Source organism: Schistocerca gregaria, chromosome 9, assembly GCF_023897955.1.
Source record: "Schistocerca gregaria isolate iqSchGreg1 chromosome 9, iqSchGreg1.2, whole genome shotgun sequence".
Lineage (NCBI taxonomy): Eukaryota > Metazoa > Arthropoda > Insecta > Orthoptera > Acrididae > Schistocerca > Schistocerca gregaria.
In genome coordinates, this window is record NC_064928.1 from 50591966 (window position 1) to 50663859 (window position 71894).

Here is a 71894-nt window from a genome sequence, read left to right on the forward strand (position 1 = left end):
AAAACACTGGGCCACAATAAGTTTCCGCGTCTCCATTGCACTGCGCATACTACGAAACGCTCCCCAAACTTGGCACTCACCCTCACAGCCGACTTTTCCGACTTTCCACGACGCTCACGCAACGCTCACGCTAGTGACAGCATTATTTATAGTTCGACGTCGCGCCAAAGCGAATGAGCACATTTCGCCTACGGCTTAGGCCGCCCTCCTAGTGTGGCTGCTCGGTGTCTGCAGGCAGCGAGGGTCTGCAAGCTTCCTGTGTTCGCACCTATGTCACCTGTGCTTGCTTGTCAGAGACAGACTACCGCAAAACATACAACTCACTCCATGAATTGATTGCTACGGCATCTGTTATCAGCAGTCACAACTAACAACACCAGTAGCAGCTGACTGCATGCAAAGAATAGGAATGTGCAGTGGAATTTACGTGAACTCAGCGCAAGGCAGATCTTTCCGACATAGGCTTGAGAATCTTACAGGAACACTTGTACTGTTTCTAAATTAAGTGTAGGCGTGGGAGGAGGGTGCTTCCTGCGCACTAATAACAGCACGCTTCTCAATTGTGGATGCTAATCATTCGCTTGTATCTTCCTAGACACATCTGCTGGTTGTGAATTATTCCACTTGCATGGCAAGGTGCGCATGTAGGTGTGTTAAAAATTCTGGAAGCACTGGGTATTGATCCCAGTTCCTCTCGCATACTAAGCGAGCGCTCTACCATCTGAGCTACGCCCGCCCCCCGGGAGACTAATGGTGCTACATACAGCCATATAGACGACACAGACCCTTGCACTCCCATTATTCAGCAGACAAACACTACTCTCTATGTATCCGTTAGGGTGTCTTTCAGGTTTCGTGCATTCTATATCGAATCGTAGTTGGCCACAATGAAAGTGGCACGTATAACGTCGAAAATAGAATTCGGACACCGCTCTGAGTAAGACCAACGTGTTGTCCACCCTCTAGACTTCAATGAGGTTAAGCCGCGATACCTAAGACAGATCTGCACTCGATGACACCTCGATAACAGCCGGTCCCCACACTTACATCTTGCTCTCCTTACGTCAGTATACATCATATCAGTCTGTGACGCTGGCTTTGCAACATCTTGCGTGCCTTTAGGTTCGCCGCGACCAACACTTACCATGCACTGACAACAAAAAATGTAGGCGCCGCGGCTTGAACACTGGACCTTTCACATGCCAAGCGAACGCTCTACCAACTGAGCTACGCCCCATGCACGAGCAAACTGCGCTATTCCCCATTCTTTGCGACTCAGATGCGCACGGACACGATGGTTTGTTGGTTTGTAGCGGTGAAGGGAGCAGAGTACAAAGGCGCGGACCCGTTCATATACACAAAAGTACCAAGTAGTTTCGATGCTCTGGTATTACAAATGAAAATTCCGTCTGTTTTTAACGTCTTAAATTGAAAGAGCCGTCACAAATTGCTCCGTTTTCACTCCTTGACGACAATCATACAGCACGTGAGGTAACAAACACATCTCGAGCCCCATTGTGCACTCCATTATTCATGCAAACTCAGTGCCTCGCTCTTTACTACTGTGTACCAATCTTGTCGTCCAACTGCAAAACACTGGGCCACAATAAGTTTCCGCGTCTCCATTGCACTGCGCATACTACGAAACGCTCCCCAAACTTGGCACTCACCCTCACAGCCGACTTTTCCGACTTTCCACGACGCTCACGCAACGCTCACGCTAGTGACAGCATTATTTATAGTTCGACGTCGCGCCAAAGCGAATGAGCACATTTCGCCTACGGCTTAGGCCGCCCTCCTAGTGTGGCTGCTCGGTGTCTGCAGGCAGCGAGGGTCTGCAAGCTTCCTGTGTTCGCACCTATGTCACCTGTGCTTGCTTGTCAGAGACAGACTACCGCAAAACATACAACTCACTCCATGAATTGATTGCTACGGCATCTGTTATCAGCAGTCACAACTAACAACACCAGTAGCAGCTGACTGCATGCAAAGAATAGGAATGTGCAGTGGAATTTACGTGAACTCAGCGCAAGGCAGATCTTTCCGACATAGGCTTGAGAATCTTACAGGAACACTTGTACTGTTTCTAAATTAAGTGTAGGCGTGGGAGGAGGGTGCTTCCTGCGCACTAATAACAGCACGCTTCTCAATTGTGGATGCTAATCATTCGCTTGTATCTTCCTAGACACATCTGCTGGTTGTGAATTATTCCACTTGCATGGCAAGGTGCGCATGTAGGTGTGTTAAAAATTCTGGAAGCACTGGGTATTGATCCCAGTTCCTCTCGCATACTAAGCGAGCGCTCTACCATCTGAGCTACGCCCGCCCCCCGGGAGACTAATGGTGCTACATACAGCCATATAGACGACACAGACCCTTGCACTCCCATTATTCAGCAGACAAACACTACTCTCTATGTATCCGTTAGGGTGTCTTTCAGGTTTCGTGCATTCTATATCGAATCGTAGTTGGCCACAATGAAAGTGGCACGTATAACGTCGAAAATAGAATTCGGACACCGCTCTGAGTAAGACCAACGTGTTGTCCACCCTCTAGACTTCAATGAGGTTAAGCCGCGATACCTAAGACAGATCTGCACTCGATGACACCTCGATAACAGCCGGTCCCCACACTTACATCTTGCTCTCCTTACGTCAGTATACATCATATCAGTCTGTGACGCTGGCTTTGCAACATCTTGCGTGCCTTTAGGTTCGCCGCGACCAACACTTACCATGCACTGACAACAAAAAATGTAGGCGCCGCGGCTTGAACACTGGACCTTTCACATGCCAAGCGAACGCTCTACCAACTGAGCTACGCCCCATGCACGAGCAAACTGCGCTATTCCCCATTCTTTGCGACTCAGATGCGCACGGACACGATGGTTTGTTGGTTTGTAGCGGTGAAGGGAGCAGAGTACAAAGGCGCGGACCCGTTCATATACACAAAAGTACCAAGTAGTTTCGATGCTCTGGTATTACAAATGAAAATTCCGTCTGTTTTTAACGTCTTAAATTGAAAGAGCCGTCACAAATTGCTCCGTTTTCACTCCTTGACGACAATCATACAGCACCTGAGGTAACAAACACATCTCGAGCCCCATTGTGCACTCCATTATTCATGCAAACTCAGTGCCTCGCTCTTTACTACTGTGTACCAATCTTGTCGTCCAACTGCAAAACACTGGGCCACAATAAGTTTCCGCGTCTCCATTGCACTGCGCATACTACGAAACGCTCCCCAAACTTGGCACTCACCCTCACAGCCGACTTTTCCGACTTTCCACGACGCTCACGCAACGCTCACGCTAGTGACAGCATTATTTATAGTTCGACGTCGCGCCAAAGCGAATGAGCACATTTCGCCTACGGCTTAGGCCGCCCTCCTAGTGTGGCTGCTCGGTGTCTGCAGGCAGCGAGGGTCTGCAAGCTTCCTGTGTTCGCACCTATGTCACCTGTGCTTGCTTGTCAGAGACAGACTACCGCAAAACATACAACTCACTCCATGAATTGATTGCTACGGCATCTGTTATCAGCAGTCACAACTAACAACACCAGTAGCAGCTGACTGCATGCAAAGAATAGGAATGTGCAGTGGAATTTACGTGAACTCAGCGCAAGGCAGATCTTTCCGACATAGGCTTGAGAATCTTACAGGAACACTTGTACTGTTTCTAAATTAAGTGTAGGCGTGGGAGGAGGGTGCTTCCTGCGCACTAATAACAGCACGCTTGTCAATTGTGGATGCTAATCATTCGCTTGTATCTTCCTAGACACATCTGCTGGTTGTGAATTATTCCACTTGCATGGCAAGGTGCGCATGTAGGTGTGTTAAAAATTCTGGAAGCACTGGGTATTGATCCCAGTTCCTCTCGCATACTAAGCGAGCGCTCTACCATCTGAGCTACGCCCGCCCCCCGGAAGACTAATGGTGCTACATACAGCCATATAGACGACACAGACCCTTGCACTCCCATTATTCAGCAGACAAACACTACTCTCTATGTATCCGTTAGGGTGTCTTTCAGGTTTCGTGCATTCTATATCGAATCGTAGTTGGCCACAATGAAAGTGGCACGTATAACGTCGAAAATAGAATTCGGACACCGCTCTGAGTAAGACCAACGTGTTGTCCACCCTCTAGACTTCAATGAGGTTAAGCCGCGATACCTAAGACAGATCTGCACTCGATGACACCTCGATAACAGCCGGTCCCCACACTTACATCTTGCTCTCCTTACGTCAGTATACATCATATCAGTCTGTGACGCTGGCTTTGCAACATCTTGCGTGCCTTTAGGTTCGCCGCGACCAACACTTACCATGCACTGACAACAAAAAATGTAGGCGCCGCGGCTTGAACACTGGACCTTTCACATGCCAAGCGAACGCTCTACCAACTGAGCTACGCCCCATGCACGAGCAAACTGCGCTATTCCCCATTCTTTGCGACTCAGATGCGCACGGACACGATGGTTGGTTGGTTTGTAGCGGTGAAGGGAGCAGAGTACAAAGGCGCGGACCCGTTCATATACACAAAAGTACCAAGTAGTTTCGATGCTCTGGTATTACAAATGAAAATTCCGTCTGTTTTTAACGTCTTAAATTGAAAGAGCCGTCACAAATTGCTCCGTTTTCACTCCTTGACGACAATCATACAGCACCTGAGGTAACAAACACATCTCGAGCCCCATTGTGCACTCCATTATTCATGCCAACTCAGTGCCTCGCTCTTTACTACTGTGTACCAATCTTGTCGTCCAACTGCAAAACACTGGGCCACAATAAGTTTCCGCGTCTCCATTGCACTGCGCATACTACGAAACGCTCCCCAAACTTGGCACTCACCCTCACAGCCGACTTTTCCGACTTTCCACGACGCTCACGCAACGCTCACGCTAGTGACAGCATTATTTATAGTTCGACGTCGCGCCAAAGCGAATGAGCACATTTCGCCTACGGCTTAGGCCGCCCTCCTAGTGTGGCTGCTCGGTGTCTGCAGGCAGCGAGGGTCTGCAAGCTTCCTGTGTTCGCACCTATGTCACCTGTGCTTGCTTGTCAGAGACAGACTACCGCAAAATATACAACTCACTCCATGAATTGATTGCTACGGCATCTGTTATCAGCAGTCACAACTAACAACACCAGTAGCAGCTGACTGCATGCAAAGAATAGGAATGTGCAGTGGAATTTACGTGAACTCAGCGCAAGGCAGATCTTTCCGACATAGGCTTGAGAATCTTACAGGAACACTTGTACTGTTTCTAAATTAAGTGTAGGCGTGGGAGGAGAGTGCTTCCTGCGCACTAATAACAGCACGCTTGTCAATTGTGGATGCTAATCATTCGCTTGTATCTTCCTAGACACATCTGCTGGTTGTGAATTATTCCACTTGCATGGCAAGGTGCGCATGTAGGTGTGTTAAAAATTCTGGAAGCACTGGGTATTGATCCCAGTTCCTCTCGCATACTAAGCGAGCGCTCTACCATCTGAGCTACGCCCGCCCCCCCGGAGACTAATGGTGCTACATACAGCCATATAGACGACACAGACCCTTGCACTCCCATTATCCAGCAGACAAACACTACTCTCTATGTATCCGTTAGGGTGTCTTTCAGGTTTCGTGCATTCTGTATCGAATCGTAGTTGGCCACAATGAAAGTGGCACGTATAACGTCGAAAATAGAATTCGGACACCGCTCTGAGTAAGACCAACGTGTTGTCCACCCTCTAGACTTCAATGAGGTTAAGCCGCGATACCTAAGACAGATCTGCACTCGATGACACCTCGATAACAGCCGGTCCCCACACTTACATCTTGCTCTCCTTACGTCAGTATACATCATATCAGTCTGTGACGCTGGCTTTGCAACATCTTGCGTGCCTTTAGGTTCGCCGCGACCAACACTTACCATGCACTGACAACAAAAAATGCAGGCGCCGCGGCTTGAACACTGGACCTTTCACATGCCAAGCGAACGCTCTACCAACTGAGCTACGCCCCATGCACAAGCAAACTGCGCTATTCCCCATTCTTTGCGACTCAGATGCGCACGGACACGATGGTTGGTTGGTTTGTAGCGGTGAAGGGAGCAGAGTACAAAGGCGCGGACCCGTTCATATACACAAAAGTACCAAGTAGTTTCGATGCTCTGGTATTACAAATGAAAATTCCGTCTGTTTTTAACGTCTTAAATTGAAAGAGCCGTCACAAATTGCTCCGTTTTCACTCCTTGACGACAATCATACAGCACCTGAGGTAACAAACACATCTCGAGCCCCATTGTGCACTCCATTATTCATGCCAACTCAGTGCCTCGCTCTTTACTACTGTGTACCAATCTTGTCGTCCAACTGCAAAACACTGGGCCACAATAAGTTTCCGCGTCTCCATTGCACTGCGCATACTACGAAACGCTCCCCAAACTTGGCACTCACCCTCGCAGCCGACTTTTCCGACTTTCCACGACGCTCACGCAACGCTCACGCTAGTGACAGCATTATTTATAGTTCGACGTCGCGCCAAAGCGAATGAGCACATTTCGCCTACGGCTTAGGCCGCCCTCCTAGTGTGGCTGCTCGGTGTCTGCAGGCAGCGAGGGTCTGCAAGCTTCCTGTGTTCGCACCTATGTCACCTGTGCTTGCTTGTCAGAGACAGACTACCGCAAAACATACAACTCACTCCATGAATTGATTGCTACGGCATCTGTTATCAGCAGTCACAACTAACAACACCAGTAGCAGCTGACTGCATGCAAAGAATAGGAATGTGCAGTGGAATTTACGTGAACTCAGCGCAAGGCAGATCTTTCCGACATAGGCTTGAGAATCTTACAGGAACACTTGTACTGTTTCTAAATTAAGTGTAGGCGTGGGAGGAGAGTGCTTCCTGCGCACTAATAACAGCACGCTTGTCAATTGTGGATGCTAATCATTCGCTTGTATCTTCCTAGACACATCTGCTGGTTGTGAATTATTCCACTTGCATGGCAAGGTGCGCATGTAGGTGTGTTAAAAATTCTGGAAGCACTGGGTATTGATCCCAGTTCCTCTCGCATACTAAGCGAGCGCTCTACCATCTGAGCTACGCCCGCCCCCCCGGAGACTAATGGTGCTACATACAGCCATATAGACGACACAGACCCTTGCACTCCCATTATTCAGCAGACAAACACTACTCTCTATGTATCCGTTAGGGTGTCTTTCAGGTTTCGTGCATTCTGTATCGAATCGTAGTTGGCCACAATGAAAGTGGCACGTATAACGTCGAAAATAGAATTCGGACACCGCTCTGAGTAAGACCAACGTGTTGTCCACCCTCTAGACTTCAATGAGGTTAAGCCGCGATACCTAAGACAGATCTGCACTCGATGACACCTCGATAACAGCCGGTCCCCACACTTACATCTTGCTCTCCTTACGTCAGTATACATCATATCAGTCTGTGACGCTGGCTTTGCAACATCTTGCGTGCCTTTAGGTTCGCCGCGACCAACACTTACCATGCACTGACAACAAAAAATGTAGGCGCCGCGGCTTGAACACTGGACCTTTCACATGCCAAGCGAACGCTCTACCAACTGAGCTACGCCCCATGCACGAGCAAACTGCGCTATTCCCCATTCTTTGCGACTCAGATGCGCACGGACACGATGGTTGGTTGGTTTGTAGCGGTGAAGGGAGCAGAGTACAAAGGCGCGGACCCGTTCATATACACAAAAGTACCAAGTAGTTTCGATGCTCTGGTATTACAAATGAAAATTCCGTCTGTTTTTAACGTCTTAAATTGAAAGAGCCGTCACAAATTGCTCCGTTTTCACTCCTTGACGACAATCATACAGCACCTGAGGTAACAAACACATCTCGAGCCCCATTGTGCACTCCATTATTCATGCCAACTCAGTGCCTCGCTCTTTACTACTGTGTACCAATCTTGTCGTCCAACTGCAAAACACTGGGCCACAATAAGTTTCCGCGTCTCCATTGCACTGCGCATACTACGAAACGCTCCCCAAACTTGGCACTCACCCTCACAGCCGACTTTTCCGACTTTCCACGACGCTCACGCAACGCTCACGCTAGTGACAGCATTATTTATAGTTCGACGTCGCGCCAAAGCGAATGAGCACATTTCGCCTACGGCTTAGGCCGCCCTCCTAGTGTGGCTGCTCGGTGTCTGCAGGCAGCGAGGGTCTGCAAGCTTCCTGTGTTCGCACCTATGTCACCTGTGCTTGCTTGTCAGAGACAGACTACCGCAAAACATACAACTCACTCCATGAATTGATTGCTACGGCATCTGTTATCAGCAGTCACAACTAACAACACCAGTAGCAGCTGACTGCATGCAAAGAATAGGAATGTGCAGTGGAATTTACGTGAACTCAGCGCAAGGCAGATCTTTCCGACATAGGCTTGAGAATCTTACAGGAACACTTGTACTGTTTCTAAATTAAGTGTAGGCGTGGGAGGAGAGTGCTTCCTGCGCACTAATAACAGCACGCTTGTCAATTGTGGATGCTAATCATTCGCTTGTATCTTCCTAGACACATCTGCTGGTTGTGAATTATTCCACTTGCATGGCAAGGTGCGCATGTAGGTGTGTTAAAAATTCTGGAAGCACTGGGTATTGATCCCAGTTCCTCTCGCATACTAAGCGAGCGCTCTACCATCTGAGCTACGCCCGCCCCCCCGGAGACTAATGGTGCTACATACAGCCATATAGACGACACAGACCCTTGCACTCCCATTATTCAGCAGACAAACACTACTCTCTATGTATCCGTTAGGGTGTCTTTCAGGTTTCGTGCATTCTGTATCGAATCGTAGTTGGCCACAATGAAAATGGCACGTATAACGTCGAAAATAGAATTCGGACACCGCTCTGAGTAAGACCAACGTGTTGTCCACCCTCTAGACTTCAATGAGGTTAAGCCGCGATACCTAAGACAGATCTGCACTCGATGACACCTCGATAACAGCCGGTCCCCACACTTACATCTTGCTCTCCTTACGTCAGTATACATCATATCAGTCTGTGACGCTGGCTTTGCAACATCTTGCGTGCCTTTAGGTTCGCCGCGACCAACACTTACCATGCACTGACAACAAAAAATGCAGGCGCCGCGGCTTGAACACTGGACCTTTCACATGCCAAGCGAACGCTCTACCAACTGAGCTACGCCCCATGCCCGAGCAAACTGCGCTATTCCCCATTCTTTGCGACTCAGATGCGCACGGACACGATGGTTGGTTGGTTTGTAGCGGTGAAGGGAGCAGAGTACAAAGGCGCGGACCCGTTCATATACACAAAAGTACCAAGTAGTTTCGATGCTCTGGTATTACAAATGAAAATTCCGTCTGTTTTTAACGTCTTAAAGTGAAAGAGCCGTCACAAATTGCTCCGTTTTCACTCCTTGACGACAATCATACAGCACGTGAGGTAACAAACACATCTCGAGCCCCATTGTGCACTCCATTATTCATGCCAACTCAGTGCCTCGCTCTTTACTACTGTGTACCAATCTTGTCGTCCAACTGCAAAACACTGGGCCACAATAAGTTTCCGCGTCTCCGTTGCACTGCGCATACTACGAAACGCTCCCCAAACTTGGCACTCACCCTCACAGCCGACTTTTCCGACTTTCCACGACGCTCACGCTAGTGACAGCATTATTTATAGTTCGACGTCGCGCCAAAGCGAATGAGCACATTTCGCCTACGGCTTAGGCCGCCCTCCTAGTGTGGCTGCTCGGTGTCTGCAGGCAGCGAGGGTCTGCAAGCTTCCTGTGTTCGCACCTATGTCACCTGTGCTTGCTTGTCAGAGACAGACTACCGCAAAACATACAACTCACTCCATGAATTGATTGCTACGGCATCTGTTATCAGCAGTCACAACTAACAACACCAGTAGCAGCTGACTGCATGCAAAGAATAGGAATGTGCAGTGGAATTTACGTGAACTCAGCGCAAGGCAGATCTTTCCGACATAGGCTTGAGAATCTTACAGGAACACTTGTACTGTTTCTAAATTAAGTGTAGGCGTGGGAGGAGAGCTCTTCCTGCGCACTAATAACAGCACGCTTGTCAATTGTCGATGCTAATCATTCGCTTGTATCTTCCTAGACACATCTGCTGGTTGTGAATTATTCCACTTGCATGGCAAGGTGCGCATGTAGGTGTGTTAAAAATTCTGGAAGCACTGGGTATTGATCCCAGTTCCTCTCGCATACTAAGCGAGCGCTCTACCATCTGAGCTACGCCCGCCCCCCCCGAAGACTAATGGTGCTACATACAGCCATATAGACGACACAGACCCTTGCACTCCCATTATTCAGCAGACAAACACTACTCTCTATGTATCCGTTAGGGTGTCTTTCAGGTTTCGTGCATTCTGTATCGAATCGTAGTTGGCCACGTATAACGTCGAAAATAGAATTCGGACACCGCTTTGAGTAAGACCAACGTGTTGTCCACCCTCTAGACTTCAATGAGGTTAAGCCGCGATACCTAAGACAGATCTGCACTCGATGACACCTCGATAACAGCCGGTCCCCACACTTACATCTTGCTCTCCTTACGTCAGTATACATCATATCAGTCTGTGACGCTGGCTTTGCAACATCTTGCGTGCCTTTAGGTTCGCCGCGACCAACACTTACCATGCACTGACAACAAAAAACGCAGGCGCCGCGGCTTGAACACTGGACCTTTCACATGCCAAGCGAACGCTCTACCAACTGAGCTACGCCCCATGCACGAGCAAACTGCGCTATTCCCCATTCTTTGCGACTCAGATGCGCACGGACACGATGGTTGGTTGGTTTGTAGCGGTGAACGGAGCAGAGTACAAAGGCGCGGACCCGTTCATATACACAAAAGTACCAAGTAGTTTCGATGCTCTGGTATTACAAATGAAAATTCCGTCTGTTTTTAACGTCTTAAAGTGAAAGAGCCGTCACAAATTGCTCCGTTTTCACTCCTTGACGACAATCATACAGCACGTGAGGTAACAAACACATCTCGAGCCCCATTGTGCACTCCATTATTCATGCCAACTCAGTGCCTCGCTCTTTACTACTGTGTACCAATCTTGTCGTCCAACTGCAAAACACTGGGCCACAATAAGTTTCCGCGTCTCCATTGCACTGCGCATACTACGAAACGCTCCCCAAACTTGGCACTCACCCTCACAGCCGACTTTTCCGACTTTCCACGACGCTCACGCAACGCTCACGCTAGTGACAGCATTATTTATAGTTCGACGTCGCGCCAAAGCGAATGAGCACATTTCGCCTACGGCTTAGGCCGCCCTCCTAGTGTGGCTGCTCGGTGTCTGCAGGCAGCGAGGGTCTGCAAGCTTCCTGTGTTCGCACCTATGTCACCTGTGCTTGCTTGTCAGAGACAGACTACCGCAAAACATACAACTCACTCCATGAATTGATTGCTACGGCATCTGTTATCAGCAGTCACAACTAACAACACCAGTAGCAGCTGACTGCATGCAAAGAATAGGAATGTGCAGTGGAATTTACGTGAACTCAGCGCAAGGCAGATCTTTCCGACATAGGCTTGAGAATCTTACAGGAACACTTGTACTGTTTCTAAATTAAGTGTAGGCGTGGGAGGAGAGTGCTTCCTGCGCACTAATAACAGCACGCTTGTCAATTGTGGATGCTAATCATTCGCTTGTATCTTCCTAGACACATCTGCTGGTTGTGAATTATTCCACTTGCATGGCAAGGTGCGCATGTAGGTGTGTTAAAAATTCTGGAAGCACTGGGTATTGATCCCAGTTCCTCTCGCATACTAAGCGAGCGCTCTACCATCTGAGCTACGCCCGCCCCCCCGGAGACTAATGGTGCTACATACAGCCATATAGACGACACAGACCCTTGCACTCCCATTATTCAGCAGACAAACACTACTCTCTATGTATCCGTTAGGGTGTCTTTCAGGTTTCGTGCATTCTGTATCGAATCGTAGTTGGCCACAATGAAAATGGCACGTATAACGTCGAAAATAGAATTCGGACACCGCTCTGAGTAAGACCAACGTGTTGTCCACCCTCTAGACTTCAATGAGGTTAAGCCGCGATACCTAAGACAGATCTGCACTCGATGACACCTCGATAACAGCCGGTCCCCACACTTACATCTTGCTCTCCTTACGTCAGTATACATCATATCAGTCTGTGACGCTGGCTTTGCAACATCTTGCGTGCCTTTAGGTTCGCCGCGACCAACACTTACCATGCACTGACAACAAAAAATGCAGGCGCCGCGGCTTGAACACTGGACCTTTCACATGCCAAGCGAACGCTCTACCAACTGAGCTACGCCCCATGCCCGAGCAAACTGCGCTATTCCCCATTCTTTGCGACTCAGATGCGCACGGACACGATGGTTGGTTGGTTTGTAGCGGTGAAGGGAGCAGAGTACAAAGGCGCGGACCCGTTCATATACACAAAAGTACCAAGTAGTTTCGATGCTCTGGTATTACAAATGAAAATTCCGTCTGTTTTTAACGTCTTAAAGTGAAAGAGCCGTCACAAATTGCTCCGTTTTCACTCCTTGACGACAATCATACAGCACCTGAGGTAACAAACACATCTCGAGCCCCATTGTGCACTCCATTATTCATGCCAACTCAGTGCCTCGCTCTTTACTACTGTGTACCAATCTTGTCGTCCAACTGCAAAACACTGGGCCACAATAAGTTTCCGCGTCTCCGTTGCACTGCGCATACTACGAAACGCTCCCCAAACTTGGCACTCACCCTCACAGCCGACTTTTCCGACTTTCCACGACGCTCACGCTAGTGACAGCATTATTTATAGTTCGACGTCGCGCCAAAGCGAATGAGCACATTTCGCCTACGGCTTAGGCCGCCCTCCTAGTGTGGCTGCTCGGTGTCTGCAGGCAGCGAGGGTCTGCAAGCTTCCTGTGTTCGCACCTATGTCACCTGTGCTTGCTTGTCAGAGACAGACTACCGCAAAACATACAACTCACTCCATGAATTGATTGCTACGGCATCTGTTATCAGCAGTCACAACTAACAACACCAGTAGCAGCTGACTGCATGCAAAGAATAGGAATGTGCAGTGGAATTTACGTGAACTCAGCGCAAGGCAGATCTTTCCGACATAGGCTTGAGAATCTTACAGGAACACTTGTACTGTTTCTAAATTAAGTGTAGGCGTGGGAGGAGAGCTCTTCCTGCGCACTAATAACAGCACGCTTGTCAATTGTCGATGCTAATCATTCGCTTGTATCTTCCTAGACACATCTGCTGGTTGTGAATTATTCCACTTGCATGGCAAGGTGCGCATGTAGGTGTGTTAAAAATTCTGGAAGCACTGGGTATTGATCCCAGTTCCTCTCGCATACTAAGCGAGCGCTCTACCATCTGAGCTACGCCCGCCCCCCCCGAAGACTAATGGTGCTACATACAGCCATATAGACGACACAGACCCTTGCACTCCCATTATTCAGCAGACAAACACTACTCTCTATGTATCCGTTGGGGTGTCTTTCAGGTTTCGTGCATTCTGTATCGAATCGTAGTTGGCCACGTATAACGTCGAAAATAGAATTCGGACACCGCTCTGAGTAAGACCAACGTGTTGTCCACCCTCTAGACTTCAATGAGGTTAAGCCGCGATACCTAAGACAGATCTGCACTCGATGACACCTCGATAACAGCCGGTCCCCACACTTACATCTTGCTCTCCTTACGTCAGTATACATCATATCAGTCTGTGACGCTGGCTTTGCAACATCTTGCGTGCCTTTAGGTTCGCCGCGACCAACACTTACCATGCACTGACAACAAAAAACGCAGGCGCCGCGGCTTGAACACTGGACCTTTCACATGCCAAGCGAACGCTCTACCAACTGAGCTACGCCCCATGCACGAGCAAACTGCGCTATTCCCCATTCTTTGCGACTCAGATGCGCACGGACACGATGGTTGGTTGGTTTGTAGCGGTGAACGGAGCAGAGTACAAAGGCGCGGACCCGTTCATATACACAAAAGTACCAAGTAGTTTCGATGCTCTGGTATTACAAATGAAAATTCCGTCTGTTTTTAACGTCTTAAAGTGAAAGAGCCGTCACAAATTGCTCCGTTTTCACTCCTTGACGACAATCATACAGCACGTGAGGTAACAAACACATCTCGAGCCCCATTGTGCACTCCATTATTCATGCCAACTCAGTGCCTCGCTCTTTACTACTGTGTACCAATCTTGTCGTCCAACTGCAAAACACTGGGCCACAATAAGTTTCCGCGTCTCCATTGCACTGCGCATACTACGAAACGCTCCCCAAACTTGGCACTCACCCTCACAGCCGACTTTTCCGACTTTCCACGACGCTCACGCTAGTGACAGCATTATTTATAGTTCGACGTCCCGCCAAAGCGAATGAGCACATTTCGCCTACGGCTTAGGCCGCCCTCCTAGTGTGGCTGCTCGGTGTCTGCAGGCAGCGAGGGTCTGCAAGCTTCCTGTGTTCGCACCTATGTCACCTGTGCTTGCTTGTCAGAGACAGACTACCGCAAAACATACAACTCACTCCATGAATTGATTGCTACGGCATCTGTTATCAGCAGTCACAACTAACAACACCAGTAGCAGCTGACTGCATGCAAAGAATAGGAATGTGCAGTGGAATTTACGTGAACTCAGCGCAAGGCAGATCTTTCCGACATAGGCTTGAGAATCTTACAGGAACACTTGTACTGTTTCTAAATTAAGTGTAGGCGTGGGAGGAGAGTGCTTCCTGCGCACTAATAACAGCACGCTTGTCAATTGTGGATGCTAATCATTCGCTTGTATCTTCCTAGACACATCTGCTGGTTGTGAATTATTCCACTTGCATGGCAAGGTGCGCATGTAGGTGTGTTAAAAATTCTGGAAGCACTGGGTATTGATCCCAGTTCCTCTCGCATACTAAGCGAGCGCTCTACCATCTGAGCTACGCCCGCCCCCCCGGAGACTAATGGTGCTACATACAGCCATATAGACGACACAGACCCTTGCACTCCCATTATTCAGCAGACAAACACTACTCTCTATGTATCCGTTAGGGTGTCTTTCAGGTTTCGTGCATTCTGTATCGAATCGTAGTTGGCCACAATGAAAATGGCACGTATAACGTCGAAAATAGAATTCGGACACCGCTCTGAGTAAGACCAACGTGTTGTCCACCCTCTAGACTTCAATGAGGTTAAGCCGCGATACCTAAGACAGATCTGCACTCGATGACACCTCGATAACAGCCGGTCCCCACACTTACATCTTGCTCTCCTTACGTCAGTATACATCATATCAGTCTGTGACGCTGGCTTTGCAACATCTTGCGTGCCTTTAGGTTCGCCGCGACCAACACTTACCATGCACTGACAACAAAAAATGCAGGCGCCGCGGCTTGAACACTGGACCTTTCACATGCCAAGCGAACGCTCTACCAACTGAGCTACGCCCCATGCCCGAGCAAACTGCGCTATTCCCCATTCTTTGCGACTCAGATGCGCACGGACACGATGGTTGGTTGGTTTGTAGCGGTGAAGGGAGCAGAGTACAAAGGCGCGGACCCGTTCATATACACAAAAGTACCAAGTAGTTTCGATGCTCTGGTATTACAAATGAAAATTCCGTCTGTTTTTAACGTCTTAAAGTGAAAGAGCCGTCACAAATTGCTCCGTTTTCACTCCTTGACGACAATCATACAGCACCTGAGGTAACAAACACATCTCGAGCCCCATTGTGCACTCCATTATTCATGCCAACTCAGTGCCTCGCTCTTTACTACTGTGTACCAATCTTGTCGTCCAACTGCAAAACACTGGGCCACAATAAGTTTCCGCGTCTCCGTTGCACTGCGCATACTACGAAACGCTCCCCAAACTTGGCACTCACCCTCACAGCCGACTTTTCCGACTTTCCACGACGCTCACGCTAGTGACAGCATTATTTATAGTTCGACGTCGCGCCAAAGCGAATGAGCACATTTCGCCTACGGCTTAGGCCGCCCTCCTAGTGTGGCTGCTCGGTGTCTGCAGGCAGCGAGGGTCTGCAAGCTTCCTGTGTTCGCACCTATGTCACCTGTGCTTGCTTGTCAGAGACAGACTACCGCAAAACATACAACTCACTCCATGAATTGATTGCTACGGCATCTGTTATCAGCAGTCACAACTAACAACACCAGTAGCAGCTGACTGCATGCAAAGAATAGGAATGTGCAGTGGAATTTACGTGAACTCAGCGCAAGGCAGATCTTTCCGACATAGGCTTGAGAATCTTACAGGAACACTTGTACTGTTTCTAAATTAAGTGTAGGCGTGGGAGGAGAGCTCTTCCTGCGCACTAATAACAGCACGCTTGTCAATTGTCGATGCTAATCATTCGCTTGTATCTTCCTAGACACATCTGCTGGTTGTGAATTATTCCACTTGCATGGCAAGGTGCGCATGTAGGTGTGTTAAAAATTCTGGAAGCACTGGGTATTGATCCCAGTTCCTCTCGCATACTAAGCGAGCGCTCTACCATCTGAGCTACGCCCGCCCCCCCCGAAGACTAATGGTGCTACATACAGCCATATAGACGACACAGACCCTTGCACTCCCATTATTCAGCAGACAAACACTACTCTCTATGTATCCGTTGGGGTGTCTTTCAGGTTTCGTGCATTCTGTATCGAATCGTAGTTGGCCACGTATAACGTCGAAAATAGAATTCGGACACCGCTCTGAGTAAGACCAACGTGTTGTCCACCCTCTAGACTTCAATGAGGTTAAGCCGCGATACCTAAGACAGATCTGCACTCGATGACACCTCGATAACAGCCGGTCCCCACACTTACATCTTGCTCTCCTTACGTCAGTATACATCATATCAGTCTGTGACGCTGGCTTTGCAACATCTTGCGTGCCTTTAGGTTCGCCGCGACCAACACTTACCATGCACTGACAACAAAAAACGCAGGCGCCGCGGCTTGAACACTGGACCTTTCACATGCCAAGCGAACGCTCTACCAACTGAGCTACGCCCCATGCACGAGCAAACTGCGCTATTCCCCATTCTTTGCGACTCAGATGCGCACGGACACGATGGTTGGTTGGTTTGTAGCGGTGAACGGAGCAGAGTACAAAGGCGCGGACCCGTTCATATACACAAAAGTACCAAGTAGTTTCGATGCTCTGGTATTACAAATGAAAATTCCGTCTGTTTTTAACGTCTTAAAGTGAAAGAGCCGTCACAAATTGCTCCGTTTTCACTCCTTGACGACAATCATACAGCACGTGAGGTAACAAACACATCTCGAGCCCCATTGTGCACTCCATTATTCATGCCAACTCAGTGCCTCGCTCTTTACTACTGTGTACCAATCTTGTCGTCCAACTGCAAAACACTGGGCCACAATAAGTTTCCGCGTCTCCATTGCACTGCGCATACTACGAAACGCTCCCCAAACTTGGCACTCACCCTCACAGCCGACTTTTCCGACTTTCCACGACGCTCACGCAACGCTCACGCTAGTGACAGCATTATTTATAGTTCGACGTCGCGCCAAAGCGAATGAGCACATTTCGCCTACGGCTTAGGCCGCCCTCCTAGTGTGGCTGCTCGGTGTCTGCAGGCAGCGAGGGTCTGCAAGCTTCCTGTGTTCGCACCTATGTCACCTGTGCTTGCTTGTCAGAGACAGACTACCGCAAAACATACAACTCACTCCATGAATTGATTGCTACGGCATCTGTTATCAGCAGTCACAACTAACAACACCAGTAGCAGCTGACTGCATGCAAAGAATAGGAATGTGCAGTGGAATTTACGTGAACTCAGCGCAAGGCAGATCTTTCCGACATAGGCTTGAGAATCTTACAGGAACACTTGTACTGTTTCTAAATTAAGTGTAGGCGTGGGAGGAGAGCTCTTCCTGCGCACTAATAACAGCACGCTTGTCAATTGTCGATGCTAATAATTCGCTTGTATCTTCCTAGACACATCTGCTGGTTGTGAATTATTCCACTTGCATGGCAAGGTGCGCATGTAGGTGTGTTAAAAATTCTGGAAGCACTGGGTATTGATCCCAGTTCCTCTCGCATACTAAGCGAGCGCTCTACCATCTGAGCTACGCCCGCCCCCCCCGAAGACTAATGGTGCTACATACAGCCATATAGACGACACAGACCCTTGCACTCCCATTATTCAGCAGACAAACACTACTCTCTATGTATCCGTTAGGGTGTCTTTCAGGTTTCGTGCATTCTGTATCGAATCGTAGTTGGCCACAATGAAAATGGCACGTATAACGTCGAAAATAGAATTCGGACACCGCTCTGAGTAAGACCAACGTGTTGTCCACCCTCTAGACTTCAATGAGGTTAAGCCGCGATACCTAAGACAGATCTGCACTCGATGACACCTCGATAACAGCCGGTCCCCACACTTACATCTTGCTCTCCTTACGTCAGTATACATCATATCAGTCTGTGACGCTGGCTTTGCAACATCTTGCGTGCCTTTAGGTTCGCCGCGACCAACACTTACCATGCACTGACAACAAAAAATGCAGGCGCCGCGGCTTGAACACTGGACCTTTCACATGCCAAGCGAACGCTCTACCAACTGAGCTACGCCCCATGCCCGAGCAAACTGCGCTATTCCCCATTCTTTGCGACTCAGATGCGCACGGACACGATGGTTGGTTGGTTTGTAGCGGTGAAGGGAGCAGAGTACAAAGGCGCGGACCCGTTCATATACACAAAAGTACCAAGTAGTTTCGATGCTCTGGTATTACAAATGAAAATTCCGTCTGTTTTTAACGTCTTAAAGTGAAAGAGCCGTCACAAATTGCTCCGTTTTCACTCCTTGACGACAATCATACAGCACCTGAGGTAACAAACACATCTCGAGCCCCATTGTGCACTCCATTATTCATGCCAACTCAGTGCCTCGCTCTTTACTACTGTGTACCAATCTTGTCGTCCAACTGCAAAACACTGGGCCACAATAAGTTTCCGCGTCTCCGTTGCACTGCGCATACTACGAAACGCTCCCCAAACTTGGCACTCACCCTCACAGCCGACTTTTCCGACTTTCCACGACGCTCACGCTAGTGACAGCATTATTTATAGTTCGACGTCGCGCCAAAGCGAATGAGCACATTTCGCCTACGGCTTAGGCCGCCCTCCTAGTGTGGCTGCTCGGTGTCTGCAGGCAGCGAGGGTCTGCAAGCTTCCTGTGTTCGCACCTATGTCACCTGTGCTTGCTTGTCAGAGACAGACTACCGCAAAACATACAACTCACTCCATGAATTGATTGCTACGGCATCTGTTATCAGCAGTCACAACTAACAACACCAGTAGCAGCTGACTGCATGCAAAGAATAGGAATGTGCAGTGGAATTTACGTGAACTCAGCGCAAGGCAGATCTTTCCGACATAGGCTTGAGAATCTTACAGGAACACTTGTACTGTTTCTAAATTAAGTGTAGGCGTGGGAGGAGAGCTCTTCCTGCGCACTAATAACAGCACGCTTGTCAATTGTCGATGCTAATCATTCGCTTGTATCTTCCTAGACACATCTGCTGGTTGTGAATTATTCCACTTGCATGGCAAGGTGCGCATGTAGGTGTGTTAAAAATTCTGGAAGCACTGGGTATTGATCCCAGTTCCTCTCGCATACTAAGCGAGCGCTCTACCATCTGAGCTACGCCCGCCCCCCCCCGAAGACTAATGGTGCTACATACAGCCATATAGACGACACAGACCCTTGCACTCCCATTATTCAGCAGACAAACACTACTCTCTATGTATCCGTTGGGGTGTCTTTCAGGTTTCGTGCATTCTGTATCGAATCGTAGTTGGCCACGTATAACGTCGAAAATAGAATTCGGACACCGCTCTGAGTAAGACCAACGTGTTGTCCACCCTCTAGACTTCAATGAGGTTAAGCCGCGATACCTAAGACAGATCTGCACTCGATGACACCTCGATAACAGCCGGTCCCCACACTTACATCTTGCTCTCCTTACGTCAGTATACATCATATCAGTCTGTGACGCTGGCTTTGCAACATCTTGCGTGCCTTTAGGTTCGCCGCGACCAACACTTACCATGCACTGACAACAAAAAACGCAGGCGCCGCGGCTTGAACACTGGACCTTTCACATGCCAAGCGAACGCTCTACCAACTGAGCTACGCCCCATGCACGAGCAAACTGCGCTATTCCCCATTCTTTGCGACTCAGATGCGCACGGACACGATGGTTGGTTGGTTTGTAGCGGTGAACGGAGCAGAGTACAAAGGCGCGGACCCGTTCATATACACAAAAGTACCAAGTAGTTTCGATGCTCTGGTATTACAAATGAAAATTCCGTCTGTTTTTAACGTCTTAAAGTGAAAGAGCCGTCACAAATTGCTCCGTTTTCACTCCTTGACGACAATCATACAGCACGTGAGGTAACAAACACATCTCGAGCCCCATTGTGCACTCCATTATTCATGCCAACTCAGTGCCTCGCTCTTTACTACTGTGTACCAATCTTGTCGTCCAACTGCAAAACACTGGGCCACAATAAGTTTCCGCGTCTCCATTGCACTGCGCATACTACGAAACGCTCCCCAAACTTGGCACTCACCCTCACAGCCGACTTTTCCGACTTTCCACGACGCTCACGCAACGCTCACGCTAGTGACAGCATTATTTATAGTTCGACGTCGCGCCAAAGCGAATGAGCACATTTCGCCTACGGCTTAGGCCGCCCTCCTAGTGTGGCTGCTCGGTGTCTGCAGGCAGCGAGGGTCTGCAAGCTTCCTGTGTTCGCACCTATGTCACCTGTGCTTGCTTGTCAGAGACAGACTACCGCAAAACATACAACTCACTCCATGAATTGATTGCTACGGCATCTGTTATCAGCAGTCACAACTAACAACACCAGTAGCAGCTGACTGCATGCAAAGAATAGGAATGTGCAGTGGAATTTACGTGAACTCAGCGCAAGGCAGATCTTTCCGACATAGGCTTGAGAATCTTACAGGAACACTTGTACTGTTTCTAAATTAAGTGTAGGCGTGGGAGGAGAGCTCTTCCTGCGCACTAATAACAGCACGCTTGTCAATTGTCGATGCTAATAATTCGCTTGTATCTTCCTAGACACATCTGCTGGTTGTGAATTATTCCACTTGCATGGCAAGGTGCGCATGTAGGTGTGTTAAAAATTCTGGAAGCACTGGGTATTGATCCCAGTTCCTCTCGCATACTAAGCGAGCGCTCTACCATCTGAGCTACGCCCGCCCCCCCCGAAGACTAATGGTGCTACATACAGCCATATAGACGACACAGACCCTTGCACTCCCATTATTCAGCAGACAAACACTACTCTCTATGTATCCGTTAGGGTGTCTTTCAGGTTTCGTGCATTCTGTATCGAATCGTAGTTGGCCACAATGAAAATGGCACGTATAACGTCGAAAATAGAATTCGGACACCGCTCTGAGTAAGACCAACGTGTTGTCCACCCTCTAGACTTCAATGAGGTTAAGCCGCGATACCTAAGACAGATCTGCACTCGATGACACCTCGATAACAGCCGGTCCCCACACTTACATCTTGCTCTCCTTACGTCAGTATACATCATATCAGTCTGTGACGCTGGCTTTGCAACATCTTGCGTGCCTTTAGGTTCGCCGCGACCAACACTTACCATGCACTGACAACAAAAAACGCAGGCGCCGCGGCTTGAACACTGGACCTTTCACATGCCAAGCGAACGCTCTACCAACTGAGCTACGCCCCATGCACGAGCAAACTGCGCTATTCCCCATTCTTTGCGACTCAGATGCGCACGGACACGATGGTTGGTTGGTTTGTAGCGGTGAAGGGAGCAGAGTACAAAGGCGCGGACCCGTTCATATACACAAAAGTACCAAGTAGTTTCGATGCTCTGGTATTACAAATGAAAATTCCGTCTGTTTTTAACGTCTTAAAGTGAAAGAGCCGTCACAAATTGCTCCGTTTTCACTCCTTGACGACAATCATACAGCACGTGAGGTAACAAACACATCTCGAGCCCCATTGTGCACTCCATTATTCATGCCAACTCAGTGCCTCGCTCTTTACTACTGTGTACCAATCTTGTCGTCCAACTGCAAAACACTGGGCCACAATAAGTTTCCGCGTCTCCATTGCACTGCGCATACTACGAAACGCTCCCCAAACTTGGCACTCACCCTCACAGCCGACTTTTCCGACTTTCCACGACGCTCACGCAACGCTCACGCTAGTGACAGCATTATTTATAGTTCGACGTCGCGCCAAAGCGAATGAGCACATTTCGCCTACGGCTTAGGCCGCCCTCCTAGTGTGGCTGCTCGGTGTCTGCAGGCAGCGAGGGTCTGCAAGCTTCCTGTGTTCGCACCTATGTCACCTGTGCTTGCTTGTCAGAGACAGACTACCGCAAAACATACAACTCACTCCATGAATTGATTGCTACGGCATCTGTTATCAGCAGTCACAACTAACAACACCAGTAGCAGCTGACTGCATGCAAAGAATAGGAATGTGCAGTGGAATTTACGTGAACTCAGCGCAAGGCAGATCTTTCCGACATAGGCTTGAGAATCTTACAGGAACACTTGTACTGTTTCTAAATTAAGTGTAGGCGTGGGAGGAGAGCTCTTCCTGCGCACTAATAACAGCACGCTTGTCAATTGTGGATGCTAATCATTCGCTTGTATCTTCCTAGACACATCTGCTGGTTGTGAATTATTCCACTTGCATGGCAAGGTGCGCATGTAGGTGTGTTAAAAATTCTGGAAGCACTGGGTATTGATCCCAGTTCCTCTCGCATACTAAGCGAGCGCTCTACCATCTGAGCTACGCCCGCCCACCCCGAAGACTAATGGTGCTACATACAGCCATATAGACGACACAGACCCTTGCACTCCCATTATTCAGCAGACAAACACTACTCTCTATGTATCCGTTAGGGTGTCTTTCAGGTTTCGTGCATTCTGTATCGAATCGTAGTTGGCCACGTATAACGTCGAAAATAGAATTCGGACACCGCTCTGAGTAAGACCAACGTGTTGTCCACCCTCTAGACTTCAATGAGGTTAAGCCGCGATACCTAAGACAGATCTGCACTCGATGACACCTCGATAACAGCCGGTCCCCACACTTACATCTTGCTCTCCTTACGTCAGTATACATCATATCAGTCTGTGACGCTGGCTTTGCAACATCTTGCGTGCCTTTAGGTTCGCCGCGACCAACACTTACCATGCACTGACAACAAAAAACGCAGGCGCCGCGGCTTGAACACTGGACCTTTCACATGCCAAGCGAACGCTCTACCAACTGAGCTACGCCCCATGCACGAGCAAACTGCGCTATTCCCCATTCTTTGCGACTCAGATGCGCACGGACACGATGGTTGGTTGGTTTGTAGCGGTGAAGGGAGCAGAGTACAAAGGCGCGGACCCGTTCATATACACAAAAGTACCAAGTAGTTTCGATGCTCTGGTATTACAAATGAAAATTCCGTCTGTTTTTAACGTCTTAAATTGAAAGAGCCGTCACAAATTGCTCCGTTTTCACTCCTTGACGACAATCATACAGCACCTGAGGTAAAAAACACATCTCGAGCCCCATTGTGCACTCCATTATTCATGCCAACTCAGTGCCTCGCTCTTTACTACTGTGTACCAATCTTGTCGTCCAACTGCAAAACACTGGGCCACAATAAGTTTCCGCGTCTCCATTGCACTGCGCATACTACGAAACGCTCCCCAAACTTGGCACTCACCCTCACAGCCGACTTTTCCGACTTTCCACGACGCTCACGCAACGCTCACGCTAGTGACAGCATTATTTATAGTTCGACGTCGCGCCAAAGCGAATGAGCACATTTCGCCTACGGCTTAGGCCGCCCTCCTAGTGTGGCTGCTCGGTGTCTGCAGGCAGCGAGGGTCTGCAAGCTTCCTGTGTTCGCACCTATGTCACCTGTGCTTGCTTGTCAGAGACAGACTACCGCAAAACATACAACTCACTCCATGAATTGATTGCTACGGCATCTGTTATCAGCAGTCACAACTAACAACACCAGTAGCAGCTGACTGCATGCAAAGAATAGGAATGTGCAGTGGAATTTACGTGAACTCAGCGCAAGGCAGATCTTTCCGACATAGGCTTGAGAATCTTACAGGAACACTTGTACTGTTTCTAAATTAAGTGTAGGCGTGGGAGGAGAGTGCTTCCTGCGCACTAATAACAGCACGCTTGTCAATTGTGGATGCTAATCATTCGCTTGTATCTTCCTAGACACATCTGCTGGTTGTGAATTATTCCACTTGCATGGCAAGGTGCGCATGTAGGTGTGTTAAAAATTCTGGAAGCACTGGGTATTGATCCCAGTTCCTCTCGCATACTAAACGAGCGCTCTACCATCTGAGCTACGCCCGCCCCCCCGGAAACTAATGGTGCTACATACAGCCATATAGACGACACAGACCCTTGCACTCCCATTATTCAGCAGACAAACACTACTCTCTATGTATCCGTTAGGGTGTCTTTCAGGTTTCGTGCATTCTGTATCGAATCGTAGTTGGCCACAATGAAAGTGGCACGTATAACGTCGAAAATAGAATTCGGACACCGCTCTGAGTAAGACCAACGTGTTGTCCACCCTCTAGACTTCAATGAGGTTAAGCCGCGATACCTAAGACAGATCTGCACTCGATGACACCTCGATAACAGCCGGTCCCCACACTTACATCTTGCTCTCCTTACGTCAGTATACATCATATCAGTCTGTGACGCTGGCTTTGCAACATCTTGCGTGCCTTTAGGTTCGCCGCGACCAACACTTACCATGCACTGACAACAAAAAATGCAGGCGCCGCGGCTTGAACACTGGACCTTTCACATGCCAAGCGAACGCTCTACCAACTGAGCTACGCCCCATGCACGAGCAAACTGCGCTATTCCCCATTCTTTGCGACTCAGATGCGCACGGACACGATGGTTGGTTGGTTTGTAGCGGTGAAGGGAGCAGAGTACAAAGGCGCGGACCCGTTCATATACACAAAAGTACCAAGTAGTTTCGATGCTCTGGTATTACAAATGAAAATTCCGTCTGTTTTTAACGTCTTAAAGTGAAAGAGCCGTCACAAATTGCTCCGTTTTCACTCCTTGACGACAATCATACAGCACGTGAGGTAACAAACACATCTCGAGCCCCATTGTGCACTCCATTATTCATGCCAACTCAGTGCCTCGCTCTTTACTACTGTGTACCAATCTTGTCGTCCAACTGCAAAACACTGGGCCACAATAAGTTTCCGCGTCTCCATTGCACTGCGCATACTACGAAACGCTCCCCAAACTTGGCACTCACCCTCACAGCCGACTTTTCCGACTTTCCACGACGCTCACGCAACGCTCACGCTAGTGACAGCATTATTTATAGTTCGACGTCGCGCCAAAGCGAATGAGCACATTTCGCCTACGGCTTAGGCCGCCCTCCTAGTGTGGCTGCTCGGTGTCTGCAGGCAGCGAGGGTCTGCAAGCTTCCTGTGTTCGCACCTATGTCACCTGTGCTTGCTTGTCAGAGACAGACTACCGCAAAACATACAACTCACTCCATGAATTGATTGCTACGGCATCTGTTATCAGCAGTCACAACTAACAACACCAGTAGCAGCTGACTGCATGCAAAGAATAGGAATGTGCAGTGGAATTTACGTGAACTCAGCGCAAGGCAGATCTTTCCGACATAGGCTTGAGAATCTTACAGGAACACTTGTACTGTTTCTAAATTAAGTGTAGGCGTGGGAGGAGAGTGCTTCCTGCGCACTAATAACAGCACGCTTGTCAATTGTGGATGCTAATCATTCGCTTGTATCTTCCTAGACACATCTGCTGGTTGTGAATTATTCCACTTGCATGGCAAGGTGCGCATGTAGGTGTGTTAAAAATTCTGGAAGCACTGGGTATTGATCCCAGTTCCTCTCGCATACTAAGCGAGCGCTCTACCATCTGAGCTACGCCCGCCCCCCCCGAAGACTAATGGTGCTACATACAGCCATATAGACGACACAGACCCTTGCACTCCCATTATTCAGCAGACAAACACTACTCTCTATGTATCCGTTAGGGTGTCTTTCAGGTTTCGTGCATTCTGTATCGAATCGTATTTGGCCACGTATAACGTCGAAAATAGAATTCGGACACCGCTCTGAGTAAGACCAACGTGTTGTCCACCCTCTAGACTTCAATGAGGTTAAGCCGCGATACCTAAGACAGATCTGCACTCGATGACACCTCGATAACAGCCGGTCCCCACACTTACATCTTGCTCTCCTTACGTCAGTATACATCATATCAGTCTGTGACGCTGGCTTTGCAACATCTTGCGTGCCTTTAGGTTCGCCGCGACCAACACTTACCATGCACTGACAACAAAAAACGCAGGCGCCGCGGCTTGAACACTGGACCTTTCACATGCCAAACGAACGCTCTACCAACTGAGCTACGCCCCATGCACGAGCAAACTGCGCTATTCCCCATTCTTTGCGACTCAGATGCGCACGGACACGATGGTTGGTTGGTTTGTAGCGGTGAAGGGAGCAGAGTACAAAGGCGCGGACCCGTTCATATACACAAAAGTACCAAGTAGTTTCGATGCTCTGGTATTACAAATGAAAATTCCGTCTGTTTTTAACGTCTTAAAGTGAAAGAGCCGTCACAAATTGCTCCGTTTTCACTCCTTGACGACAATCATACAGCACGTGAGGTAACAAACACATCTCGAGCCCCATTGTGCACTCCATTATTCATGCCAACTCAGTGCCTCGCTCTTTACTACTGTGTACCAATCTTGTCGTCCAACTGCAAAACACTGGGCCACAATAAGTTTCCGCGTCTCCATTGCACTGCGCATACTACGAAACGCTCCCCAAACTTGGCACTCACCCTCACAGCCGACTTTTCCGACTTTCCACGACGCTCACGCTAGTGACAGCATTATTTATAGTTCGACGTCGCGCCAAAGCGAATGAGCACATTTCGCCTACGGCTTAGGCCGCCCTCCTAGTGTGGCTGCTCGGTGTCTGCAGGCAGCGAGGGTCTGCAAGCTTCCTGTGTTCGCACCTATGTCACCTGTGCTTGCTTGTCAGAGACAGACTACCGCAAAACATACAACTCACTCCATGAATTGATTGCTACGGCATCTGTTATCAGCAGTCACAACTAACAACACCAGTAGCAGCTGACTGCATGCAAAGAATAGGAATGTGCAGTGGAATTTACGTGAACTCAGCGCAAGGCAGATCTTTCCGACATAGGCTTGAGAATCTTACAGGAACACTTGTACTGTTTCTAAATTAAGTGTAGGCGTGGGAGGAGAGCTCTTCCTGCGCACTAATAACAGCACGCTTGTCAATTGTCGATGCTAATCATTCGCTTGTATCTTCCTAGACACATCTGCTGGTTGTGAATTATTCCACTTGCATGGCAAGGTGCGCATGTAGGTGTGTTAAAAATTCTGGAAGCACTGGGTATTGATCCCAGTTCCTCTCGCATACTAAGCGAGCGCTCTACCATCTGAGCTACGCCCGCCCCCCCCCGAAGACTAATGGTGCTACATACAGCCATATAGACGACACAGACCCTTGCACTCCCATTATTCAGCAGACAAACACTACTCTCTATGTATCCGTTAGGGTGTCTTTCAGGTTTCGTGCATTCTGTATCGAATCGTAGTTGGCCACGTATAACGTCGAAAATAGAATTCGGACACCGCTCTGAGTAAGACCAACGTGTTGTCCACCCTCTAGACTTCAATGAGGTTAAGCCGCGATACCTAAGACAGATCTGCACTCGATGACACCTCGATAACAGCCGGTCCCCACACTTACATCTTGCTCTCCTTACGTCAGTATACATCATATCAGTCTGTGACGCTGGCTTTGCAACATCTTGCGTGCCTTTAGGTTCGCCGCGACCAACACTTACCATGCACTGACAACAAAAAACGCAGGCGCCGCGGCTTGAACACTGGACCTTTCACATGCCAAGCGAACGCTCTACCAACTGAGCTACGCCCCATGCACGAGCAAACTGCGCTATTCCCCATTCCTTGCGACTCAGATGCGCACGGACACGATGGTTGGTTGGTTTGTAGCGGTGAAGGGAGCAGAGTACAAAGGCGCGGACCCGTTCATATACACAAAAGTACCAAGTAGTTTCGATGCTCTGGTATTACAAATGAAAATTCCGTCTGTTTTTAACGTCTTAAATTGAAAGAGTCGTCACAAATTGCTCCGTTTTCACTCCTTGACGACAATCATACAGCACCTGAGGTAACAAACACATCTCGAGCCCCATTGTGCACTCCATTATTCATGCCAACTCAGTGCCTCGCTCTTTACTACTGTGTACCAATCTTGTCGTCCAACTGCAAAACACTGGGCCACAATAAGTTTCCGCGTCTCCATTGCACTGCGCATACTACGAAACGCTCCCCAAACTTGGCACTCACCCTCGCAGCCGACTTTTCCGACTTTCCACGACGCTCACGCTAGTGACAGCATTATTTATAGTTCGACGTCGCGCCAAAGCGAATGAGCACATTTCGCCTACGGCTTAGGCCGCCCTCCTAGTGTGGCTGCTCGGTGTCTGCAGGCAGCGAGGGTCTGCAAGCTTCCTGTGTTCGCACCTATGTCACCTGTGCTTGCTTGTCAGAGACAGACTACCGCAAAACATACAACTCACTCCATGAATTGATTGCTACGGCACCTGTTATCAGCAGTCACAACTAACAACACCAGTAGCAGCTGACTGCATGCAAAGAATAGGAATGTGCAGTGGAATTTACGTGAACTCAGCGCAAGGCAGATCTTTCCGACATAGGCTTGAGAATCTTACAGGAACACTTGTACTGTTTCTAAATTAAGTGTAGGCGTGGGAGGAGAGTGCTTCCTGCGCACTAATAACAGCACGCTTGTCAATTGTGGATGCTAATCATTCGCTTGTATCTTCCTAGACACATCTGCTGGTTGTGAATTATTCCACTTGCATGGCAAGGTGCGCATGTAGGTGTGTTAAAAATTCTGGAAGCACTGGGTATTGATCCCAGTTCCTCTCGCATACTAAGCGAGCGCTCCACCATCTGAGCTACGCCCGCCCCCCCCGGAGACTAATGGTGCTACATACAGCCATATAGACGACACAGACCCTTGCACTCCCATTATTCAGCAGACAAACACTACTCTCTATGTATCCGTTAGGGTGTCTTTCAGGTTTCGTGCATTCTGTATCGAATCGTAGTTGGCCACGTATAACGTCGAAAATAGAATTCGGACACCGCTCTGAGTAAGACCAACGTGTTGTCCACCCTCTAGACTTCAATGAGGTTAAGCCGCGATACCTAAGACAGATCTGCACTCGATGACACCTCGATAACAGCCGGTCCCCACACTTACATCTTGCTCTCCTTACGTCAGTATACATCATATCAGTCTGTGACGCTGGCTTTGCAACATCTTGCGTGCCTTTAGGTTCGCCGCGACCAACACTTACCATGCACTGACAACAAAAAACGCAGGCGCCGCGGCTTGAACACTGGACCTTTCACATGCCAAGCGAACGCTCTACCAACTGAGCTACGCCCCATGCACGAGCAAACTGCGCTATTCCCCATTCTTTGCGACTCAGATGCGCACGGACACGATGGTTGGTTGGTTTGTAGCGGTGAAGGGAGCAGAGTACAAAGGCGCGGACCCGTTCATATACACAAAAGTACCAAGTAGTTTCGATGCTCTGGTATTACAAATGAAAATTCCGTTTGTTTTTAACGTCTTAAATTGAAAGAGCCGTCACAAATTGCTCCGTTTTCACTCCTTGACGACAATCATACAGCACGTGAGGTAACAAACACATCTCGAGCCCCATTGTGCACTCCATTATTCATGCCAACTCAGTGCCTCGCTCTTTACTACTGTGTACCAATCTTGTCGTCCAACTGCAAAACACTGGGCCACAATAAGTTTCCGCGTCTCCATTGCACTGCGCATACTACGAAACGCTCCCCAAACTTGGCACTCACCCTCGCAGCCGTCTTTTCCGACTTTCCACGACGCTCACGCAACGCTCACGCTAGTGACAGCATTATTTATAGTTCGACGTCGCGCCAAAGCGAATGAGCACATTTCGCCTACGGCTTAGGCCGCCCTCCTAGTGTGGCTGCTCGGTGTCTGCAGGCAGCGAGGGTCTGCAAGCTTCCTGTGTTCGCACCTATGTCACCTGTGCTTGCTTGTCAGAGACAGACTACCGCAAAACATACAACTCACTCCATGAATTGATTGCTACGGCATCTGTTATCAGCAGTCACAACTAACAACACCAGTAGCAGCTGACTGCATGCAAAGAATAGGAATGTGCAGTGGAATTTACGTGAACTCAGCGCAAGGCAGATCTTTCCGACATAGGCTTGAGAATCTTACAGGAACACTTGTACTGTTTCTAAATTAAGTGTAGGCGTGGGAGGAGAGCTCTTCCTGCGCACTAATAACAGCACGCTTGTCAATTGTCGATGCTAATCATTCGCTTGTATCTTCCTAGACACATCTGCTGGTTGTGAATTATTCCACTTGCATGGCAAGGTGCGCATGTAGGTGTGTTAAAAATTCTGGAAGCACTGGGTATTGATCCCAGTTCCTCTCGCATACTAAGCGAGCGCTCTACCATCTGAGCTACGCCCGCCCCCCCCGAAGACTAATGGTGCTACATACAGCCATATAGACGACACAGACCCTTGCACTCCCATTATTCAGCAGACAAACACTACTCTCTATGTATCCGTTAGGGTGTCTTTCAGGTTTCGTGCATTCTGTATCGAATCGTATTTGGCCACGTATAACGTCGAAAATAGAATTCGGACACCGCTCTGAGTAAGACCAACGTGTTGTCCACCCTCTAGACTTCAATGAGGTTAAGCCGCGATACCTAAGACAGATCTGCACTCGATGACACCTCGATAACAGCCGGTCCCCACACTTACATCTTGCTCTCCTTACGTCAGTATACATCATATCAGTCTGTGACGCTGGCTTTGCAACATCTTGCGTGCCTTTAGGTTCGCCGCGACCAACACTTACCATGCACTGACAACAAAAAACGCAGGCGCCGCGGCTTGAACACTGGACCTTTCACATGCCAAGCGAACGCTCTACCAACTGAGCTACGCCCCATGCACGAGCAAACTGCGCTATTCCCCATTCTTTGCGACTCAGATGCGCACGGACACGATGGTTGGTTGGTTTGTAGCGGTGAAGGGAGCAGAGTACAAAGGCGCGGACCCGTTCATATACACAAAAGTACCAAGTAGTTTCGATGCTCTGGTATTACAAATGAAAATTCCGTCTGTTTTTAACGTCTTAAAGTGAAAGAGCCGTCACAAATTGCTCCGTTTTCACTCCTTGACGACAATCATACAGCACGTGAGGTAACAAACACATCTCGAGCCCCATTGTGCACTCCATTATTCATGCCAACTCAGTGCCTCGCTCTTTACTACTGTGTACCAATCTTGTCGTCCAACTGCAAAACACTGGGCCACAATAAGTTTCCGCGTCTCCATTGCACTGCGCATACTACGAAACGCTCCCCAAACTTGGCACTCACCCTCACAGCCGACTTTTCCGACTTTCCACGACGCTCACGCAACGCTCACGCTAGTGACAGCATTATTTATAGTTCGACGTCGCGCCAAAGCGAATGAGCACATTTCGCCTACGGCTTAGGCCGCCCTCCTAGTGTGGCTGCTCGGTGTCTGCAGGCAGCGAGGGTCTGCAAGCTTCCTGTGTTCGCACCTATGTCACCTGTGCTTGCTTGTCAGAGACAGACTACCGCAAAACATACAACTCACTCCATGAATTGATTGCTACGGCATCTGTTATCAGCAGTCACAACTAACAACACCAGTAGCAGCTGACTGCATGCAAAGAATAGGAATGTGCAGTGGAATTTACGTGAACTCAGCGCAAGGCAGATCTTTCCGACATAGGCTTGAGAATCTTACAGGAACACTTGTACTGTTTCTAAATTAAGTGTAGGCGTGGGAGGAGAGCTCTTCCTGCGCACTAATAACAGCACGCTTGTCAATTGTCGATGCTAATCATTCGCTTGTATCTTCCTAGACACATCTGCTGGTTGTGAATTATTCCACTTGCATGGCAAGGTGCGCATGTAGGTGTGTTAAAAATTCTGGAAGCACTGGGTATTGATCCCAGTTCCTCTCGCATACTAAGCGAGCGCTCTACCATCTGAGCTACGCCCGCCCCCCCCCCCGAAGACTAATGGTGCTACATACAGCCATATAGACGACACAGACCCTTGCACTCCCATTATTCAGCAGACAAACACTACTCTCTATGTATCCGTTAGGGTGTCTTTCAGGTTTCGTGCATTCTGTATCGAATCGTAGTTGGCCACGTATAACGTCGAAAATAGAATTCGGACACCGCTCTGAGTAAGACCAACGTGTTGTCCACCCTCTAGACTTCAATGAGGTTAAGCCGCGATACCTAAGACAGATCTGCACTCGATGACACCTCGATAACAGCCGGTCCCCACACTTACATCTTGCTCTCCTTACGTCAGTATACATCATATCAGTCTGTGACGCTGGCTTTGCAACATCTTGCGTGCCTTTAGGTTCGCCGCGACCAACACTTACCATGCACTGACAACAAAAAACGCAGGCGCCGCGGCTTGAACACTGGACCTTTCACATGCCAAGCGAACGCTCTACCAACTGAGCTACGCCCCATGCACGAGCAAACTGCGCTATTCCCCATTCCTTGCGACTCAGATGCGCACGGACACGATGGTTGGTTGGTTTGTAGCGGTGAAGGGAGCAGAGTACAAAGGCGCGGACCCGTTCATATACACAAAAGTACCAAGTAGTTTCGATGCTCTGGTATTACAAATGAAAATTCCGTCTGTTTTTAACGTCTTAAATTGAAAGAGTCGTCACAAATTGCTCCGTTTTCACTCCTTGACGACAATCATACAGCACCTGAGGTAACAAACACATCTCGAGCCCCATTGTGCACTCCATTATTCATGCCAACTCAGTGCCTCGCTCTTTACTACTGTGTACCAATCTTGTCGTCCAACTGCAAAACACTGGGCCACAATAAGTTTCCGCGTCTCCATTGCACTGCGCATACTACGAAACGCTCCCCAAACTTGGCACTCACCCTCGCAGCCGACTTTTCCGACTTTCCACGACGCTCACGCAACGCTCACGCTAGTGACAGCATTATTTATAGTTCGACGTCGCGCCAAAGCGAATGAGCACATTTCGCCTACGGCTTAGGCCGCCCTCCTAGTGTGGCTGCTCGGTGTCTGCAGGCAGCGAGGGTCTGCAAGCTTCCTGTGTTCGCACCTATGTCACCTGTGCTTGCTTGTCAGAGACAGACTACCGCAAAACATACAACTCACTCCATGAATTGATTGCTACGGCATCTGTTATCAGCAGTCACAACTAACAACACCAGTAGCAGCTGACTGCATGCAAAGAATAGGAATGTGCAGTGGAATTTACGTGAACTCAGCGCAAGGCAGATCTTTCCGACATAGGCTTGAGAATCTTACAGGAACACTTGTACTGTTTCTAAATTAAGTGTAGGCGTGGGAGGAGAGTGCTTCCTGCGCACTAATAACAGCACGCTTGTCAATTGTGGATGCTAATCATTCGCTTGTATCTTCCTAGACACATCTGCTGGTTGTGAATTATTCCACTTGCATGGCAAGGTGCGCATGTAGGTGTGTTAAAAATTCTGGAAGCACTGGGTATTGATCCCAGTTCCTCTCGCATACTAAGCGAGCGCTCCACCATCTGAGCTACGCCCGCCCCCCCGGAGACTAATGGTGCTACATACAGCCATATAGACGACACAGACCCTTGCACTCCCATTATTCAGCAGACAAACACTACTCTCTATGTATCCGTTAGGGTGTCTTTCAGGTTTCGTGCATTCTGTATCGAATCGTAGTTGGCCACGTATAACGTCGAAAATAGAATTCGGACACCGCTCTGAGTAAGACCAACGTGTTGTCCACCCTCTAGACTTCAATGAGGTTAAGCCGCGATACCTAAGACAGATCTGCACTCGATGACACCTCGATAACAGCCGGTCCCCACACTTACATCTTGCTCTCCTTACGTCAGTATACATCATATCAGTCTGTGACGCTGGCTTTGCAACATCTTGCGTGCCTTTAGGTTCGCCGCGACCAACACTTACCATGCACTGACAACAAAAAACGCAGGCGCCGCGGCTTGAACACTGGACCTTTCACATGCCAAGCGAACGCTCTACCAACTGAGCTACGCCCCATGCACGAGCAAACTGCGCTATTCCCCATTCTTTGCGACTCAGATGCGCACGGACACGATGGTTGGTTGGTTTGTAGCGGTGAAGGGAGCAGAGTACAAAGGCGCGGACCCGTTCATATACACAAAAGTACCAAGTAGTTTCGATGCTCTGGTATTACAAATGAAAATTCCGTCTGTTTTTAACGTCTTAAATTGAAAGAGCCGTCACAAATTGCTCCGTTTTCACTCCTTGACGACAATCATACAGCACCTGAGGTAACAAACACATCTCGAGCCCCATTGTGCACTCCATTATTCATGCCAACTCAGTGCCTCGCTCTTTACTACTGTGTACCAATCTTGTCGTCCAACTGCAAAACACTGGGCCACAATAAGTTTCCGCGTCTCCATTGCACTGCGCATACTACGAAACGCTCCCCAAACTTGGCACTCACCCTCACAGCCGACTTTTCCGACTTTCCACGACGCTCACGCAACGCTCACGCTAGTGACAGCATTATTTATAGTTCGACGTCGCGCCAAAGCGAATGAGCACATTTCGCCTACGGCTTAGGCCGCCCTCCTAGTGTGGCTGCTCGGTGTCTGCAGGCAGCGAGGGTCTGCAAGCTTCCTGTGTTCGCACCTATGTCACCTGTGCTTGCTTGTCAGAGACAGACTACCGCAAAACATACAACTCACTCCATGAATTGATTGCTACGGCATCTGTTATCAGCAGTCACAACTAACAACACCAGTAGCAGCTGACTGCATGCAAAGAATAGGAATGTGCAGTGGAATTTACGTGAACTCAGCGCAAGGCAGATCTTTCCGACATAGGCTTGAGAATCTTACAGGAACACTTGTACTGTTTCTAAATTAAGTGTAGGCGTGGGAGGAGAGTGCTTCCTGCGCACTAATAACAGCACGCTTGTCAATTGTGGATGCTAATCATTCGCTTGTATCTTCCTAGACACATCTGCTGGTTGTGAATTATTCCACTTGCATGGCAAGGTGCGCATGTAGGTGTGTTAAAAATTCTGGAAGCACTGGGTATTGATCCCAGTTCCTCTCGCATACTAAGCGAGCGCTCTACCATCTGAGCTACGCCCGCCCCCCCCGGAGACTAATGGTGCTACATACAGCCATATAGACGACACAGACCCTTGCACTCCCATTATTCAGCAGACAAACACTACTCTCTATGTATCCGTTAGGGTGTCTTTCAGGTTTCGTGCATTCTGTATCGAATCGTAGTTGGCCACAATGAAAGTGGCACGTATAACGTCGAAAATAGAATTCGGACACCGCTCTGACTAAGACCAACGTGTTGTCCACCCTCTAGACTTCAATGAGGTTAAGCCGCGATACCTAAGACAGATCTGCACTCGATGACACCTCGATAACAGCCGGTCCCCACACTTACATCTTGCTCTCCTTACGTCAGTATACATCATATCAGTCTGTGACGCTGGCTTTGCAACATCTTGCGTGCCTTTAGGTTCGCCGCGACCAACACTTACCATGCACTGACAACAAAAAGTGCAGGCGCCGCGGCTTGAACACTGGACCTTTCACATGCCAAGCGAACGCTCTACCAACTGAGCTACGCCCCATGCACGAGCAAACTGCGCTATTCCCCATTCTTTGCGACTCAGATGCGCACGGACACGATGGTTGGTTGGTTTGTAGCGGTGAAGGGAGCAGAGTACAAAGGCGCGGACCCGTTCATATACACAAAAGTACCAAGTAGTTTCGATGCTCTGGTATTACAAATGAAAATTCCGTCTGTTTTTAACGTCTTAAATTGAAAGAGCCGTCACAAATTGCTCCGTTTTCACTCCTTGACGACAATCATACAGCACCTGAGGTAACAAACACATCTCGAGCCCCATTGTGCACTCCATTATTCATGCCAACTCAGTGCCTCGCTCTTTACTACTGTGTACCAATCTTGTCGTCCAACTGCAAAACACTGGGCCACAATAAGTTTCCGCGTCTCCATTGCACTGCGCATACTACGAAACGCTCCCCAAACTTGGCACTCACCCTCACAGCCGACTTTTCCGACTTTCCACGACGCTCACGCAACGCTCACGCTAGTGACAGCATTATTTATAGTTCGACGTCGCGCCAAAGCGAATGAGCACATTTCGCCTACGGCTTAGGCCGCCCTCCTAGTGTGGCTGCTCGGTGTCTGCAGGCAGCGAGGGTCTGCAAGCTTCCTGTGTTCGCACCTATGTCACCTGTGCTTGCTTGTCAGAGACAGACTACCGCAAAACATACAACTCACTCCATGAATTGATTGCTACGGCATCTGTTATCAGCAGTCACAACTAACAACACCAGTAGCAGCTGACTGCATGCAAAGAATAGGAATGTGCAGTGGAATTTACGTGAACTCAGCGCAAGGCAGATCTTTCCGACATAGGCTTGAGAATCTTACAGGAACACTTGTACTGTTTCTAAATTAAGTGTAGGCGTGGGAGGAGAGTGCTTCCTGCGCACTAATAACAGCACGCTTGTCAATTGTGGATGCTAATCATTCGCTTGTATCTTCCTAGACACATCTGCTGGTTGTGAATTATTCCACTTGCATGGCAAGGTGCGCATGTAGGTGTGTTAAAAATTCTGGAAGCACTGGGTATTGATCCCAGTTCCTCTCGCATACTAAGCGAGCGCTCTACCATCTGAGCTACGCCCGCCCCCCCGGAGACTAATGGTGCTACATACAGCCATACAGACGACACAGACCCTTGCACTCCCATTATTCAGCAGACAAACACTACTCTCTATGTATCCGTTAGGGTGTCTTTCAGGTTTCGTGCATTCTGTATCGAATCGTAGTTGGCCACAATGAAAGTGGCACGTATAACGTCGAAAATAGAATTCGGACACCGCTCTGAGTAAGACCAACGTGTTGTCCACCCTCTAGACTTCAATGAGGTTAAGCCGCGATACCTAAGACAGATCTGCACTCGATGACACCTCGATAACAGCCGGTCCCCACACTTACATCTTGCTCTCCTTACGTCAGTATACATCATATCAGTCTGTGACGCTGGCTTTGCAACATCTTGCGTGCCTTTAGGTTCGCCGCGACCAACACTTACCATGCACTGACAACAAAAAATGCAGGCGCCGCGGTTTGAACACTGGACCTTTCACATGCCAAGCGAACGCTCTACCAACTGAGCTACGCCCCATGCACGAGCAAACTGCGCTATTCCCCATTCTTTGCGACTCAGATGCGCACGGACACGATGGTTGGTTGGTTTGTAGCGGTGAAGGGAGCAGAGTACAAAGGCGCGGACCCGTTCATATACACAAAAGTACCAAGTAGTTTCGATGCTCTGTTATTACAAATGAAAATTCCGTCTGTTTTTAACGTCTTAAATTGAAAGAGCCGTCACAAATTGCTCCGTTTTCACTCCTTGACGACAATCATACAGCACCTGAGGTAAAAAACACATCTCGAGCCCCATTGTGCACTCCATTATTCATGCCAACTCAGTGCCTCGCTCTTTACTACTGTGTACCAATCTTGTCGTCCAACTGCAAAACACTGGGCCACAATAAGTTTCCGCGTCTCCATTGCACTGCGCATACTACGAAACGCTCCCCAAACTTGGCACTCACCCTCGCAGCCGACTTTTCCGACTTTCCACGACGCTCACGCTAGTGACAGCATTATTTATAGTTCGACGTCGCGCCAAAGCGAATGAGCACATTTCGCCTACGGCTTAGGCCGCCCTCCTAGTGTGGCTGCTCGGTGTCTGCAGGCAGCGAGGGTCTGCAAGCTTCCTGTGTTCGCACCTATGTCACCTGTGCTTGCTTGTCAGAGACAGACTACCGCAAAACATACAACTCACTCCATGAATTGATTGCTACGGCATCTGTTATCAGCAGTCACAACTAACAACACCAGTAGCAGCTGACTGCATGCAAAGAATAGGAATGTGCAGTGGAATTTACGTGAACTCAGCGCAAGGCAGATCTTTCCGACATAGGCTTGAGAATCTTACAGGAACACTTGTACTGTTTCTAAATTAAGTGTAGGCGTGGGAGGAGGGTGCTTCCTGCGCACTAATAACAGCACGCTTGTCAATTGTGGATGCTAATCATTCGCTTGTATCTTCCTAGACACATCTGCTGGTTGTGAATTATTCCACTTGCATGGCAAGGTGCGCATGTAGGTGTGTTAAAAATTCTGGAGGCACTGGGTATTGATCCCAGTTCCTCTCGCATACTAAGCGAGCGCTCTACCATCTGAGCTACGCCCGCCCCCCCGAAGGCTAATGGTGCTACATACAGCCATATAGACGACACAGACCCTTGCACTCCCATTATTCAGCAGACAAACAATACTCTCTATGTATCCGTTAGGGTGTCTTTCAGGTTTCGTGCATTATGTATCGAATCGTAGTTGGCCACAATGAAAGTGGCACGTATAACGTCGATAATAGAATTCGGACACCGCTGTGAGTAAGACCAACGTGTTGTCCACCCTCTAGACTTCAATGAGGTTAAGCCGCGATACCTAAGACAGATCTGCACTCGATGACACCTCGATAACAGCCGGTCCCCACACTTACATCTTGCTCTCCTTACGTCAGTATACATCATATCAGTCTGTGACGCTGGCTTTGCAACATCTTGCGTGCCTTTAGGTTCGCCGCGACCAACACTTACCATGCACTGACAACAAAAAATGTAGGCGCCGCGGCTTGAACACTGGACCTTTCACATGCCAAGCGAACGCTCTACCAACTGAGCTACGCCCCATGCATGAGCAAACTGCGCTATTCCCCATTCTTTGCGAGTCAGATGCGCACGGACACGATGGTTGGTTGGTTTGTAGCGGTGAAGGGAGCAGAGTACAAAGGCGCGGACCCGTTCATATACACAAAAGTACCAAGTAGTTTCGATGCTCTGGTATTACAAATGAAAATTCCGTCTGTTTTTAACGTCTTAAATTGAAAGAGCCGTCACAAATTGCTCCGTTTTCACTCCTTGACGACAATCATACAGCACCTGAGGTAACAAACACATCTCGAGCCCCATTGTGCACTCCATTATTCATGCCAACTCAGTGCCTCGCTCTTTACTACTGTGTACCAATCTTGTCGTCCAACTGCAAAACACTGGGCCACAATAAGTTTCCGCATCTCCATTGCACTGCGCATACTACGAAACGCTCCCCAAACTTGGCACTCACCCTCGCAGCCGACTTTTCCGACTTTCCACGACGCTCACGCTAGTGACAGCATTATTTATAGTTCGACGTCGCGCCAAAGCGAATGAGCACATTTCGCCTACGGCTTAGGCCGCCCTCCTAGTGTGGCTGCTCGGTGTCTGCAGGCAGCGAGGGTCTGCAAGCTTCCTGTGTTCGCACCTATGTCACCTGTGCTTGCTTGTCAGAGACAGACTACCGCAAAACATACAACTCACTCCATGAATTGATTGCTACGGCATCTGTTATCAGCAGTCACAACTAACAACACCAGTAGCAGCTGACTGCATGCAAAGAATAGGAATGTGCAGTGGAATTTACGTGAACTCAGCGCAAGGCAGATCTTTCCGACATAGGCTTGAGAATCTTACAGGAACACTTGTACTGTTTCTAAATTAAGTGTAGGCGTGGGAGGAGAGTGCTTCCTGCGCACTAATAACAGCACGCTTGTCAATTGTGGATGCTAATCATTCGCTTGTATCTTCCTAGACACATCTGCTGGTTGTGAATTATTCCACTTGCATGGCAAGGTGCGCATGTAGGTGTGTTAAAAATTCTGGAAGCACTGGGTATTGATCCCAGTTCCTCTCGCATACTAAGCGAGCGCTCTACCATCTGAGCTACGCCCGCCCCCCCGGAAGACTAATGGTGCTACATACAGCCATACAGACGACACAGACCCTTGCACTCCCATTATTCAGCAGACAAACACTACTCTCTATGTATCCGTTAGGGTGTCTTTCAGGTTTCGTGCATTCTGTATCGAATCGTAGTTGGCCACAATGAAAGTGGCACGTATAACGTCGAAAATAGAATTCGGACACCGCTCTGAGTAAGACCAACGTGTTGTCCACCCTCTAGACTTCAATGAGGTTAAGCCGCGATACCTAAGACAGATCTGCAGTCGATGACACCTCAATAACAGCCGGTCCCCACACTTACATCTTGCTCTCCTTACGTCAGTATACATCATATCAGTCTGTGACGCTGGCTTTGCAACATCTTGCGTGCCTTTAGGTTCGCCGCGACCAACACTTACCATGCACTGACAACAAAAAATGCAGGCGCCGCCGTTTGAACACTGGACCTTCCACATGCCAAGCGAACGCTCTACCAAATGAGCTACGCCCCATGCACGAGCAAACTGCGCTATTCCCCATTCTTTGCGACTCAGATGCGCACGGACACGATGGTTGGTTGGTTTGTAGCGGTGAAGGGAGCAGAGTACAAAGGCGCGGACCCGTTCATATACACAAAAGTACCAAGTAGTTTCGATGCTCTGGTATTACAAATGAAAATTCCGTCTGTTTTTAACGTCTTAAATTGAAAGAGCCGTCACAAATTGCTCCGTTTTCACTCCTTGACGACAATCATACAGCACCTGAGGTAACAAACACATCTCGAGCCCCATTGTGCACTCCATTATTCATGCCAACTCAGTGCCTCGCTCTTTACTACTGTGTACCAATCTTGTCGTCCAACTGCAAAACACTGGGCCACAATAAGTTTCCGCGTCTCCATTGCACTGCGCATACTACGAAACGCTCCCCAAACTTGGCACTCACCCTCGCAGCCGACTTTTCCGACTTTCCACGACGCTTACGCAACGCTCACGCTAGTGACAGCATTATTTATAGTTCGATGTCGCGCCAAAGCGAATGAGCACATTTCGCCTACGGCTTAGGCCGCCCTCCTAGTGTGGCTGCTCGGTGTCTGCAGGCAGCGAGGGTCTGCAAGCTTCCTGTGTTCGCACCTATGTCACCTGTGCTTGCTTGTCAGAGACAGACTACCGCAAAACATACAACTCACTCCATGAATTGATTGCTACGGCATCTGTTATCAGCAGTCACAACTAACAACACCAGTAGCAGCTGACTGCATGCAAAGAATAGGAATGTGCAGTGGAATTTACGTGAACTCAGCGCAAGGCAGATCTTTCCGATATAGGCTTGAGAATCTTACAGGAACACTTGTACTGTTTCTAAATTAAGTGTAGGCGTGGGAGGAGGGTGCTTCCTGCGCACTAATAACAGCACGCTTGTCAATTGTGGATGCTAATCATTCGCTTGTATCTTCCTAGACACATCTGCTGGTTGTGAATTATTCCACTTGCATGGCAAGGTGCGCATGTAGGTGTGTTAAAAATTCTGGAGGCACTGGGTATTGATCCCAGTTCCTCTCGCATACTAAGCGAGCGCTCTACCATCTGAGCTACGCCCGCCCCCCCGAAGGCTAATGGTGCTACATACAGCCATATAGACGACACAGACCCTTGCACTCCCATTATTCAGCAGACAAACAATACTCTCTATGTATCCGTTAGGGTGTCTTTCAGGTTTCGTGCATTATGTATCGAATCGTAGTTGGCCACAATGAAAGTGGCACGTATAACGTCGATAATAGAATTCGGACACCGCTGTGAGTAAGACCAACGTGTTGTCCACCCTCTAGACTTCAATGAGGTTAAGCCGCGATACCTAAGACAGATCTGCACTCGATGACACCTCGATAACAGCCGGTCCCCACACTTACATCTTGCTCTCCTTACGTCAGTATACATCATATCAGTCTGTGACGCTGGCTTTGCAACATCTTGCGTGCCTTTAGGTTCGCCGCGACCAACACTTACCATGCACTGACAACAAAAAATGTAGGCGCCGCGGCTTGAACACTGGACCTTTCACATGCCAAGCGAACGCTCTACCAACTGAGCTACGCCCCATGCACGAGCAAACTGCGCTATTCCCCATTCTTTGCGAGTCAGATGCGCACGGACACGATGGTTGGTTGGTTTGTAGCGGTGAAGGGAGCAGAGTACAAAGGCGCGGACCCGTTCATATACACAAAAGTACCAAGTAGTTTCGATGCTCTGGTATTACAAATGAAAATTCCGTCTGTTTTTAACGTCTTAAATTGAAAGAGCCGTCACAAATTGCTCCGTTTTCACTCCTTGACGACAATCATACAGCACCTGAGGTAACAAACACATCTCGAGCCCCATTGTGCACTCCATTATTCATGCCAACTCAGTGCCTCGCTCTTTACTACTGTGTACCAATCTTGTCGTCCAACTGCAAAACACTGGGCCACAATAAGTTTCCGCATCTCCATTGCACTGCGCATACTACGAAACGCTCCCCAAACTTGGCACTCACCCTCGCAGCCGACTTTTCCGACTTTCCACGACGCTCACGCTAGTGACAGCATTATTTATAGTTCGACGTCGCGCCAAAGCGAATGAGCACATTTCGCCTACGGCTTAGGCCGCCCTCCTAGTGTGGCTGCTCGGTGTCTGCAGGCAGCGAGGGTCTGCAAGCTTCCTGTGTTCGCACCTATGTCACCTGTGCTTGCTTGTCAGAGACAGACTACCGCAAAACATACAACTCACTCCATGAATTGATTGCTACGGCATCTGTTATCAACAGTCACAACTAACAACACCAGTAGCAGCTGACTGCATGCAAAGAATAGGAATGTGCAGTGGAATTTACGTGAACTCAGCGCAAGGCAGATCTTTCCGACATAGGCTTGAGAATCTTACAGGAACACTTGTACTGTTTCTAAATTAAGTGTAGGCGTGGGAGGAGAGTGCTTCCTGCGCACTAATAACAGCACGCTTGTCAATTGTGGATGCTAATCATTCGCTTGTATCTTCCTAGACACATCTGCTGGTTGTGAATTATTCCACTTGCATGGCAAGGTGCGCATGTAGGTGTGTTAAAAATTCTGGAAGCACTGGGTATTGATCCCAGTTCCTCTCGCATACTAAGCGAGCGCTCTACCATCTGAGCTACGCCCGCCCCCCCGGAAGACTAATGGTGCTACATACAGCCATACAGACGACACAGACCCTTGCACTCCCATTATTCAGCAGACAAACACTACTCTCTATGTATCCGTTAGGGTGTCTTTCAGGTTTCGTGCATTCTGTATCGAATCGTAGTTGGCCACAATGAAAGTGGCACGTATAACGTCGAAAATAGAATTCGGACACCGCTCTGAGTAAGACCAACGTGTTGTCCACCCTCTAGACTTCAATGAGGTTAAGCCGCGATACCTAAGACAGATCTGCACTCGATGACACCTCAATAACAGCCGGTCCCCACACTTACATCTTGCTCTCCTTACGTCAGTATACATCATATCAGTCTGTGACGCTGGCTTTGCAACATCTTGCGTGCCTTTAGGTTCGCCGCGACCAACACTTACCATGCACTGACAACAAAAAATGCAGGCGCCGCCGTTTGAACACTGGACCTTTCACATGCCAAGCGAACGCTCTACCAAATGAGCTACGCCCCATGCACGAGCAAACTGCGCTATTCCCCATTCTTTGCGACTCAGATGCGCACGGACACGATGGTTGGTTGGTTTGTAGCGGTGAAGGGAGCAGAGTACAAAGGCGCGGACCCGTTCATATACACAAAAGTACCAAGTAGTTTCGATGCTCTGGTATTACAAATGAAAATTCCGTCTGTTTTTAACGTCTTAAATTGAAAGAGCCGTCACAAATTGCTCCGTTTTCACTCCTTGACGACAATCATACAGCACCTGAGGTAACAAACACATCTCGAGCCCCATTGTGCACTCCATTATTCATGCCAACTCAGTGCCTCGCTCTTTACTACTGTGTACCAATCTTGTCGTCCAACTGCAAAACACTGGGCCACAATAAGTTTCCGCGTCTCCATTGCACTGCGCATACTACGAAACGCTCCCCAAACTTGGCACTCACCCTCGCAGCCGACTTTTCCGACTTTCCACGACGCTTACGCAACGCTCACGCTAGTGACAGCATTATTTATAGTTCGATGTCGCGCCAAAGCGAATGAGCACATTTCGCCTACGGCTTAGGCCGCCCTCCTAGTGTGGCTGCTCGGTGTCTGCAGGCAGCGAGGGTCTGCAAGCTTCCTGTGTTCGCACCTATGTCACCTGTGCTTGCTTGTCAGAGACAGACTACCGCAAAACATACAACTCACTCCATGAATTGATTGCTACGGCATCTGTTATCAGCAGTCACAACTAACAACACCAGTAGCAGCTGACTGCATGCAAAGAATAGGAATGTGCAGTGGAATTTACGTGAACTCAGCGCAAGGCAGATCTTTCCGATATAGGCTTGAGAATCTTACAGGAACACTTGTACTGTTTCTAAATTAAGTGTAGGCGTGGGAGGAGGGTGCTTCCTGCGCACTAATAACAGCACGCTTGTCAATTGTGGATGCTAATCATTCGCTTGTATCTTCCTAGACACATCTGCTGGTTGTGAATTATTCCACTTGCATGGCAAGGTGCGCATGTAGGTGTGTTAAAAATTCTGGAGGCACTGGGTATTGATCCCAGTTCCTCTCGCATACTAAGCGAGCGCTCTACCATCTGAGCTACGCCCGCCCCTCCGAAGACTAATGGTGCTACATACAGCCATATAGACGACACAGACCCTTGCACTCCCATTATTCAGCAGACAAACACTACTCTCTATGTATCCGTTAGGGTGTCTTTCAGGTTTCGTGCATTCTGTATCGAATCGTAGTTGGCCACAATGAAAGTGGCACGTATAACGTCGAATATAGAATTCGGACACCGCTCTGAATAAGACCAACGTGTTGTCCACCCTCTAGACTTCAATGAGGTTAAGCCGCGATACCTAAGACAGATCTGCACTCGATGACACCTCGATAACAGCCGGTCCCCACACTTACATCTTGCTCTCCTTACGTCAGTATACATCATATCAGTCTGTGACGCTGGCTTTGCAACATCTTGCGTGCCTTTAGGTTCGCCGCGACCAACACTTACCATGCACTGAAAACAAAAAATGTAGGCGCCGCGGCTTGAACACTGGACCTTTCACATGCCAAGCGAACGCTCTACCAACTGAGCTACGCCGCATGCACGAGCAAACTGCGCTATTCCCCATTCTTTGCGACTCAGATGCGCACGGACACGATGGTTGGTTGGTTTGTAGCGGTGAAGGGAGCAGAGTACAAAGGCGCGGACCCGTTCATATACACAAAAGTACCAAGTAGTTTCGATGCTCTGGTATTACAAATGAAAATTCCGTCTGTTTTTAACGTCTTAAATTGAAAGAGCCGTCACAAATTGCTCCGTTTTCACTCCTTGACGACAATCATACAGCACCTGAGGTAACAAACACATCTCGAGCCCCATTGTGCACTCCATTATTCATGCCAACTCAGTGCCTCGCTCTTTACTACTGTGTACCAATCTTGTCGTCCAACTGCAAAACACTGGGCCACAATAAGTTTCCGCGTCTCCATTGCACTGCGCATACTACGAAACGCTCCCCAAACTTGGCACTCACCCTCGCAGCCGACTTTTCCGACTTTCCACGACGCTCACGCAACGCTCACGCTAGTGACAGCATTATTTATAGTTCGACGTCGCGCCAAAGCGAATGAGCACATTTCGCCTACGGCTTAGGCCGCCCTCCTAGTGTGGCTGCTCGGTGTCTGCAGGCAGCGAGGGTCTGCAAGCTTCCTGTGTTCGCACCTATGTCACCTGTGCTTGCTTGTCAGAGACAGACTACCGCAAAACATACAACTCACTCCATGAATTGATTGCTACGGCATCTGTTATCAACAGTCACAACTAACAACACCAGTAGCAGCTGACTGCATGCAAAGAATAGGAATGTGCAGTGGAATTTACGTGAGCTCAGCGCAAGGCAGATCTTTCCGACATAGGCTTGAGAATCTTACAGGAACACTTGTACTGTTTCTAAATTAAGTGTAGGCGTGGGAGGAGAGTGCTTCCTGCGCACTAATAACAGCACGCTTGTCAATTGTGGATGCTAATCATTCGCTTGTATCTTCCTAGACACATCTGCTGGTTGTGAATTATTCCACTTGCATGGCAAGGTGCGCATGTAGGTGTGTTAAAAATTCTGGAAGCACTGGGTATTGATCCCAGTTCCTCTCGCATACTAAGCGAGCGCTCTACCATCTGGAAGCACTGGGTATTGATCCCAGTTCCTCTCGCATACTAAGCGAGCGCTCTACCATCTGAGCTACGCCCGCCCCCCCGAAGACTAATGGTGCTACATACAGCCATACAGACGACACAGACCCTTGCACTCCCATTATTCAGCAGACAAACACTACTCTCTATGTATCCGTTAGGGTGTCTTTCAGGTTTCGTGCATTCTGTATCGAATCGTAGTTGGCCACAATGAAAGTGGCACGTATAACGTCGAAAATAGAATTCGGACACCGCTCTGAGTAAGACCAACGTGTTGTCCACCCTCTAGACTTCAATGAGGTTAAGCCGCGATACCTAAGACAGATCTGCACTCGATGACACCTCGATAACAGCCGGTCCCCACACTTACATCTTGCTTTCCTTACGTCAGTATACATCATATCAGTCTGTGACGCTGGCTTTGCAACATCTTGCGTGCCTTTAGGTTCGCCGCGACCAACACTTACCATGCACTGACAACAAAAAATGCAGGCGCCGCGGTTTGAACACTGGACCTTTCACATGCCAAGCGAACGCTCTACCAACTGAGCTACGCCCCATGCACGAGCAAACTGCGCTATTCCCCATTCTTTGCGACTCAGATGCGCACGGACACGATGGTTGGTTGGTTTGTAGCGGTGAAGGGAGCAGAGTACAAAGGCGCGGACCCGTTCATATACACAAAAGTACCAAGTAGTTTCGATGCTCTGGTATTACAAATGAAAATTCCGTCTGTTTTTAACGTCTTAAATTGAAAGAGCCGTCACAAATTGCTCCGTTTTCACTCCTTGACGACAATCATACAGCACCTGAGGTAACAAACACATCTCGAGCCCCATTGTGCACTCCATTATTCATGCCAACTCAGTGCCTCGCTCTTTACTACTGTGTACCAATCTTGTCGTCCAACTGCAAAACACTGGGCCACAATAAGTTTCCGCGTCTCCATTGCACTGCGCATACTACGAAACGCTCCCCAAACTTGGCACTCACCCTCGCAGCCGACTTTTCCGACTTTCCACGACGCTCACGCAACGCTCACGCTAGTGACAGCATTATTTATAGTTCGACGTCGCGCCAAAGCGAATGAGCACATTTCGCCTACGGCTTAGGCCGCCCTCCTAGTGTGGCTGCTCGGTGTCTGCAGGCAGCGAGGGTCTGCAAGCTTCCTGTGTTCGCACCTATGTCACCTGTGCTTGCTTGTCAGAGACAGACTACCGCAAAACATACAACTCACTCCATGAATTGATTGCTACGGCATCTGTTATCAGCAGTCACAACTAACAACACCAGTAGCAGCTGACTGCATGCAAAGAATAGGAATGTGCAGTGGAATTTACGTGAACTCAGCGCAAGGCAGATCTTTCCGACATAGGCTTGAGAATCTTACAGGAACACTTGTACTGTTTCTAAATTAAGTGTAGGCGTGGGAGGAGGGTGCTTCCTGCGCACTAATAACAGCACGCTTGTCAATTGTGGATGCTAATCATTCGCTTGTATCTTCCTAGACACATCTGCTGGTTGTGAATTATTCCACTTGCATGGCAAGGTGCGCATGTAGGTGTGTTAAAAATTCTGGAGGCACTGGGTATAGATCCCAGTTCCTCTCGCATACTAAGCGAGAGCTCTACCATCTGAGCTACGCCCGCCCCTCCGAAGACTAATGGTGCTACATACAGCCATATAGACGACACAGACCCTTGCACTCCCATTATTCAGCAGACAAACACTACTCTCTATGTATCCGTTAGGGTGTCTTTCAGGTTTCGTGCATTCTGTATCGAATCGTAGTTGGCCACAATGAAAGTGGCACGTATAACGTCGAAAATAGAATTCGGACACCGCTCTGAATAAGACCAACGTGTTGTCCACCCTCTAGACTTCAATGAGGTTAAGCCGCGATACCTAAGACAGATCTGCACTCGATGACACCTCGATAACAGCCGGTCCCCACACTTACATCTTGCTTTCCTTACGTCAGTATACATCATATCAGTCTGTGACGCTGGCTTTGCAACATCTTGCGTGCCTTTAGGTTCGCCGCGACCAACACTTACCATGCACTGACAACAAAAAATGCAGGCGCCGCGTTTTGAACACTGGACCTTTCACATGCCAAGCGAACGCTCTACCAACTGAGCTACGCCCCATGCACGAGCATACTGCGCTATTCCCCATTTTTTGCGACTCAGATGCGCACGGACACGATGGTTGGTTGGTTTGTAGCGGTGAAGGGAGCAGAGTACAAAGGCGCGGACCCGTTCATATACACAAAAGTACCAAGTAGTTTCGATGCTCTGGTATTACAAATGAAAATTCCGTCTGTTTTTAACGTCTTAAATTGAAAGAGCCGTCACAAATTGCTCCGTTTTCACTCCTTGACGACAATCATACAGCACCTGAGGTAACAAACACATCTCGAGCCCCATTGTGCACTCCATTATTCATGCCAACTCAGTGCCTCGCTCTTTACTACTGTGTACCAATCTTGTCGTCCAACTGCAAAACACTGGGCCACAATAAGTTTCCGCGTCTCCATTGCACTGCGCATACTACGAAACGCTCCCCAAACTTGGCACTCACCCTCGCAGCCGACTTTTCCGACTTTCCACGACGCTCACGCAACGCTCACGCTAGTGACAGCATTATTTATAGTTCGACGTCGCGCCAAAGCGAATGAGCACATTTCGCCTACGGCTTAGGCCGCCCTCCTAGTGTGGCTGCTCGGTGTCTGCAGGCAGCGAGGGTCTGCAAGCTTCCTGTGTTCGCACCTATGTCACCTGTGCTTGCTTGTCAGAGACAGACTACCGCAAAACATACAACTCACTCCATGAATTGATTGCTACGGCATCTGTTATCAGCAGTCACAACTAACAACACCAGTAGCAGCTGACTGCATGCAAAGAATAGGAATGTGCAGTGGAATTTACGTGAACTCAGCGCAAGGCAGATCTTTCCGACATAGGCTTGAGAATCTTACAGGAACACTTGTACTGTTTCTAAATTAAGTGTAGGCGTGGGAGGAGAGTGCTTCCTGCGCACTAATAACAGCACGCTTGTCAATTGTGGATGCTAATCATTCGCTTGTATCTTCCTAGACACATCTGCTGGTTGTGAATTATTCCACTTGCATGGCAAGGTGCGCATGTAGGTGTGTTAAAAATTCTGGAAGCACTGGGTATTGATCCCAGTTCCTCTCGCATACTAAGCGAGCGCTCTACCATCTGAGCTACGCCCGCACCCCCGAAGACTAATGGTGCTACATACAGCCATATAGACGACACAGACCCTTGCACTCCCATTATTCAGCAGACAAACACTACTCTCTATGTATCCGTTAGGGTGTCTTTCAGGTTTCGTGCATTCTGTATCGAATCGTAGTTGGCCACAATGAAAGTGGCACGTATAACGTCGAAAATAGAATTCTGACACCGCTCTGAGTAAGACCAACGTGTTGTCCACCCTCTAGACTTCAATGAGGTTAAGCCGCGATACCTAAGACAGATCTGCACTCGATGACACCTCGATAACAGCCGGTCCCCACACTTACATCTTGCTCTCCTTACGTCAGTATACATCATATCAGTCAGTGACGCTGGCTTTGCAACATCTTGCGTGCCTTTAGGTTCGCCGCGACCAACACTTACCATGCACTGAAAACAAAAAATGTAGGCGCCGCGGCTTGAACACTGGACCTTTCACATGCCAAGCGAACGCTCTACCAACTGAGCTACGCCCCATGCACGAGCAAACTGCGCTATTCCCCATTCTTTGCGACTCAGATGCGCACGGACACGATGGTTGGTTGGTTTGTAGCGGTGAAGGGAGCAGAGTACAAAGGCGCGGACCCGTTCATATACACAAAAGTACCAAGTAGTTTCGATGCTCTGTTATTACAAATGAAAATTCCGTCTGTTTTTAACGTCTTAAAATGAAAGAGCCGTCACAAATTGCTACGTTTTCACTCCTTGACGACAATCATACAGCACCTGAGGTAACAAACACATCTCGAGCCCCATTGTGCACTCCATTATTCATGCCAACTCAGTGCCTCGCTCTTTACTACTGTGTACCAATCTTGTCGTCCAACTGCAAAACACTGGGCCACAATAAGTTTCCGCGTCTCCATTGCACTGCGCATACTACGAAACGCTCCCCAAACTTGGCACTCACCCTCGCAGCCGACTTTTCCGACTTTCCACGACGCTCACGCTAGTGACAGCATTATTTATAGTTCGACGTCGCGCCAAAGCGAATGAGCACATTTCGCCTACGGCTTAGGCCGCCCTCCTAGTGTGGCTGCTCGGTGTCTGCAGGCAGCGAGGGTCTGCAAGCTTCCTGTGTTCGCACCTATGTCACCTGTGCTTGCTTGTCAGAGACAGACTACCGCAAAACATACAACTCACTCCATGAATTGATTGCTACGGCATCTGTTATCAGCAGTCACAACTAACAACACCAGTAGCAGCTGACTGCATGCAAAGAATAGGAATGTGCAGTGGAATTTACGTGAACTCAGCGCAAGGCAGATCTTTCCGACATAGGCTTGAGAATCTTACAGGAACACTTGTACTGTTTCTAAATTAAGTGTAGGCGTGGGAGGAGGGTGCTTCCTGCGCACTAATAACAGCACGCTTGTCAATTGTGGATGCTAATCATTCGCTTGTATCTTCCTAGACACATCTGCTGGTTGTGAATTATTCCACTTGCATGGCAAGGTGCGCATGTAGGTGTGTTAAAAATTCTGGAGGCACTGGGTATTGATCCCAGTTCCTCTCGCATACTAAGCGAGCGCTCTACCATCTGAGCTACGCCCGCCCCCCCGAAGACTAATGGTGCTACATACAGCCATATAGACGACACAGACCCTTCCACTCCCATTATTCAGCAGACAAACACTACTCTCTATGTATCCGTTAGGGTGTCTTTCAGGTTTCGTGCATTCTGTATCGAATCGTAGTTGGCCACAATGAAAGTGGCACGTATAACGTCGAAAATAGAATTCGGACACCGCTCTGAGTAAGACCAACGTGTTGTCCACCCTCTAGACTTCAATGAGGTTAAGCCGCGATACCTAAGACAGATCTGCACTCGATGACACCTCGATAACAGCCGGTCCCCACACTTACATCTTGCTCTCCTTACGTCAGTATACATCATATCAGTCAGTGACGCTGGCTTTGCAACATCTTGCGTGCCTTTAGGTTCGCCGCGACCGACACTTACCATGCACTGAAAACAAAAAATGTAGGCGCCGCGGCTTGAACACTGGACCTTTCACATGCCAAGCGAACGCTCTACCAACTGAGCTACGCCCCATGCAAGAGCAAACTGCGCTATTCCCCATTCTTTGCGACTCAGATGCGCACGGACACGATGGTTGGTTGGTTTGTAGTGGTGAAGGGAGCAGAGTACAAAGGCGCGGACCCGTTCATATACACAAAAGTACCAAGTAGTTTCGATGCTCTGTTATTACAAATGAAAATTCCGTCTGTTTTTAACGTCTTAAATTGAAAGAGCCGTCACAAATTGCTCCGTTTTCACTCCTTGACGACAATCATACAGCACCTGAGGTAACAAACACATCTCGAGCCCCATTGTGCACTCCATTATTCATGCCAACTCAGTGCCTCGCTCTTTACTACTGTGTACCAATCTTGTCGTCCAACTGCAAAACACTGGGCCACAATAAGTTTCCGCGTCTCCATTGCACTGCGCATACTACGAAACGCTCCCCAAACTTGGCACTCACCCTCGCAGCCGACTTTTCCGACTTTCCACGACGCTCACGCTAGTGACAGCATTATTTATAGTACGACGTCGCGCCAAAGCGAATGAGCACATTTCGCCTACGGCTTAGGCCGCCCTCCTAGTGTGGCTGCTCGGTGTCTGCAGGCAGCGAGGGTCTGCAAGCTTCCTGTGTTCGCACCTATGTCACCTGTGCTTGCTTGTCAGAGACAGACTACCGCAAAACATACAACTCACTCCATGAATTGATTGCTACGGCATCTGTTATCAGCAGTCACAACTAACAACACCAGTAGCAGCTGACTGCATGCAAAGAATAGGAATGTGCAGTGGAATTTACGTGAACTCAGCGCAAGGTAGATCTTTCCGACATAGGCTTGTGAATCTTACAGGAACACTTGTACTGTTTCTAAATTAAGTGTAGGCGTGGGAGGAGGGTGCTTCCTGCGCACTAATAACAGCACGCTTGTCAATTGTGGATGCTAATCATTCGCTTGTATCTTCCTAGACACATCTGCTGGTTGTGAATTATTCCACTTGCATGGCAAGGTGCGCATGTAGGTGTGTTAAAAATTCTGGAGGCACTGGGTATTGATCCCAGTTCTTCTCGCATACTAAGCGAGCGCTCTACCATCTGAGCTACGCCCGCCCCCCCGAAGACTAATGGTGCTACATACAGCCATATAGACGACACAGACCCTTGCACTCCCATTATTCAGCAGACAAACACTACTCTCTATGTATCCGTTAGGGTGTCTTTCAGGTTTCGTGCATTCTGTATCGAATCGTAGTTGGCCACAATGAAAGTGGCACGTATAACGTCGAAAATAGAATTCGGACACCGCTCTGAGTAAGACCAACGTGTTGTCCACCCTCTAGACTTCAATGAGGTTAAGCCGCGATACCTAAGACAGATCTGCACTCGATGACACCTCGATAACAGCCGGTCCCCACACTTACATCTTGCTCTCCTTACGTCAGTATACATCATATCAGTCTGTGACGCTGGCTTTGCAACATCTTGCGTGCCTTTAGGTTCGCCGCGACCAACACTTACCATGCACTGAAAACAAAAAATGTAGGCGCCGCGGCTTGAACACTGGACCTTTCACATGCCAAGCGAACGCTCTACCAACTGAGCTACGCCCCATGCATGAGCAAACTGCGCTATTCCCCATTCTTTGCGACTCAGATGCGCACGGACACGATGGTTGGTTGGTTTGTAGCGGTGAAGGGAGCAGAGTACAAAGGCGCGGACCCGTTCATATACACAAAAGTACCAAGTAGTTTCGATGCTCTGGTATTACAAATGAAAATTCCGTCTGTTTTTAACGTCTTAAATTGAAAGAGCCGTCACAAATTGCTCCGTTTTCACTCCTTGACGACAATCATACAGCACCTGAGGTAACAAACACATCTCGAGCCCCATTGTGCACTCCATTATTCATGCCAACTCAGTGCCTCGCTCTTTACTACTGTGTACCAATCTTGTCGTCCAACTGCAAAACACTGGGCCACAATAAGTTTCCGCGTCTCCATTGCACTGCGCATACTACGAAACGCTCCCCAAACTTGGCACTCACCCTCGCAGCCGACTTTTCCGACTTTCCACGACGCTCACGCAACGCTCACGCTAGTGACAGCATTATTTATAGTTCGACGTCGCGCCAAAGCGAATGAGCACATTTCGCCTACGGCTTAGGCCGCCCTCCTAGTGTGGCTGCTCGGTGTCTGCAGGCAGCGAGGGTCTGCAAGCTTCCTGTGTTCGCACCTATGTCACCTGTGCTTGCTTGTCAGAGACAGACTACCGCAAAACATACAACTCACTCCATGAATTGATTGCTACGGCATCTGTTATCAGCAGTCACAACTAACAACACCAGTAGCAGCTGACTGCATGCAAAGAATAGGAATGTGCAGTGGAATTTACGTGAACTCAGCGCAAGGCAGATCTTTCCGACATAGGCTTGAGAATCTTACAGGAACACTTGTACTGTTTCTAAATTAAGTGTAGGCGTGGGAGGAGGGTGCTTCCTGCGCACTAATAACAGCACGCTTGTCAATTGTGGATGCTAATCATTCGCTTGTATCTTCCTAGACACATCTGCTGGTTGTGAATTATTCCACTTGCATGGCAAGGTGCGCATGTAGGTGTGTTAAAAATTCTGGAGGCACTGGGTATTGATCCCAGTTCCTCTCGCATACTAAGCGAGCGCTCTACCATCTGAGCTACGCCCGCCCCCCCGAAGACTAATGGTGCTACATACAGCCATATAGACGACACAGACCCTTGCACTCCCATTATTCAGCAGACAAACACTACTCTCTATGTATCCGTTAGGGTGTCTTTCAGGTTTCGTGCATTCTGTATCGAATCGTAGTTTGCCACAATGAAAGTGGCACGTATAACGTCGAAAATAGAATTCGGACACCGCTCTGAGTAAGACCAACGTGTTGTCCACCCTCTAGACTTCAATGAGGTTAAGCCGCGATACCTAAGACAGATCTGCACTCGATGACACCTCGATAACAGCCGGTCCCCACACTTACATCTTGCTCTCCTTACGTCAGTATACATCATATCAGTCTGTGACGCTGGCTTTGCAACATCTTGCGTGCCTTTAGGTTCGCCGCGACCAACACTTACCATGCACTGAAAACAAAAAATGTAGGCGCCGCGGCTTGAACACTGGACCTTTCACATGCCAAGCGAACGCTCTACCAACTGAGCTACGCCCCATGCACGAGCAAACTGCGCTATTCCCCATTCTTTGCGACTCAGATGCGCACGGACACGATGGTTGGTTGGTTTGTAGTGGTGAAGGGAGCAGAGTACAAAGGCGCGGACCCGTTCATATACACAAAAGTACCAAGTAGTTTCGATGCTCTGTTATTACAAATGAAAATTCCGTCTGTTTTTAACGTCTTAAATTGAAAGAGCCGTCACAAATTGCTCCGTTTTCACTCCTTGACGACAATCATACATCACCTGAGGTAACAAACACATCTCGAGCCCCATTGTGCACTCCATTATTCATGCCAACTCAGTGCCTCGCTCTTTACTACTGTGTACCAATCTTGTCGTCCAACTGCAAAACACTGGGCCACAATAAGTTTCCGCGTCTCCATTGCACTGCGCATACTACGAAACGCTCCCCAAACTTGGCACTCACCCTCACAGCCGACTTTTCCGACTTTCCACGACGCTCACGCAACGCTCACGCTAGTGACAGCATTTTTTATAGTTCGACGTCGCGCCAAAGCGAATGAGCACATTTCGCCTACGGCTTAGGCCGCCCTCCTAGTGTGGCTGCTCGGTGTCTGCAGGCAGCGAGGGTCTGCAAGCTTCCTGTGTTCGCACCTATGTCACCTGTGCTTGCTTGTCAGAGACAGACTACCGCAAAACATACAACTCACTCCATGAATTGATTGCTACGGCATCTGTTATCAGCAGTCACAACTAACAACACCAGTAGCAGCTGACTGCATGCAAAGAATAGGAATGTGCAGTGGAATTTACGTGAACTCAGCGCAAGGCAGATCTTTCCGACATAGGCTTGAGAATCTTACAGGAACACTTGTACTGTTTCTAAATTAAGTGTAGGCGTGGGAGGAGGGTGCTTCCTGCGCACTAATAACAGCACGCTTGTCAATTGTGGATGCTAATCATTCGCTTGTATCTTCCAAGACACATCTGCTGGTTGTGAATTATTCCACTTGCATGGCAAGGTGCGCATGTAGGTGTGTTAAAAATTCTGGAGGCACTCGCATACTAAGCGAGCGCTCTACCATCTGAGCTACGCCCGCCGCCCCGAAGGCTAATGGTGCTACATACAGCCATATAGACGACACAGACCCTTGCACTCCCATTATTCAGCAGACAAACACTACTCTCTATGTATCCGTTAGGGTGTCTTTCAGGTTTCGTGCATTATGTATCGAATCGTAGTTGGCCACAATGAAAGTGGCACGTATAACGTCGAAAATAGAATTCGGACACCGCTCTGAGTAAGACCAACGTGTTGTCCACCCTCTAGACTTCAATGAGGTTAAGCCGCGATACCTAAGACAGATCTGCACTCGATGACACCTCGATAACAGCCGGTCCCCACACTTACATCTTGCTCTCCTTACGTCAGTATACATCATATCAGTCTGTGACGCTGGCTTTGCAACATCTTGCGTGCCTTTAGGTTCGCCGCGACCAACACTTACCATGCACTGACCACAAAAAATGTAGGCGCCGCGGCTTGAACACTGGACCTTTCACATGCCAAGCGAACGCTCTACCAACTGAGCTACGCCCCATGCACGAGCAAACTGCGCTATTCCCCATTCTTTGCGACTCAGATGCGCACGGACACGATGGTTGGTTGGTTTGTAGCGGTGAAGGGAGCAGAGTACAAAGGCGCGGACCCGTTCATATACACAAAAGTACCAAGTAGTTTCGATGCTCTGGTATTACAAATGAAAATTCCGTCTGTTTTTAACGTCTTAAATTGAAAGAGCCGTCACAAATTGCTCCGTTTTCACTCCTTGACGACAATCATACAGCACCTGAGGTAACAAACACATCTCGAGCCCCATTGTGCACTCCATTATTCATGCCAACTCAGTGCCTCGCTCTTTACTACTGTGTACCAATCTTGTCGTCCAAGTGCAAAACACTGGGCCACAATAAGTTTCCGCGTCTCCATTGCACTGCGCATACTACGAAACGCTCCCCAAACTTGGCACTCACCCTCGCAGCCGACTTTTCCGACTTTCCACGACGCTCACGCTAGTGACAGCATTATTTATAGTTCGACGTCGCGCCAAAGCGAATGAGCACATTTCGCCTACGGCTTAGGCCGCCCTCCTAGTGTGGCTGCTCGGTGTCTGCAGGCAGCGAGGGTCTGCAAGCTTCCTGTGTTCGCACCTATGTCACCTGTGCTTGCTTGTCAGAGACAGACTACCGCAAAACATACAACTCACTCCATGAATTGATTGCTACGGCATCTGTTATCAGCAGTCACAACTAACAACACCAGTAGCAGCTGACTGCATGCAAAGAATAGGAATGTGCAGTGGAATTTACGTGAACTCAGCGCAAGGCAGATCTTTCCGACATAGGCTTGAGAATCTTACAGGAACACTTGTACTGTTTCTAAATTAAGTGTAGGCGTGGGAGGAGGGTGCTTCCTGCGCACTAATAACAGCACGCTTGTCAATTGTGGATGCTAATCATTCGCTTGTATCTTCCTAGACACATCTACTGGTTGTGAATTATTCCACTTGCATGGCAAGGTGCGCATGTAGGTGTGTTAAAAATTCTGGAGGCACTCGCATACTAAGCGAGCGCTCTACCATCTGAGCTACGCCCGCCGCCCCGAAGGCTAATGGTGCTACATACAGCCATATAGACGACACAGACCCTTGTACTCCCATTATTCAGCAGACAAACACTACTCTCTATGTATCCGTTAGGGTGTCTTTCAGGTTTCGTGCATTATGTATCGAATCGTAGTTGGCCACAATGAAAGTGGCACGTATAACGTCGAAAATAGAATTCGGACACCGCTCTGAGTAAGACCAACGTGTTGTCCACCCTCTAGACTTCAATGAGGTTAAGCCGCGATACCTAAGACAGATCTGCACTCGATGACACCTCGATAACAGCCGGTCCCCACACTTACATCTTGCTCTCCTTACGTCAGTATACATCATATCAGTCTGTGACGCTGGCTTTGCAACATCTTGCGTGCCTTTAGGTTCGCCGCGACCAACACTTACCATGCACTGACCACAAAAAATGTAGGCGCCGCGGCTTGAACACTGGACCTTTCACATGCCAAGCGAACGCTCTACCAACTGAGCTACGCCCCATGCACGAGCATACTGCGCTATTCCCCATTCTTTGCGACTCAGATGCGCACGGACACGATGGTTGGTTGGTTTGTAGCGGTGAAGGGAGCAGAGTACAAAGGCGCGGACCCGTTCATATACACAAAAGTACCAAGTAGTTTCGATGCTCTGGTATTACAAATGAAAATTCCGTCTGTTTTTAACGTCTTAAATTGAAAGAGCCGTCACAAATTGCTCCGTTTTCACTCCTTGACGACAATCATACAGCACCTGAGGTAACAAACACATCTCGAGCCCCATTGTGCACTCCATTATTCATGCCAACTCAGTGCCTCGCTCTTTACTACTGTGTACCAATCTTGTCGTCCAACTGCAAAACACTGGGCCACAATAAGTTTCCGCGTCTCCATTGCACTGCGCATACTACGAAACGCTCCCCAAACTTGGCACTCACCCTCGCAGCCGACTTTTCCGACTTTCCACGACGCTCACGCTAGTGACAGCATTATTTATAGTTCGACGTCGCGCCAAAGCGAATGAGCACATTTCGCCTACGGCTTAGGCCGCCCTCCTAGTGTGGCTGCTCGGTGTCTGCAGGCAGCGAGGGTCTGCAAGCTTCCTGTGTTCGCACCTATGTCACCTGTGCTTGCTTGTCAGAGACAGACTACCGCAAAACATACAACTCACTCCATGAATTGATTGCTACGGCATCTGTTATCAGCAGTCACAACTAACAACACCAGTAGCAGCTGACTGCATGCAAAGAATAGGAATGTGCAGTGGAATTTACGTGAACTCAGCGCAAGGCAGATCTTTCCGACATAGGCTTGAGAATCTTACAGGAACACTTGTACTGTTTCTAAATTAAGTTTAGGCGTGGGAGGAGGGTGCTTCCTGCGCACTAATAACAGCACGCTTGTCAATTGTGGATGCTAATCATTCGCTTGTATCTTCCTAGACACATCTACTGGTTGTGAATTATTCCACTTGCATGGCAAGGTGCGCATGTAGGTGTGTTAAAAATTCTGGAGGCACTCGCATACTAAGCGAGCGCTCTACCATCTGAGCTACGCCCGCCGCCCCGAAGGCTAATGGTGCTACATACAGCCATATAGACGACACAGACCCTTGCACTCCCATTATTCAGCAGACAAACACTACTCTCTATGTATCCGTTAGGGTGTCTTTCAGGTTTCGTGCATTATGTATCGAATCGTAGTTGGCCACAATGAAAGTGGCACGTATAACGTCGAAAATAGAATTCGGACACCGCTCTGAGTAAGACCAACGTGTTGTCCACCCTCTAGACTTCAATGAGGTTAAGCCGCGATACCTAAGACAGATCTGCACTCGATGACACCTCGATAACAGCCGGTCCCCACACTTACATCTTGCTCTCCTTACGTCAGTATACATCATATCAGTCTGTGACGCTGGCTTTGCAACATCTTGCGTGCCTTTAGGTTCGCCGCGACCAACACTTACCATGCACTGACCACAAAAAATGTAGGCGCCGCGGCTTGAACACTGGACCTTTCACATGCCAAGCGAACGCTCTACCAACTGAGCTACGCCCCATGCACGAGCAAACTGCGCTATTCCCCATTCTTTGCGACTCAGATGCGCACGGACACGATGGTTGGTTGGTTTGTAGCGGTGAAGGGAGCAGAGTACAAAGGCGCGGACCCGTTCATATACACAAAAGTACCAAGTAGTTTCGATGCTCTGGTATTACAAATGAAAATTCCGTCTGTTTTTAACGTCTTAAATTGAAAGAGCCGTCACAAATTGCTCCGTTTTCACTCCTTGACGACAATCATACAGCACCTGAGGTAACAAACACATCTCGAGCCCCATTGTGCACTCCATTATTCATGCCAACTCAGTGCCTCGCTCTTTACTACTGTGTACCAATCTTGTCGTCCAACTGCAAAACACTGGGCCACAATAAGTTTCCGCGTCTCCATTGCACTGCGCATACTACGAAACGCTCCCCAAACTTGGCACTCACCCTCGCAGCCGACTTTTCCGACTTTCCACGACGCTCACGCTAGTGACAGCATTATTTATAGTTCGACGTCGCGCCAAAGCGAATGAGCACATTTCGCCTACGGCTTAGGCCGCCCTCCTAGTGTGGCTGCTCGGTGTCTGCAGGCAGCGAGGGTCTGCAAGCTTCCTGTGTTCGCACCTATGTCACCTGTGCTTGCTTGTCAGAGACAGACTACCGCAAAACATACAACTCACTCCATGAATTGATTGCTACGGCATCTGTTATCAGCAGTCACAACTAACAACACCAGTAGCAGCTGACTGCATGCAAAGAATAGGAATGTGCAGTGGAATTTACGTGAACTCAGCGCAAGGCAGATCTTTCCGACATAGGCTTGAGAATCTTACAGGAACACTTGTACTGTTTCTAAATTAAGTGTAGGCGTGGGAGGAGGGTGCTTCCTGCGCACTAATAACAGCACGCTTGTCAATTGTGGATGCTAATCATTCGCTTGTATCTTCCTAGACACATCTACTGGTTGTGAATTATTCCACTTGCATGGCAAGGTGCGCATGTAGGTGTGTTAAAAATTCTGGAGGCACTCGCATACTAAGCGAGCGCTCTACCATCTGAGCTACGCCCGCCGCCCCGAAGGCTAATGGTGCTACATACAGCCATATAGACGACACAGACCCTTGCACTCCCATTATTCAGCAGACAAACACTACTCTCTATGTATCCGTTAGCGTGTCTTTCAGGTTTCGTGCATTATGTATCGAATCGTAGTTGGCCACAATGAAAGTGGCACGTATAACGTCGAAAATAGAATTCGGACACCGCTCTGAGTAAGACCAACGTGTTGTCCACCCTCTAGACTTCAATGAGGTTAAGCCGCGATACCTAAGACAGATCTGCACTCGATGACACCTCGATAACAGCCGGTCCCCACACTTACATCTTGCTCTCCTTACGTCAGTATACATCATATCAGTCTGTGACGCTGGCTTTGCAACATCTTGCGTGCCTTTAGGTTCGCCGCGACCAACACTTACAATGCACTGACCACAAAAAATGTAGGCGCCGCGGCTTGAACACTGGACCTTTCACATGCCAAGCGAACGCTCTACCAACTGAGCTACGCCCCATGCACGAGCAAACTGCGCTATTCCCCATTCTTTGCGACTCAGATGCGCACGGACACGATGGTTGGTTGGTTTGTAGCGGTGAAGGGAGCAGAGTACAAAGGCGCGGACCCGTTCATATACACAAAAGTACCAAGTAGTTTCGATGCTCTGGTATTACAAATGAAAATTCCGTCTGTTTTTAACGTCTTAAATTGAAAGAGCCGTCACAAATTGCTCCGTTTTCACTCCTTGACGACAATCATACAGCACCTGAGGTAACAAACACATCTCGAGCCCCATTGTGCACTCCATTATTCATGCCAACTCAGTGCCTCGCTCTTTACTACTGTGTACCAATCTTGTCGTCCAACTGCAAAACACTGGGCCACAATAAGTTTCCGCGTCTCCATTGCACTGCGCATACTACGAAACGCTCCCCAAACTTGGCACTCACCCTCACAGCCGACTTTTCCGACTTTCCACGACGCTCACGCTAGTGACAGCATTATTTATAGTTCGACGTCGCGCCAAAGCGAATGAGCACATTTCGCCTACGGCTTAGGCCGCCCTCCTAGTGTGGCTGCTCGGTGTCTGCAGGCAGCGAGGGTCTGCAAGCTTCCTGTGTTCGCACCTTGTCACCTGTGCTTGCTTGTCAGAGACAGACTACCGCAAAACATACAACTCACTCCATGAATTGATTGCTACGGCATCTGTTATCAGCAGTCACAACTAACAACACCAGTAGCAGCTGACTGCATGCAAAGAATAGGAATGTGCAGTGGAATTTACGTGAACTCAGCGCAAGGCAGATCTTTCCGACATAGGCTTGAGAATCTTACAGGAACACTTGTACTGTTTCTAAATTAAGTGTAGGCGTGGGAGGAGGGTGCTTCCTGCGCGCTAATAACAGCACGCTTGTCAATTGTGGATGCTAATCATTCGCTTGTATCTTCCTAGACACATCTGCTGGTTGTGAATTATTCCACTTGCATGGCAAGGTGCGCATGTAGGTGTGTTAATAGTTCTGGAGGCACTGGGTATTGATCCCAGTTCCTCTCGCATACTAAGCGATCGCTCTACCATCTGAGCTACGCCCGCCCCCCCGAAGACTAATGGTGCTACATACAGCCATATAGACGACACAGACCCTTGCACTCCCATTATTCAGCAGACAAACACTACTCTCTATGTATCCGTTAGTGTGTCTTTCAGGTTTCGTGCATTCTGTATCGAATCGTAGTTGGCCACAATGAAAGTGGCACGTATAACGTCGAAAATAGAATTCGGACACCGCTCTGAGTAAGACCAACGTGTTGTCCACCCTCTAGACTTCAATGAGGTTAAGCCGCGATACCTAAGACAGATCTGCACTCGATGACACCTCGATAACAGCCCCTCCCCACACTTACATCTTGCTCTCCTTACGTCAGTATACATCATATCAGTCTGTGACGCTGGCTTTGCAACATCTTGCGTGCCTTTAGGTTCGCCGCGACCAACACTTACCATGCACTGACCACAAAAAATGTAGGCGCCGCGGCTTGAACACTGGACCTTTCACATGCCAAGCGAACGCTCTACCAACTGAGCTACGCCCCATGCACGAGCAAACTGCGCTATTCCCCATTCTTTGCGACTCAGATGCGCACGGACACGATGGTTGGTTGGTTTGTAGCGGTGAAGGGAGCAGAGTACAAAGGCGCGGACCCGTTCATATACACAAAAGTACCAAGTAGTTTCGATGCTCTGGTATTACAAATGAAAATTCCGTCTGTTTTTAACGTCTTAAATTGAAAGAGCCGTCACAAATTGCTCCGTTTTCACTCCTTGACGACAATCATACAGCACCTGAGGTAACAAACACATCTCGAGCCCCATTGTGCACTCCATTATTCATGCCAACTCAGTGCCTCGCTCTTTACTACTGTGTACCAATCTTGTCGTCCAACTGCAAAACACTGGGCCACAATAAGTTTCCGCGTCTCCATTGCACTGCGCATACTACGAAACGCTCCCCAAACTTGGCACTCACCCTCACAGCCGACTTTTCCGACTTTCCACGACGCTCACGCTAGTGACAACATTATTTATAGTTCGACGTCGCGCCAAAGCGAATGAGCACATTTCGCCTACGGCTTAGGCCGCCCTCCTAGTGTGGCTGCTCGGTGTCTGCAGGCAGCGAGGGTCTGCAAGCTTCCTGTGTTCGCACCTATGTCACCTGTGCTTGCTTGTCAGAGACAGACTACCGCAAAACATACAACTCACTCCATGAATTGATTGCTACGGCATCTGTTATCAGCAGTCACAACTAACAACACCAGTAGCAGCTGACTGCATGCAAAGAATAGGAATGTGCAGTGGAATTTACGTGAACTCAGCGCAAGGCAGATCTTTCCGACATAGGCTTGAGAATCTTACAGGAACACTTGTACTGTTTCTAAATTAAGTGTAGGCGTGGGAGGAGGGTGCTTCCTGCGCGCTAATAACAGCACGCTTGTCAATTGTGGATGCTAATCATTCGCTTGTATCTTCCTAGACACATCTGCTGGTTGTGAATTATTCCACTTGCATGGCAAGGTGCGCATGTAGGTGTGTTAATAGTTCTGGAGGCACTGGGTATTGATCCCAGTTCCTCTCGCATACTAAGCGATCGCTCTACCATCTGAGCTACGCCCGCCCCCCCGAAGACTAATGGTGCTACATACAGCCATATAGACGACACAGACCCTTGCACTCCCATTATTCAGCAGACAAACACTACTCTCTATGTATCCGTTAGTGTGTCTTTCAGGTTTCGTGCATTCTGTATCGAATCGTAGTTGGCCACAATGAAAGTGGCACGTATAACGTCGAAAATAGAATTCGGACACCGCTCTGAGTAAGACCAACGTGTTGTCCACCCTCTAGACTTCAATGAGGTTAAGCCGCGATACCTAAGACAGATCTGCACTCGATGACACCTCGATAACAGCCCCTCCCCACACTTACATCTTGCTCTCCTTACGTCAGTATACATCATATCAGTCTGTGACGCTGGCTTTGCAACATCTTGCGTGCCTTTAGGTTCGCCGCGACCAACACTTACCATGCACTGACCACAAAAAATGTAGGCGCCGCGGCTTGAACACTGGACCTTTCACATGCCAAGCGAACGCTCTACCAACTGAGCTACGCCCCATGCACGAGCAAACTGCGCTATTCCCCATTCTTTGCGACTCAGATGCGCACGGACACGATGGTTGGTTGGTTTGTAGCGGTGAAGGGAGCAGAGTACAAAGGCGCGGACCCGTTCATATACACAAAAGTACCAAGTAGTTTCGATGCTCTGGTATTACAAATGAAAATTCCGTCTGTTTTTAACGTCTTAAATTGAAAGAGCCGTCACAAATTGCTCCGTTTTCACTCCTTGACGACAATCATACAGCACCTGAGGTAACAAACACATCTCGAGCCCCATTGTGCACTCCATTATTCATGCCAACTCAGTGCCTCGCTCTTTACTACTGTGTACCAATCTTGTCGTCCAACTGCAAAACACTGGGCCACAATAAGTTTCCGCGTCTCCATTGCACTGCGCATACTACGAAACGCTCCCCAAACTTGGCACTCACCCTGGCAGCCGACTTTTCCGACTTTCCACGACGCTCACGCAACGCTCACGCTAGTGACAGCATTATTTATAGTTCGACGTCGCGCCAAAGCGAATGAGCACATTTCGCCTACGGCTTAGGCCGCCCTCCTAGTGTGGCTGCTCGGTGTCTGCAGGCAGCGAGGGTCTGCAAGCTTCCTGTGTTCGCACCTATGTCACCTGTGCTTGCTTGTCAGAGACAGACTACCGCAAAACATACAACTCACTCCATGAATTGATTGCTACGGCATCTGTTATCAGCAGTCACAACTAACAACACCAGTAGCAGCTGACTGCATGCAAAGAATAGGAATGTGCAGTGGAATTTACGTGAACTCAGCGCAAGGCAGATCTTTCCGACATAGGCTTGAGAATCTTACAGGAACACTTGTACTGTTTCTAAATTAAGTGTAGGCGTGGGAGGAGAGCTCTTCCTGCGCACTAATAACAGCACGCTTGTCAATTGTCGATGCTAATCATTCGCTTGTATCTTCCTAGACACATCTGCTGGTTGTGAATTATTCCACTTGCATGGCAAGGTGCGCATGTAGGTGTGTTAAAAATTCTGGAAGCACTGGGTATTGATCCCAGTTCCTCTCGCATACTAAGCGATCGCTCTACCATCTGAGCTACGCCCGCCCCCCCGAAGACTAATGGTGCTACATACAGCCATATAGACGACACAGACCCTTGCACTCCCATTATTCAGCAGACAAACACTACTCTCTATGTATCCGTTAGTGTGTCTTTCAGGTTTCGTGCATTCTGTATCGAATCGTAGTTGGCCACAATGAAAGTGGCACGTATAACGTCGAAAATAGAATTCGGACACCGCTCTGAGTAAGACCAACGTGTTGTCCACGCTCTAGACTTCAATGAGGTTAAGCCGCGATACCTAAGACAGATCTGCACTCGATGACACCTCGATAACAGCCCCTCCCCACACTTACATCTTGCTCTCCTTACGTCAGTATACATCATATCAGTCTGTGACGCTGGCTTTGCAACATCTTGCGTGCCTTTAGGTTCGCCGCGACCAACACTTACCATGCACTGAAAACAAAAAATGTAGGCGCCGCGGCTTGAACACTGGACCTTTCACATGCCAAGCGAACGCTCTACCAACTGAGCTACGCCCCATGCACGAGCAAACTGCGCTATTCCCCATTCTTTGCGAGTCAGATGCGCACGGACACGATGGTTGGTTGGTTTGTAGCGGTGAAGGGAGCAGAGTACAAAGGCGCGGACCCGTTCATATACACAAAAGTACCAAGTAGTTTCGATGCTCTGGTATTACAAATGAAAATTCCGTCTGTTTTTAACGTCTTAAATTGAAAGAGCCGTCACAAATTGCTCCGTTTTCACTCCTTGACGACAATCATACAGCACCTGAGGTAACAAACACATCTCGAGCCCCATTGTGCACTCCATTATTCATGCCAACTCAGTGCCTCGCTCTTTACTACTGTGTACCAATCTTGTCGTCCAACTGCAAAACACTGGGCCACAATAAGTTTCCGCGTCTCCATTGCACTGCGCATACTACGAAACGCTCCCCAAACTTGGCACTCACCCTCACAGCCGACTTTTCCGACTTTCCACGACGCTCACGCTAGTGACAGCATTATTTATAGTTCGACGTCGCGCCAAAGCGAATGAGCACATTTCGCCTACGGCTTAGGCCGCCCTCCTAGTGTGGCTGCTCGGTGTCTGCAGGCAGCGAGGGTCTGCAAGCTTCCTGTGTTCGCACCTATGTCACCTGTGCTTGCTTGTCAGAGACAGACTACCGCAAAACATACAACTCACTCCATGAATTGATTGCTACGGCATCTGTTATCAGCAGTCACAACTATCAACACCAGTAGCAGCTGACTGCATGCAAAGAATAGGAATGTGCAGTGGAATTTACGTGAACTCAGCGCAAGGCAGATCTTTCCGACATAGGCTTGAGAATCTTACAGGAACACTTGTACTGTTTCTAAATTAAGTGTAGGCGTGGGAGGAGGGTGCTTCCTGCGCACTAATAACAGCACGCTTGTCAATTGTGGATGCTAATCATTCGCTTGTATCTTCCTAGACACATCTGCTGGTTGTGAATTATTCCACTTGCATGGCAAGGTGCGCATGTAGGTGTGTTAAAAATTCTGGAGGCACTGGGTATTGATCCCAGTTCCTCTCGCATACTAAGCGATCGCTCTACCATCTGAGCTACGCCCGCCCCCCCGAAGACTAATGGTGCTTGTATCTTCCTAGACACATCTGCTGGTTGTGAATTATTCCACTTGCATGGCAAGGTGCGCATGTAGGTGTGTTAAAAATTCTGGAGGCACTGGGTATTGATCCCAGTTCCTCTCGCATACTAAGCGATCGCTCTACCATCTGAGCTACGCCCGCCCCCCCGAAGACTAATGGTGCTACATACAGCCATATAGACGACACAGACCCTTGCACTCCCATTATTCAGCAGACAAACACTACTCTCTATGTATCCGTTAGTGTGTCTTTCAGGTTTCGTGCATTCTGTATCGAATCGTAGTTGGCCACAATGAAAGTGGCACGTATAACGTCGAAAATAGAATTCGGACACCGCTCTGAGTAAGACCAACGTGTTGTCCACGCTCTAGACTTCAATGAGGTTAAGCCGCGATACCTAAGACAGATCTGCACTCGATGACACCTCGATAACAGCCCCTCCCCACACTTACATCTTGCTCTCCTTACGTCAGTATACATCATATCAGTCTGTGACGCTGGCTTTGCAACATCTTGCGTGCCTTTAGGTTCGCCGCGACCAACACTTACCATGCACTGAAAACAAAAAATGTAGGCGCCGCGGCTTGAACACTGGACCTTTCACATGCCAAGCGAACGCTCTACCAACTGAGCTACGCCCCATGCACGAGCAAACTGCGCTATTCCCCATTCTTTGCGAGTCAGATGCGCACGGACACGATGGTTGGTTGGTTTGTAGCGGTGAAGGGAGCAGAGTACAAAGGCGCGGACCCGTTCATATACACAAAAGTACCAAGTAGTTTCGATGCTCTGGTATTACAAATGAAAATTCCGTCTGTTTTTAACGTCTTAAATTGAAAGAGCCGTCACAAATTGCTCCGTTTTCACTCCTTGACGACAATCATACAGCACCTGAGGTAACAAACACATCTCGAGCCCCATTGTGCACTCCATTATTCATGCCAACTCAGTGCCTCGCTCTTTACTACTGTGTACCAATCTTGTCGTCCAACTGCAAAACACTGGGCCACAATAAGTTTCCGCGTCTCCATTGCACTGCGCATACTACGAAACGCTCCCCAAACTTGGCACTCACCCTCACAGCCGACTTTTCCGACTTTCCACGACGCTCACGCAACGCTCACGCTAGTGACAGCATTATTTATAGTTCGACGTCGCGCCAAAGCGAATGAGCACATTTCGCCTACGGCTTAGGCCGCCCTCCTAGTGTGGCTGCTCGGTGTCTGCAGGCAGCGAGGGTCTGCAAGCTTCCTGTGTTCGCACCTATGTCACCTGTGCTTGCTTGTCAGAGACAGACTACCGCAAAACATACAACTCACTCCATGAATTGATTGCTACGGCATCTGTTATCAGCAGTCACAACTAACAACACCAGTAGCAGCTGACTGCATGCAAAGAATAGGAATGTGCAGTGGAATTTACGTGAACTCAGCGCAAGGCAGATCTTTCCGACATAGGCTTGAGAATCTTACAGGAACACTTGTACTGTTTCTAAATTAAGTGTAGGCGTGGGAGGAGGGTGCTTCCTGCGCACTAATAACAGCACGCTTGTCAATTGTGGATGCTAATCATTCGCTTGTATCTTCCTAGACACATCTGCTGGTTGTGAATTATTCCACTTGCATGGCAAGGTGCGCATGTAGGTGTGTTAAAAATTCTGGAGGCACTGGGTATTGATCCCAGTTCCTCTCGCATACTAAGCGATCGCTCTACCATCTGAGCTACGCCCGCCCCCCCGAAGACTAATGGTGCTTGTATCTTCCTAGACACATCTGCTGGTTGTGAATTATTCCACTTGCATGGCAAGGTGCGCATGTAGGTGTGTTAAAAATTCTGGAGGCACTGGGTATTGATCCCAGTTCCTCTCGCATACTAAGCGATCGCTCTACCATCTGAGCTACGCCCGCCCCCCCGAAGACTAATGGTGCTACATACAGCCATATAGACGACACAGACCCTTGCACTCCCATTATTCAGCAGACAAACACTACTCTCTATGTATCCGTTAGTGTGTCTTTCAGGTTTCGTGCATTCTGTATCGAATCGTAGTTGGCCACAATGAAAGTGGCACGTATAACGTCGAAAATAGAATTCGGACACCGCTCTGAGTAAGACCAACGTGTTGTCCACGCTCTAGACTTCAATGAGGTTAAGCCGCGATACCTAAGACAGATCTGCACTCGATGACACCTCGATAACAGCCGGTCCCCACACTTACATCTTGCTCTCCTTACGTCAGTATACATCATATCAGTCTGTGACGCTGGCTTTGCAACATCTTGCGTGCCTTTAGGTTCGCCGCGACCAACACTTACCATGCACTGACCACAAAAAATGTAGGCGCCGCGGCTTGAACACTGGACCTTTCACATGCCAAGCGAACGCTCTACCAACTGAGCTACGCCCCATGCACGAGCAAACTGCGCTATTCCCCATTCTTTGCGACTCAGATGCGCACGGACACGATGGTTGGTTGGTTTGTAGCGGTGAAGGGAGCAGAGTACAAAGGCGCGGACCCGTTCATATACACAAAAGTACCAAGTAGTTTCGATGCTCTGGTATTACAAATGAAAATTCCGTCTGTTTTTAACGTCTTAAATTGAAAGAGCCGTCACAAATTGCTCCGTTTTCACTCCTTGACGACAATCATACAGCACCTGAGGTAACAAACACATCTCGAGCCCCATTGTGCACTCCTTTATTCATGCCAACTCAGTGCCTCGCTCTTTACTACTGTGTACCAATCTTGTCGTCCAACTGCAAAACACTGGGCCACAATAAGTTTCCGCGTCTCCATTGCACTGCGCATACTACGAAACGCTCCCCAAACTTGGCACTCACCCTCACAGCCGACTTTTCCGACCTTCCACGACGCTCACGCAACGCTCACGCTAGTGACAGCATTATTTATAGTTCGACGTCGCGCCAAAGCGAATGAGCACATTTCGCCTACGGCTTAGGCCGCCCTCCTAGTGTGGCTGCTCGGTGTCTGCAGGCAGCGAGGGTCTGCAAGCTTCCTGTGTTCGCACCTATGTCACCTGTGCTTGCTTGTCAGAGACAGACTACCGCAAAACATACAACTCACTCCATGAATTGATTGCTACGGCATCTGTTATCAGCAGTCACAACTAACAACACCAGTAGCAGCTGACTGCATGCAAAGAATAGGAATGTGCAGTGGAATTTACGTGAACTCAGCGCAAGGCAGATCTTTCCGACATAGGCTTGAGAATCTTACAGGAACACTTGTACTGTTTCTAAATTAAGTGTAGGCGTGGGAGGAGGGTGCTTCCTGCGCACTAATAACAGCACGCTTGTCAATTGTGGATGCTAATCATTCGCTTGTATCTTCCTAGACACATCTGCTGGTTGTGAATTATTCCACTTGCATGGCAAGGTGCGCATGTAGGTGTGTTAAAAATTCTGGAGGCACTGGGTATTGATCCCAGTTCCTCTCGCATACTAAGCGATCGCTCTACCATCTGAGCTACGCCCGCCCCCCCGAAGACTAATGGTGCTTGTATCTTCCTAGACACATCTGCTGGTTGTGAATTATTCCACTTGCATGGCAAGGTGCGCATGTAGGTGTGTTAAAAATTCTGGAGGCACTGGGTATTGATCCCAGTTCCTCTCGCATACTAAGCGATCGCTCTACCATCTGAGCTACGCCCGCCCCCCCGAAGACTAATGGTGCTACATACAGCCATATAGACGACACAGACCCTTGCACTCCCATTATTCAGCAGACAAACACTACTCTCTATGTATCCGTTAGTGTGTCTTTCAGGTTTCGTGCATTCTGTATCGAATCGTAGTTGGCCACAATGAAAGTGGCACGTATAACGTCGAAAATAGAATTCGGACACCGCTCTGAGTAAGACCAACGTGTTGTCCACGCTCTAGACTTCAATGAGGTTAAGCCGCGATACCTAAGACAGATCTGCACTCGATGACACCTCGATAACAGCCCCTCCCCACACTTACATCTTGCTCTCCTTACGTCAGTATACATCATATCAGTCTGTGACGCTGGCTTTGCAACATCTTGCGTGCCTTTAGGTTCGCCGCGACCAACACTTACCATGCACTGACCACAAAAAATGTAGGCGCCGCGGCTTGAACACTGGACCTTTCACATGCCAAGCGAACGCTCTACCAACTGAGCTACGCCCCATGCACGAGCAAACTGCGCTATTCCCCATTCTTTGCGACTCAGATGCGCACGGACACGATGGTTGGTTGGTTTGTAGCGGTGAAGGGAGCAGAGTACAAAGGCGCGGACCCGTTCATATACACAAAAGTACCAAGTAGTTTCGATGCTCTGGTATTACAAATGAAAATTCCGTCTGTTTTTAACGTCTTAAATTGAAAGAGCCGTCACAAATTGCTCCGTTTTCACTCCTTGACGACAATCATACAGCACCTGAGGTAACAAACACATCTCGAGCCCCATTGTGCACTCCTTTATTCATGCCAACTCAGTGCCTCGCTCTTTACTACTGTGTACCAATCTTGTCGTCCAACTGCAAAACACTGGGCCACAATAAGTTTCCGCGTCTCCATTGCACTGCGCATACTACGAAACGCTCCCCAAACTTGGCACTCACCCTCACAGCCGACTTTTCCGACTTTCCACGACGCTCACGCAACGCTCACGCTAGTGACAGCATTATTTATAGTTCGACGTCGCGCCAAAGCGAATGAG

General features: G+C 48.8%; 20 non-coding genes across 20 annotated transcripts; all 20 read right to left on the bottom strand.

Moving 5' to 3' along the window:
* Positions 1–5934: 5934 nt before the first annotated feature.
* On the bottom strand, positions 5935–6010 carry Trnaa-ggc (transfer RNA alanine (anticodon GGC)). The gene has a single exon. It is a non-coding gene; the product is annotated as a tRNA-Ala (tRNA).
* A 3104-nt stretch (positions 6011–9114) lies between these two features.
* Trnaa-ggc (transfer RNA alanine (anticodon GGC)) lies at positions 9115–9190 on the bottom strand. The gene has a single exon. It is a non-coding gene; the product is annotated as a tRNA-Ala (tRNA).
* A 1490-nt stretch (positions 9191–10680) lies between these two features.
* Trnaa-ggc (transfer RNA alanine (anticodon GGC)) lies at positions 10681–10756 on the bottom strand. The gene has a single exon. It is a non-coding gene; the product is annotated as a tRNA-Ala (tRNA).
* Positions 10757–12270: 1514 nt separating this feature from the next.
* Trnaa-ggc (transfer RNA alanine (anticodon GGC)) lies at positions 12271–12346 on the bottom strand. The gene has a single exon. It is a non-coding gene; the product is annotated as a tRNA-Ala (tRNA).
* Positions 12347–13836: 1490 nt separating this feature from the next.
* On the bottom strand, positions 13837–13912 carry Trnaa-ggc (transfer RNA alanine (anticodon GGC)). The gene has a single exon. It is a non-coding gene; the product is annotated as a tRNA-Ala (tRNA).
* Positions 13913–15415: 1503 nt separating this feature from the next.
* Positions 15416–15491, bottom strand: Trnaa-ggc (transfer RNA alanine (anticodon GGC)). The gene has a single exon. It is a non-coding gene; the product is annotated as a tRNA-Ala (tRNA).
* Positions 15492–16981: 1490 nt separating this feature from the next.
* Trnaa-ggc (transfer RNA alanine (anticodon GGC)) lies at positions 16982–17057 on the bottom strand. The gene has a single exon. It is a non-coding gene; the product is annotated as a tRNA-Ala (tRNA).
* A 1515-nt stretch (positions 17058–18572) lies between these two features.
* Trnaa-ggc (transfer RNA alanine (anticodon GGC)) lies at positions 18573–18648 on the bottom strand. The gene has a single exon. It is a non-coding gene; the product is annotated as a tRNA-Ala (tRNA).
* A 1491-nt stretch (positions 18649–20139) lies between these two features.
* On the bottom strand, positions 20140–20215 carry Trnaa-ggc (transfer RNA alanine (anticodon GGC)). Its single transcript has one exon. It is a non-coding gene; the product is annotated as a tRNA-Ala (tRNA).
* Positions 20216–21730: 1515 nt separating this feature from the next.
* Trnaa-ggc (transfer RNA alanine (anticodon GGC)) lies at positions 21731–21806 on the bottom strand. The gene has a single exon. It is a non-coding gene; the product is annotated as a tRNA-Ala (tRNA).
* A 1501-nt stretch (positions 21807–23307) lies between these two features.
* Positions 23308–23383, bottom strand: Trnaa-ggc (transfer RNA alanine (anticodon GGC)). The gene has a single exon. It is a non-coding gene; the product is annotated as a tRNA-Ala (tRNA).
* A 1514-nt stretch (positions 23384–24897) lies between these two features.
* Positions 24898–24973, bottom strand: Trnaa-ggc (transfer RNA alanine (anticodon GGC)). The gene has a single exon. It is a non-coding gene; the product is annotated as a tRNA-Ala (tRNA).
* Positions 24974–28041: 3068 nt separating this feature from the next.
* Trnaa-ggc (transfer RNA alanine (anticodon GGC)) lies at positions 28042–28117 on the bottom strand. Its single transcript has one exon. It is a non-coding gene; the product is annotated as a tRNA-Ala (tRNA).
* Positions 28118–29607: 1490 nt separating this feature from the next.
* Positions 29608–29683, bottom strand: Trnaa-ggc (transfer RNA alanine (anticodon GGC)). Its single transcript has one exon. It is a non-coding gene; the product is annotated as a tRNA-Ala (tRNA).
* A 1501-nt stretch (positions 29684–31184) lies between these two features.
* Trnaa-ggc (transfer RNA alanine (anticodon GGC)) lies at positions 31185–31260 on the bottom strand. The gene has a single exon. It is a non-coding gene; the product is annotated as a tRNA-Ala (tRNA).
* A 1504-nt stretch (positions 31261–32764) lies between these two features.
* Positions 32765–32840, bottom strand: Trnaa-ggc (transfer RNA alanine (anticodon GGC)). The gene has a single exon. It is a non-coding gene; the product is annotated as a tRNA-Ala (tRNA).
* Positions 32841–34340: 1500 nt separating this feature from the next.
* Positions 34341–34416, bottom strand: Trnaa-ggc (transfer RNA alanine (anticodon GGC)). Its single transcript has one exon. It is a non-coding gene; the product is annotated as a tRNA-Ala (tRNA).
* A 1515-nt stretch (positions 34417–35931) lies between these two features.
* On the bottom strand, positions 35932–36007 carry Trnaa-ggc (transfer RNA alanine (anticodon GGC)). The gene has a single exon. It is a non-coding gene; the product is annotated as a tRNA-Ala (tRNA).
* A 1514-nt stretch (positions 36008–37521) lies between these two features.
* Positions 37522–37597, bottom strand: Trnaa-ggc (transfer RNA alanine (anticodon GGC)). The gene has a single exon. It is a non-coding gene; the product is annotated as a tRNA-Ala (tRNA).
* Positions 37598–47089: 9492 nt separating this feature from the next.
* Trnaa-ggc (transfer RNA alanine (anticodon GGC)) lies at positions 47090–47165 on the bottom strand. The gene has a single exon. It is a non-coding gene; the product is annotated as a tRNA-Ala (tRNA).
* Between the last annotated feature and the right edge of the window lie 24729 nt (positions 47166–71894).